The 72,089-nt window shown below is 45.4% G+C and overlaps 1 protein-coding gene and 1 long non-coding RNA gene across 4 annotated transcripts; both read left to right on the forward strand.

Annotated features, from left to right (window-relative positions):
- Positions 1-38,825: 38,825 nt before the first annotated feature.
- On the forward strand, positions 38,826-51,894 carry LOC123072821 (putative disease resistance protein RGA3). The gene is made up of 4 exons (XM_044496487.1): positions 38,826-39,205; positions 40,139-41,305; positions 42,248-44,611; positions 51,378-51,894. Exons 1-3 carry the CDS (start codon positions 38,936-38,938, stop codon positions 43,985-43,987), a joined length of 3,177 nt encoding a protein of 1,058 aa, XP_044352422.1. The 5' UTR covers positions 38,826-38,935; the 3' UTR covers positions 43,988-44,611; positions 51,378-51,894.
- A 6,107-nt stretch (positions 51,895-58,001) lies between these two features.
- LOC123066983 (uncharacterized) lies at positions 58,002-61,104 on the forward strand. 3 transcript variants are annotated; one of them, XR_006431487.1, is made up of 5 exons: positions 58,002-58,593; positions 59,006-59,122; positions 59,234-60,026; positions 60,139-60,266; positions 60,841-61,104. It is a non-coding gene; the product is annotated as an uncharacterized lncRNA (long non-coding RNA). The 3 variants fall into 3 exon arrangements; XR_006431486.1 differs by having other exon boundaries at positions 59,006-60,026; XR_006431488.1 differs by having other exon boundaries at positions 59,006-60,026; positions 60,972-61,066.
- The last annotated feature ends 10,985 nt before the right edge of the window (positions 61,105-72,089 follow it).

The raw sequence follows: 72,089 nt of genomic DNA on the forward strand, positions 1-72,089 counted from the left end.
ATAAACCTGGGTTATATGTTGGGCATTATGACCCGTCCGGCGGTAAACCGCCAGGACACTTTATAACTTGTTGTATGCAGGGACAGGTTGAATAAAGCATGATGATAAATTATCCGGTGTTTATTAAACCGGCCTGGCTTTAAGACGATAAGTCGCCAGTATATGATGGGAAACTATCCGGAGTTTATTAAACCGGCCTGGCTTTTGAATATAAGTCACCAGTATATATTTGGATTGTGACATTAGAATCATGCGCTTATAAATCATTGGGTTATATTATTCAAATAGCCGAACTTGGCTGAATTTTCATTATGATATTGAATGAATATGGTTTTCATACCGGATTATATTATCTTGAATAGCCAACATGGCTGGATTTTTATTAATAACCGATATTATTGAGGTTTTGAAAGTCGCTTTAGCGCACTGGATATTATTTTATCAAAGGATATGGTTTATTCTACAATTGACGGAATAGTCCCGAGTCGCTGCAGGCTTACGACCCGGCACTTGGGGGCTACATTATTCAAATTGAGGTTATATGCAAGTCTCATGTCGCTGCAAGCATGCACCATGACACTTGGGGGCTAATGCAAAGTCATTCTTTGTTCATCTTATTGAAGACCCGACTCATCACATTATAATGAGCCGGCCCTTGGGGGCTACCAATTGCTCCTATCAACAGTTTAAGGTACAAAGCTTTTTATCCATTATATTGCAAGGTCCACTGCTCAGTTGGTAAAGCACAAGACTCTTAACCTTGTGGACGTGGATTCAAGCCCCATGATGGGGGTTACATCATATGATGTTATTTTCATTGAAGTATATACCAAGTCTCAGCTCAATATTATCTTACTGAGCCAGCCCTTGAGGGCTACACGTTGCTGTTCAAAGTTTACAAGATTATATTTACAAAGTCCCTGCTTATTATTGCATAATGACCCGACCCTTGGGGGCTACACTGGTTGAAGTTTTTATGAGCATCATGCAATTGCAAGTCCCATGTTGCTGCAAGCATGACAACCCGGCACTTGGGGGCTACATATGGGGAATACTCAATTCTGACTAGTGATTGAGATGAACAACCTGGATTTCTTCAAAATTGTGATATTTATATTGAAGCAAAGTCTTAAGCCACCACTTTGTTCTGCTCAAGATTTGGGGGCTACAGGTATTATATTATTATCGAAGAACTATTTTCAAATTCTCTGTTTTGAGAAAATTGGATTAACCCGGCGTCACCAATCATTATGACCCTGTATCTGTAACCCAGCGTCATCAATAATCATGAACCGGTGTTGGCAACAATCATGACCCGGAATTATCAGTTTTTATAACCAGACAATGGTGGTAGTCATAAACCGGCAAGTTTTACATCTTCAAGCCGGCTGGATATCAGTTGAATATTTCAGAGACTAATATTTTTGTCAAGTCAAAGCATGGAAGGCCGATTCAAATGGATTCTTTATTTACAAATATCTTCTGCAAGCAAATTGATTATGAAGATGGTTATTAACTTGGAAGGAAGAAATGACAAGGATTTAAGGATGATCAAGTGCCGGCTTACAAGTATATTTAAACCGGAGCACAACCCGACAAATTTGTTCTTGTTGCAGATCAGTTTAACATGGATGAATCCAAATTAAACTGGGGGCTAATGTCGGGGATATACCCCGCGGTATAAACCGCCGGATGTATGACCCGGCTAGAGTTTGGCGATTCACTGGCAACCCACTTGGACATGGCGGTTTACGGTTCATTCGTAATCCGGCAGGCGGGTCAAAGGAGCGACAAGACCCGGTGGCCCAACGGGCGGTTTATGGAAGGCCGGATCACGCTATGGTGGGCCCGTTTAAGAGAAAAGGCGTGAGGAATATTTACTTTACAAGGAAGACCCGAACTTGTATCCGGTTTGTATTAGAAGGGAGACTAGTCCTAATCCTAATAGGACTCCACATGTAACTCGCCCCTTCAACATATATAAGGAGGGGCAGGGCTCCCCAAGGAGGAGAGAACGATCAATAATTTAGGGCTAGACACAATTAGAGGAGAGCCGGATTGCCGGCGACTCCCTCATGATGATAATGGGACCTAGCCTCAAACAACATGTAGGGTTTTTACCGGATTATGTTTCCCGGGGCCCGAAGCTGTCTAAATCCCTGTTTTGTATCGCGTCTCTCGATTCCGCTCAACCCCTCTCAAGCTACCACATAGATGCGTTGGCCTCGCGACTAAGTCCTGACACTAAAGACATCTGCCGTGACAAATCCACGACAGTCCTTTTGCAGCTGTTGATCACCGGGTACTGGTAGTAACAGTTGTACGAGATGCTGGGACATCGCTTGAGGTCGTTGGCCTGCATCAACGCTGGGCAACGTGGTGGCCATCCAGGGCCTCGACGAGCACGTAATGAAGACGGCCACGTTGTCGTCAACGAGGAGCTGCTGGCCCTTCACGAGCATGGCGTTCCAGGTCTCTTCAGTTCTGAAGGTCGCAATCGAGCCACCAATGTGGCTGATCTTACATCATTTTGTGAAGGGCTCAGGCTCCTTGACCTGGCGGGCCCGTAGGTTGAGCTCACTGTGTCATACAAGGGCGGGCATGTCCTTGCCGTAGCCGGGAAGGTTCATCTGGAGCATTATATGAAGAGCTTGCGGAAGAGATTTGCAAAAGTTGGGCTTCGAGTCTTGGTCCCACTCAGGGAGACCATCCAAGGAGAAGGTGGTGTTGGTCTAATGCGGATCTTAATGAGTCCGCCGGAGTTTGTCGGGATGACCGCTCAAGGTGGCAAATTTGATGTGAGAGTTAGAGTCATCAGGCTTCCCGATGCTCTGGTCAAGGTTCACGACGAAAATGAAGAGTTGCTTTATCAAACTATCAAGGGACAAACACCAAGAAGAAACGATGTCGTGAGTTCACAATGTTCTCATGATGATTCACTAGCGGCGGAGCTTAGGCAACAAATGATCAGTGCTATAGATAGCGAACTAGAAGCAATTTCTGCACATGTGGATGAAATCAAGCTCTACCGACATCGGAAGACACTGCTTGGATACTTACACAAAATCTGGGCCCTAGGCCCTTCACATGTCAGTCTGAATCTCCTCCTCACTCCTGAGTCCTGATATGGAATCAAACTGCGGTAAGATGGCCAGCCAATATGGAAAGGAAGATGCTCTTGTGCGCGGTGCACGTCACGTCTCGGAGAAATTGGGGTTTGTGGGTGTGCCCCATTTAGAAACTTGCAATGGCATTGGTGAGACTGGACAATCCACAGCTTCTCCTGATCATGAGGCACTGAGGAGTAGCATCGTCTCACGATTTCGTTGCGGCGGTCGGATTTAATGTTTCCGGCAACCGGTGGCTGCGCCAAGCCATGAATTGGTCGGGGAGCACCCTGCGCAGCCCTTGGCAAAGCCCCAGCGCCGCATGCAGGTACTGGCTCGTCCTGTAGCCGACGTTGCCGGTTTGCCGGCAACGATCCGGCCGGCCGGCGCCCGGGCTCGGCGCTGGTGCAGCGGCTCGCCGGCTCGCCGATGACGCTGATACAGTGCGACGACTGCAAGCGGACAGTGCTCCGGCTAAGTTCTAGCATGCCAAACCACCCCGGATGGGTATTCTTCAAATGCAAAAACGACGGGGTATGTTGTTGTTTGAATTCGGCTTTGTCAACCTATTCGGTGCAATTTCGATAGCTGATCGTCATGTTTGTAGGAAGATGGATGCTCATTTTGGTTTTGGGAAGGAGAATGCATTGATTTATTGTTAGAAAGAAACTTAACAGATGTTCGTGCACTGCTTTGTAGAATTGAGGCTAATGATGCGGCTGCATGTGCAATAGAGAAGACACTAGAGGGGAAGCAACGTCTACTTCTTTAGGATCAAAGAAGAAGAATGTAGAATGCAAGATCAAGAATCAGCAGATCAACAATGAAGGCATGGAGAAGATATTGGTCCAACTAGTAGGAGCATTTATGAAAGTTGGATATCTTCTAAAATGCATAATTGTGGTTCTTATTTTCTTTGGTCTTACTATTCTTACAAAGATTTGATGAATTACTATTTATCCAATGCCGTTGAAGAAAATAAAATAGCAAAGAAGTGTGTTTTCATGCCTGTAATTGAAATGCAAATTACTGATTTGCGGGCCGGCGCGAGCGGCGGCCGAGCAGACCCCGCAAATCCGGTTTTACCTGAACTGTAAACACATTTTGCGGGTTGCTATTATACGGGGTCTGCTAGAGATGCTCTTACCACTTCCGTCTTGAAAAAGTGCTATGATGATTCCTTACACTTAGAGATTATCAGCGATGGTGCTTATCCCCGTGCCATCTGCAAACAAAGTGAAGCTACTGGGTACTTACCCTCGGGTTGGCAGATCCATCATCTACGTGCACCATGAAGACGTTGACGTTGTCGTCCATATGGTAGGCCAGGTCCCTCACCATTCTTGCCCTGATGTTCAACCCCCTCATCAAGCTCCTCTAGCGGCACCTTCGCCACCTTGCCAAGGGCGGCGTGCATCAACTTCAGTTCCTTGACGCCTTTCCTCATGCGCTTGTCCAGGGTGGGCTCACCTGCGACATTCTGTCAGTGGTTTTGGCCGTTGATATACTAGGAAGGCTCTCACAGTGTGTTACTCGTTGGCTATTGCAAAGGAGAAGATGTGAAACTGGGTCGAGAGAAATGATGTGCTTTTGTTATGGAGAGGGGCGGAGCTAGGATTGGGCCAAGCCCCGGGCCCCAGGATGCTACAGTGCACGACAGTGTTGCTACAGTATCTGAGACGCTACAGTGAAGACTGTGATTATTCTTCACTCGATGCAAAAAAGAACACACGATGTGGCTTGACTGGGACTTGGAAGGCTTAGCTTTTCAGAACGCTCGTCGATTTTCTTTTTTTTTTAAACTTGCCATTTCAATTTGTTAACTTTTATTTTTACTTCATTGAGTATGTAGAAGTATATATATTGGGATTTCAATTGTAGTGAGTAAATATTATGACTCCTCATAGGTTGCGTCTTTAAGGCAGGTTGTAGTGGAAGTATGATGCATGCCAACTAGACAATTGTGGTGAGGTGACCTAGAATTAAATGAAGAAAAAGAAAGTTGAGTAACATAGTATGATATAATATCATAATAACTCTTATACTAATATGTGTCATGCATGGCAATAAATAAGACTACCTATGATATTAATATATGATAATATGCACTAGCATATAATATCACACACTAGTATCATATACATGATACTAGTATATGATACTCACCCGGTAATTGCCTTTGGCTCCTAGGTGCATATGCACCCATTGTCGAAATCCAAATTCCGAGAAGTTAAAAAATTCGAAACAAAAATCCCGCGTGTATATCCGGACATTTTATGTGCGTTCACAAGGTTTCAGTGAAAAACGACGTTTTTTGTGGCTTGTGTAAAAAAGATAAAGAAATGCCTCGTGAATAGTTAGAATGAAGCATCAGAAATTGTCTTTTTTACACAAGCCACAAAAAACGTCGTTTTTCACCGAAACCTTGTGAACGCACATAAAATGTCCGGATATGCACGCGGGATTTTTGTTTCGAATTTTTCAACTTCTAGGAATTTGGATTTCGACAATGGGTGCATATGCACCTAGGAGCCAAAACGCCACTCTCATACTCACCACTACCACCAGCCTAAAATACTATCCTTGGTACTGCCTCCTTTCTACTTTATAGAACTCAATTTAAAAATTTCTTCAACCAAGGTAAATAGTGAGTGGTGGACTACATTTCGTAGTTTGCAAAACTACTTAATTAGTAGGCTTATTTTTCCAAAAGAAAATGTTTACTAATGCAATAATTACAACACGTGCTTGCATTAACATTAAATGACCAAGAACTTGTATATATCAGAGCAAGTACAATTGGGTGAAATAGGCGGCTGTAAGATTTTAAATATTATATTTTTGATGATTTGGGGAGAGAGAAGAGGAGAGAGAAGAGAAGCGAGCTACTAATTAACAGCCGGTTATAGCACGCGCTTCTAGACACTTTATGAGAGAGTAAGGTGGGCCATGTATCAGCAAATTGATACATATATTTATACAACCATTGTATTTACCGGCTATAAGGTTGGCTATAGATGATGTGGCAGGATCATATAGCCAGCAGCTGGCTATATTATTAACTATGATCTCACTGATGAGTTTTTCTCGTTATCCTTGCATGCAATGCTTTAATGCACCTTGAAATATGAATATGTTATGATATTTAGTAGAATTGAAATTTATATAACAGAAAAGCAAATCTTTTGAAAAGAGCCCTCTAAACCGGAAATCTGGGAGTGATAATAAAGCAGTGTTGCACGACTTATCCACCCTACTTTGTTATAATATATATTATCTACTCAACTTGCCACTTATCTAATGAGTGATGCAAAGCCTAGTCTGTTTGTCGTGACTTAGCGAGCCATTGTAATGGCCAACTGATTCGTCGATTAGTCTAAGCATTCCGAAAGGTGAGCCGTATGTATATAAATGATTAAGCAAGGGTCATAGATTGTATAATGCTGGATCAAGATAGGTACGTCAAGAAATAAGAACTGGTATCCATTCATCGCGCTGTGCTACATAAATTAGTTGCAATGCATATTCCAATAACTTTTCTTTGGTTTGAATTATGTATATTTTTGTTAATAATAGGAAAATCAAAGCTAAACATACATATAATTATATTTAGTTATTGTAGAGATTAAACAAAATATAATGAATATAAATGTCATAATAGGACGTACAAAAAACGTCATAATAGAATGAATGTTTTTTTTTCATGTGCTGTTGCATATTGACATAGACATCAATGACATGGAGATCATGTTGGGGAACGTAGTAATTTCAAAATTTTCCTACGTACACGCAAGATCATGGTGATGGCATAGCAACGAGAGGGGAGAGTGTCCGTCCACGTACCCTCGTAGACCGTAAGCGGAAGCGTTATGACAACGCGGTTGATGTAGTCGTACGTCTTCACGATCCGACCGATCCAAGCACCGAACGTACGGCACCTCCGAGTTCAGCACACGTTCAACTTGATGACGATCCCCGGGCTCCGATCCAGCAAAGCTTCGGGGATGAGTTCCGTCAGCACGACGGCGTGGTGACGATGATGATGTTCTACCGGCGCAGGGCTTCGCCTAAACTCTGCGACGATATGACCGAGGTGGAATATGGTGGAGGGGGGCACCGCACACGGCTAAGGAACGATCCGTAGATCAACTTGTGTTGTCGTGGGGTGCCCCCCTGCCCCCGTATATAAAGGAGGGAGGGGGAGGTGCGGCTGGCCCCTTTGGGGTGCGCCTGGAGGAGTCCTACTCCCACCGGGAGTAGGACTCCCCCCTCTTGCCTTGGTGGAGAAGGAAAGGGGGAGGGGAAAGAGGAAAGGGGGGCGCCGCCCCCCCCTTCCTTGTCCTATTCGGACTAGGGGGGAGGTGGCGCGCGGCCTGCCCTGGCCGGCCCTCCTCTTCTCCCTCATGGCCCACTAAGGCCCATTAACCCCCGGGAGGGTTCCGGTAACCCCCCGGTGTTCCGGTAAAATCCCGATTTCATCCGGAACCTTTCCGATGTCCAAACATAGGCTTCCAATATATCAATCTTTATGTCTCGACCATTTCGAGACTCCTCGTCATGTCCGTGATCACATCCGGGACTCCGAACAAACTTCGGTACATCAAAACTTATAAACTCATAATAAAACTGTCATCGTAACGTTAAGCGTGCGGACCCTACGGGTTCGAGAACTATGTAGACATGACCTAGAACCATTCTCGGTCAATAACCAATAGCGGGACCTGGATGCCCATATTGGTTCCTTCATATTCTACGAAGATCTTTATCGGTCAAACCGCATAACAATATACGTTGTTCCCTTTGTCATCGGTATGTTACTTGCCCGAGATTTGATCGTCGGTATCCAATACCTAGTTCAATCTCGTTACCGGCAAGTCTCTTTACTCGTTCCGTAATGCATCATTCCGTAACCAACTCATTTGGTCACATTGCTTGCAAGGCTTATAAAGATGTGCATTACCGAGAGGGCCCAGAGATACCTCTCCGACAATCGGAGTGACAAAACCTAATCTTGAAATACGCCAACTCAACATGTACCTTCGGAGACACCTGTAGTACTCCTTTATAATCACCTAGTTACGTTGTGACGTTTGGTAGTACCCAAAGTGTTCCTCCGGTAAATGGGAGTTGCATATTTCTCATAGTTACAGGAACATGTATAAGTCATGAAGAAAGCAATAGCAGTATACTAAACGACCAAGTGCTAGGCTAACGGAATGGGTCATGTCAATCACATCATTCTTCTAATGATGTGATCCCATTAATCAAATGACAACACATGTCTATGGTTAGGAAACATAACCATCTTTGATTAATGAGCTAGTCAAGTAGAGGCATACTAGTGACTATATGTTTGTCTATGTATTCACACATGTATCATGTTTCCGGTTAATACAATTCTAGCATGAATAATAAACATTTATCATGATATGAGGAAATAAATAATAACTTTATTATTGCCTCTAGGGCATATTTCCTTCAGTCTTCCACTTGCACTAGAGTCAATAATCTAGATTACATAGTAATGATTCTAACACCCATGGAGTCTTGGTGTTGATCATGCTTTGCTCGTGAGAGAGGCTTAGTCAATGGGTCTGCAACATTCAGATCCGTATGTATTTTGCAAATCTCTATGTCTCCCACTTGGACTTGGTCCCGAATGGAATTGAAGCGTCTCTTGATGTGCTTGGTCCTCTTGTGAAATCTGGATTCCTTTGCCAAAGCAATTGCACCAGTATTGTCACAGAAGATCTTCATTGGTCCCGATGCACTAGGTATGACACCTAGATCGGTAATGAACTCCTTCATCCAGACTCCTTCATTTGCTGCTTCAGAAGCAGCTATGTACTCCGCTTCACATGTAGATCCCGCCACGACGCTTTGTTTAGAACTGCACCAACTTACAGCTCCACCGTTTAATAAAAACACGTATCTGGTTTGCGATTTAGAATCGTCCGGATCAGTGTCAAAGCTTGCATCAACGTAACCATTTACGACTAGCTCTTTGTCACCTCCATATACGAGAAACATATCCTTAGTCCTTTTCAGGTATTTCAGGATGTTCTTGACCGCTGTCCAGTGATCCACCCCTGGATTACTTTGGTACCTTCCTGCCAAGCTTATTGCTAAGCATACGTCAGGTCTAGTACACAACATTGCATACATGATAGAGCCTATGGCTGAAGCATAGGGAACATCTTTCATTTTCTCTCTATCTTCTGCTGTGGTCGGGCATTGAGTTTGACTCAACTTCACACCTTGTAGCACAGGCAAGAAACCTTTCTTTGCCTGATCCATTTTGAACTTTTTCAAAATTTTGTCAAGGTATGTGCTTTGTGAAAGTCCTATTAAGCGTCTTGATCTATCTCTATAGATATTGATGCCCAATATGTAAGCAGCTTCACCGAGGTCTTTCATTGAAAAACTTTTATTCAAGTATCCCTTTATGCTATCCAGAAATTCTATATCATTTCCAATTAATAATATGTCATCTACATATAAAATCAGAAATGCTACAGAGCTCCCACTCACTTTCTTGTAAATATAGGCTTCTCCAAAAGTCTGTATAAAACCATATGCTTTGATCACACTATCAAAACGTTTATTCCAACTCCGAGATGCTAGCACCAGTCCATAAATGGATCGCTGGAGCTTGCACACTTTGTTAGCACCTTTTGGATCAACAAAACCTTCTGGTTGCATCATATACAACTCTTCTTCCAGAAATCCATTCAAGAATGCAGTTTTGACATCCATTTGCCAAATTTCATAATCATGAAATGCAGCAATAGCTAACATGATTTGGACAGACTTAAGCATCGCTACGGGTGAGAAAGTCTCATCGTAGTCAACCCCTTGAACTTGTCGAAAACCTTTCGCAACAAGTCGAGCTTTATAGACAGTTATATTACCATCAGCGTCAGTCTTCTTCTTAAAGATCCATTTATTCTCAATGGCTTGCCGATCATCGAGAAAGTCAACCAAAGTCCATACTTTGTTTTCGTACATGGATCCCATCTCAGATTTCATGGCCTCTAGCCATTTTGTGGAATCTGGGCTCATCATCGCTTCCTCATAGTTCGTAGGTTCATCATGGTCAAGTAACATGACTTCCAGAATAGGATTACCGTACCACTCTGGTGCTGATCTTACTCTGGTAGACCTATGAGGTTCAGTAGAAACTTGATTTGAAGTTTCATGATCAATATCATCAGCTTCCTCACTAGTTGGTGTAGTTGTCACAGGAACCGGTTCTTGTGATGAACTACTTTCCAACAAGGGAGTAGATACAGTTATCTCATCAAGTTCTACTTTTCTCCCACTCACTTCTTTCAAGAGAAACTCCTTCTCTAGAAAGGATCCGATTTTAGCAACGAAAATCTTGCCCTCAGATCTGTGATAGAAGGTGTACCCAATAGTCTCTTTTGGGTATCCTATGAAGACACATTTCTCCGATTTGGGTTCGAGCTTATCTGGTTGAAGTTTCTTCACATAAGCATCACAGCCCCAAACTTTAAGAAACGACAACTTTGGTTTCTTGCCAAACCACAGTTCATAAGGTGTCGTCTCAACGGATTTTGATGGTGCCCTATTTAACGTGAATGCGGCCGCCTCTAAAGCATAACCCCAAAACGATAGCGGTAAATCAGTAAGAGACATCATAGATCGCACCATATCTAGTAAAGTACGATTACGACGTTCGGACACACCATTTCGTTGTGGTGTTCCGGGTGGCGTGAGTTGCGAAACTATTCCGCATTGTTTCAAGTGTAGACCAAACTCGTAACTCAAATATTCTCCTCCACGATCAGATCGTAGAAACTTTATTTTCTTGTTACGATGTTTTTCCACTTCACTCTGAAATTCTTTGAACTTTTCAAATATTTCAGACTTGTGTTTCATTAAGTAGATATACCCATATCTACTCAAATCATCTGTCAAGGTGAGAAAATAACGATACCGCCCACGAGCCTCAACATTCATTGGACCACAAACATCAGTATGTATGATCTCCAACAAATCAGTTGCTCGCTCCATAGTTCCGGAGAACGGCGTTTTAGTCATCTTGCCCATGAGGCACGGTTCGCAAGTACCAAGTGATTCATAATCAAGTGATTCCAAAAGCCCATCAGTATGGAGTTTCTTCATGCGCTTTACACCGATATGACCTAAACGGCAGTGCCACAAATAAGTTGCACTATCGTTATCAACTCTGCATCTTTTGGTTTCAACACTATGAATATGTGTATCACTACTATCGAGATTCAATAAAAATAGACCACTCTTCAAGGGTGCATGACCATAAAAGATATTACTCATATAAATAGAACAACCATTATTCTCTGATTTAAATGAATAACCGTCTCGCATCAAACAAGATCCAGATATAATGTTCATGCTTAACGCTGGCACCAAATAACAATTATTTAGGTCTAAAACTAATCCCGATGGTAGATGTAGAGGTAGCGTACCGACCGCGATCACATCGACTTTGGAACCATTTCCCACGTGCATCGTCACCTCGTCCTTAGCCAATCTTCGCTTAATTCGTAGTCCTTGTTTCGAGTTGCAAATATTAGCATCAGAACCAGTATCAAATACCCAGGTGCTACTGCGAGCATTAGTAAGGTACACATCAATAACATGTATATCACATATACCTTTGTTCACTTTGCCATCCTTCTTATCCGCCAAATACTTGGGGCAGTTCCGCTTCCAGTGTCCAGTCTGCTTGCAGTAGAAGCACTCAGTTTCAGGCTTAGGTCCAGACTTGGGTTTCTTCTCTTGAGCAGCAACTTGCTTGCTGTTCTTTTTAAAGTTCCCCTTCTTCTTCCCTTTGCCCTTTTTCTTGAAACTGGTGGTCTTGTTAACCATCAACACTTGATGCTCCTTTTTGATTTCTACCTCCGCAACTTTTAGCATTGCGAAGAGCTCGGGAATAGTTTTGTTCATCCCTTGCATATTATAGTTCATCATGAAGCTCTTGTAGCTTGGTGGCAGTGATTGGAGAATTCTGTCAACGACACTATCATCAGGAAGATTAACTCCCAGTTGAATCAAGTGATTATTATACCCAGACATTTTGAGTATGTGTTCACTGACAGAACTATTCTCCTCCATCTTGCAGCTACAGAACTTATTGGAGACTTCATATCTCTCAATCCGGGCATTTGCTTGAAATATTAACTTCAACTCCTGAAACATCTCATATGCTCCATGACGTTCAAAACATCGTTGAAGACCCGGTTCAAACCGTAAAGCATGGCACACTGAACTATCGAGTAGTCATCAGCTTTGCTCTGCCAGACATTCTTAACATCGTCAGTTGCATCAGCAGCAGGCTTGGCACCCAGCGGTGCTTCCAGGACGTAACTTTTCTGTGCAGCAATGAGGATAATCCTCAGGTTACGGACCCAGTCCGTATAATTGCTACCATCATCTTTCAACTTTGCTTTCTCAAGGAACGCATTAAAATTTAACGGAACAACAGCACGAGCCATCTATCTACAAACAAACATAGACAAGCAAAATACTATCAGGTACTAAGTTCATGATAAATTTAAGTTCAATTAATCATATTACTTAAGAACTCCCACTTAGACAGACATCTCTCTAGTCATCTAAGTGATCACTGATCCAAATCAACTAAACCATGTCCGATCATCACGTGAGATGGAGTAGTTTCAATGGTGAACATCACTATGTTGATCATATCTACTATATGATTCACGTTCGACCTTTCGGTCTCCGTGTTCCGAGGCCATATCTGTATATGCTAGGCTCGTCAAGTATGACCTGAGTATTCCGCGTGTGCAACTGTTTTGCACCCGTTGTATTTGAACGTAGAGCCTATCACACCCGATCATCACGTGGTGTCTCAGCACGAAGAACTTTCACAACGGTGCATACTCAGGGAGAACACTTCTTGATTATTAAGTGAGAGATCATCTTAAAATGCTACCGTCAATCAAAGCAAGATAAGATGCATAAAGGATAAACATCACATGCAATCAATATAAGTGATATGATATGGCCATCATCATCTTGTGCTTGTGATCTCCATCTTCGAAGCACCGTCGTGATCACCATCGTCACCGGCGCGACACCTTGATCTCCATCATAGCATCGTTGTCGTTACGCCATCTATTGCTTCTACGACTATCGCTACCGCTTAGTGATAAAGTAAAGCAATTACAGGGTGTTTGCATTTCATACAATAAAGCGACAACCATATGGCTCCTGTCAGTTGCCGATAACTTCGGTTACAAAACATGATCATCTCATACAATAAAATATAGCATCACGTCTTGACCATATCATATCACAACATGCCCTGCAAAAACAAGTTAGACGTCCTCTACTTTGTTGTTGCAGTTTTTACGTGGCTGCTACGGGCTTAGCAAGAACCGTTCTTACCTACGCATCAAAACCACAACGATAGTTTGTCAAGTTGGTGCTGTTTTAACCTTCGCAAGGACCGGGCGTAGCCACACTCGGTTCAACTAAAGGGAGAGAGACAGACACCCGCCGGTCACCTTTAAGCAACGAGTGCTCGTAGCGGTGAAACCAGTCTCGCGTAAGCGTACGCGTAATGTCGGTCCGGGCTGCTTCATCTCACAATGCCACTGAACCAAAGTATGACATGCTAGTAAGCAGTATGACTTATATCGCCCACAACTCACTTGTGTTCTACTCGTGCATATAACATCAACGCAGAAAACCTAGGCTCGGATACCACTGTTGGGGAACGTAGTAATTTCAAAATTTTCCTACGTACACGCAAGATCATGGTGATGGCATAGCAACGAGAGGGGAGAGTGTCCGTCCACGTACCCTCGTAGATCGTAAGCGGAAGCGTTATGACAACGCGGTTGATGTAGTCGTACGTCTTCATGATCCGACCGATCCAAGCACCGAACATACGGCACCTCCGAGTTCAGCACACGTTCAGCTCGATGACGATCCCCGGGCTCCGATCCAGCAAAGCTTCGGGGATGAGTTCCGTCAGCACGACGGCATGGTGACGATGATGATGTTCTACCGGCGCAGGGCTTCGCCTAAACTCTGCGACGATATGACCGAGGTGGAATATGGTGGAGGGGGGCACCGCACACGGCTAAGGAACGATCCGTAGATCAACTTGTGTTGTCGTGGGGTGCCCCCTGCCCCCGTATATAAAGGAGGGAGGGGGAGGTGCGGCTGGCCCCTTTGGGGTGCGCCTGGAGGAGTCCTACTCCCACCGGGAGTAGGACTCCCCCCTCTTGCCCTGGTGGAGAAGGAAAGGGGGGAGGGGAAAGAGGAAAGGGGGGCGCCCCCCCCCCCCCTTCCTTGTCCTATTCGGACTAGGGGGGGAGGGGGCGCGTGGCCTGCCCTGGCCGGCCCTCCTCTTCTCCCTCATGGCCCACTAAGGCCCATTAACCCCCGGGAGGGTTCCGGTAACCCCCCGGTGTTCCGGTAAAATCCCGATTTCACCCGGAACCTTTCCGATGTCCAAACATAGGCTTCCAATATATCAATCTTTATGTCTCGACCATTTCGAGACTCCTCGTCATGTCCGTGATCACATCCGGGACTCCGAACAAACTTCGGTACATCAAAACTTATAAACTCATAATAAAACTGTCATCGTAACGTTAAGTGTGCGGACCCTACGGGTTCGAGTGTTGGAAATATGCCCTAGAGGCAATAATAAATTAGTTATTATTATATTTCCTTGTTCATGATAATTGTTTATTATCCATGCTAGAATTGTATTGATAGGAAACTCAGATACATGTGTGGATACATAGACAACACCATGTCCCTAGTAAGCCTCTAGTTGACTAGCTCGTTAATCAATAGATGGTTACGGTTTCCTGACCATGGACATTGGATGTCGTTGATAACGGGATCACATCATTAGGAGAATGATGTGATGGACAAGACCCAATCCTAAGCCTAGCACAAGATCATGTAGTTCGTATGCTAAAACTTTTCTAATGTCAAGTATCATTTCCTTAGACCATGAGATTGTGCAACTCCCGGATACCGTAGGAGTGCTTTGGGTGTGCCAAACGTCACAACGTAACTGGGTGGCTATAAAGGTACACTACGGGTATCTCTGATAGTGTCTGTTGGGTTGGCACGAATCGAGATTGGGATTTTGTCACTCCGTGTAAACGGAGAGGTATCTCTGGGCCCACTCGGTAGGACGTCATCATAATGTGCACAATGTGACCAAGGGGTTGATCACGGGATGATGTGTTATGGAACGAGTAAAGAGACTTGCCGGTAACGAGATTGAACAAGGTATCGGTATACCGACGATCGAATCTCGGGCAAGTACCATACCGCTAGACAAAGGGAATTGTATACGGGATTGATTGAGTCCTTGACATCGTGGTTCATCCGATGAGATCATCGTGGAACATGTGGGAGCCAACATGGGTATCCAGATCCCGCTGTTGGTTATTGACCGGAGAACGTCTCGGTCATGTCTGCATGTCTCCCGAACCCGTAGGGTCTACACACTTAAGGTTCGATGACGTTAGGGTTATAAAGGAAGTTTTTATGTGGTTACCGAATGTTGTTCGGAATCCCGGATGAGATCCCGGACATCACGAGGAGTTCCGGAATGGTCCGGAGGTAAAGATTTATATATAGGAAGTCCTGTTTCGGCCATCGGGACAAGTTTCGGGGTCATCGGTATTGTACCGGGACCACCGGAAGGGTCCCGGGGGCCCACCGGGTGGGGCCACCTGCCCCGGGGGCCACATGGGCTGTAGGGGGTGCGCCTTGGCCTACATGGGCCAAGGGCACCAGCCCCTAGAGGCCCATGCGCCAAGATATAGGAAAAAGGGGAGAGTCCTAAAGGGGGAAGGCACCTCCGAGGTGCCTTGGGGAGGATGGACTCCTCCCCCCCTCTTAGCCGCACCCCTTCCTTGGAGGAAGGGGCAAGGCTGCGCCTCCCCCCTCTCCCCTGCCCCTATATATAGTGGAGGGGAGGGAGGGCATCCATACCTAAGCCCTTGGCGCCTCCCTCCCTCCCGTGACACCTCCTCCTCTCCCGTAGGTGCTTGGCGAAGCCCTGCAGGATTGCCACGCTCCTCCATCACCACCACGCCGTTGTGCTGCTGCTGGATGGAGTCTTCCTCAACCTCTCCCTCTCTCCTTGCTGGATCAAGGCGTGGGAGACATCGTCGAGCTGTACGTGTGTTGAACGCGGAGGTGCCGTCTGTTCGGCACTAGGATCATCGGTGACCTGAATCACGACGAGTACGACTCCATCAACCCCGTTCACTTGAACGCTTCCGCTTAGCGATCTACAAGGGTATGTAGATGCACTCTCCTTTCTACTCGTTGCTGGTCTCTCCATAGATAGATCTTGGTGATACGTAGGAAATTTTTTGAATTTCTGCTACGTTCCCCAACATCGAGAACTATGTAGACATGACCTAGAACCATTCTCGGTCAATAACCAATAGCGGGACCTGGATGCCCATATTGGTTCCTTCATATTCTACGAAGATCTTTATCGGTCAAACCGCATAACAATATACGTTGTTCCCTTTGTCATCGGTATGTTACTTGCCCGAGATTTGATCGTCGGTATCCAATACCTAGTTCAATCTCGTTACCGGCAAGTCTCTTTACTCGTTCCGTAATGCATCATCCCGTATCCAACTCATTTGCAGGGTATGCTATGTGATGTGATATGGCCAAAAAGGATGTGATGAATGATATATGTGATGTATGAGATTGATTATGTTCTTGTAATAGGAATCACGACTTGCATGTCGATGAGTATGACAACCGGCAGGAGCCATAGGAGTTGTCTTTATTTATTTGTGACCTGCGTGTCAACTTAAACGTCATGTAATTACTTTACTTTATTGCTAACCGTTAGCCATAGTAGTAGAAGTAATAGTTGGCGAGGCAACTTCATGAAGACACGATGATGGAGATCATGGTGTCATGCCGGTGACGATGATGATCATGGAGCCCCGAAGATGGAGATCAAAAGGAGCAAAGTGATGATGGCCATATCATGTCACTATTTGATTGCATGTGATGTTTATCATGTTTATACATCTTATTTGCTTAGAACGACGGTAGTAAATAAGATGATCCCTTACAACAATTTCAAGAAGTGTTCTCCCCTAACTGTGCATCGTTGCGACAGTTCGTGTTTCGAAGCACCACGTGATGATCGGGTGTTAGATTCTAACGTTCACATACAACGGGTGTAAGACAGATTTACACACGCGAAACACTTAGGGTTAACTTGACGAGCCTAGCATGTACAGACATGGCCTCGGAACACGGAGACCGAAAGGTCAAACATGAGTCGTATAGAAGATACGATCAACATGAAGATGTTCACCGATGATGACTAGTCCGTCTCACGTGATGATCGGACACGGCCTAGTTTGACTCGGATCATGTAATCACTTAGATGACTAGAGGGATGTCTATCTGAGTGGGAGTTCATAAGATGAGCTTAATTATCCTGAACATAGTCAAAAGGTTTTTGCAAATTATGTCATAGCTCACGCTATAGTTCTACTGTTTAGATATGTTCCTAGAGAAAAATTAGTTGAAAGTTGATAGTAGCAATTATGCGGACTAGGTCCGTAAACTGAGGATTGTCCTCATTGCTTCATAGAAGGCTTATGTCCTTAATGCACCGCTCAGTGTGCTGAACCTCGAACGTTGTCTGTGGTTGTTGCGAACATCTGACATACACGTTTTGATAACTACGTGATAGTTCAGTTAAACGGTTTAGAGTTGAGGCACCAAAGACGTTTTTGAAACATCGCGAAACATATGAGATGTTTTGAGGGCTGAAATTGGGATTTCAGGCTCGTGCCCATGTCAAGAGGTATAAGACCTCCGATGACTTTCTTAACCTGCAAACTAAGGAGAAAAGCTCAATTGTTGAGCTTGTGCTCAGATTGTCTGAGTACAACAATCATTTGAATCGAGTGGGAGTTGATCTTCCAGATAAGACAGTGATGGTTCTCCAAAGTCATTGCCACCAAGCTGTTAGAGCTTCGTGATGAACTATAACATATCAGGGATAGATATGATGATCCTTGAGGTATTCGCGATGTTTGACACCGCGAAAGTAGAAATCAAGAAGGAGCATCAATTGTTGATGGTTGGTGAAACCACTAGTTTCAAGAAGGGCAAGGGCAAGAAGGGATACTTCATGAAACGGCAAATCAGCTGCTGCTCTAGTGAAGAAACCCAAGGTAAAACCCAAACCCGAGACTAAGTGCTTCTGTAATAAGGGGAACAACCACTAGAGCAGAATTACCCTAGATACTTGGTAGATAAGAAGGCTGGCAAGGTCGATAGAAGTATATTGGATATACATTGTGTTAATGTGTACTTTGCTAGTACTCCTAGTAGCACCAGGGTATTAGATACCGGTTCGGTTGCTAAGTGTTAGTAACTCGAAACAAAAGGCTACGAAATAAACGGAGACTAGCTAAAGGTGAGCTGACGATATGTGTTGGAAGTTTTTCCAAGCTTGATATGATCAAGCATCGCACGCTCCCTCTACCAAAGAGATTGGTGTTAAACCTAAATAATTGTTATTTGGTGTTTGCGTTGAGCATAGACATGATTGGATTACGTCTATCGCAATACGGTTATTCATTTAAGGAGAATAATGGTTACTCTGTTTATTTGAATAATACCTTCAATGGTCTTACACCTAAAATGAATGGTTTATTAAATCTCGATCGTATTGATACACATGTTCATGCCAAAAGATAGTAATGATAGTACCACCTACTTGTGGCACTGCCACGTAAGTCATATCGGTATAAAACGCATGAAGAAGCTCCATATTGATGGATCTTTGGGCTCACTCATTTTTGAAAAGTTTGAGACATGCGAACCATGTCTATTGGTGTATATGCATGAAGAAACTCCATGCAAATGGACCGTTTTGACTCACTTGATTTTGAATCACTTGGGACATGCAAATCATACCACATGGGCAAGATGACTGAAAAGCCTCGTTTTCAGTAAGATGGAACAAGATAGCAACTTGTTGGAAGTAACACATTTTGATGTGTGCAGTCCAATGAGTGCTGAGGCATGCAGTGAATATCGTTATGTTCTCACTTCACAGATGATTCGAGTAGATGTTGAGTATATTTACTTGATGAATCACGAGTCTGAATTATTGAAAGGTTCAAGTAATTTCAGTGTGAAGTTGAAAGATCGTCGTGACAAGAGGATAAAAGATCTATGATATGATCATAGAGATGAATATCTGAATCACGAGTTTGGCACAGAATTAAGACATTGTGGAAATTGTTTCACAACTGATACAGCCTGGAACACCATAGTGTGATGGTGTGTCCAAACGTCATAGTTGCACCCTATTGGATATGGTGCATACCATGATGTCTCTTATCGAGTTACCACTATCGTTCATGGGTTAGGCATTAAAGACAACCACATTCACTTTAAATAGGGCACCACATAATTCCGTTGAGATGACACCGTATGAATTATGGTTTAGAGAAACCTAAGCTGTCATTTCTTAGAAGTTTGGGGCTGCGATGCTTATGTGGAAAGGTTTCAGGCTAATAAGCTCGAACACAAAGCGGATAAAATGCATCTTCATAGGACACCCAAAAACAGTTGGGTATACCTCCTAATTCAGATCCGAAAGCAATAGGGATTGTTTCTTTTATCGGGTCCTTTTTCGAGGAAAGGTTTCTCTCGAAAAGTTGAGTGGGAGGATGGTGGAGACTTGATGGGGTTATTGAACCGTCACTTCAACAAGTGTGTAGCAGGGCACAGGAAGTTGTTCCTGTGGCACGTACACCAACTGAAGTGGAAGCTTATGATAGTGATCATGAAACTTCGGATCGAGTCACTACCAAACCTCGTGGGATGACAAGGATGCGTACTACTTCAGAGTGGTACGTAATCCTGTCTTGGAAGTCATGTTGCTAGACAACAATGAACCTACGAGCTATGGAGAAGCGATGGTGGGCCCGGATTCCGATAAATGGCTCAAGGCCATAAAACCCGAGAGAGGATCCATGTATGAAAACAAAGTGTAGACTTTGGAAGAACTACTTGATGGTCGTAAGGCTGTTAGGTACATATGGATTTGAAAGGAAGACAGACAATGATGGTAAGTGTCACAATTGAGAAAGCTCGACTTGTCGTTAAGATGTTTTTCGACAAGTTCAAGGAGTTGACTACGATGAGACTTTCTCACTCGTAGCGATGCTAAGAGTCTGTTGGAATTATATTAGCAATTACTGCATTATTTATGAAATCTTGCAGATAGGATGTCAAAACATTGTTTCCTCGACGATTCTTGAGGAAAGGTTGTATGTGATACAACCGGAAGGTTTTGTCTATCCTGAAATATGCTAATAAGTATGCAAAGCTCCAGCAATCCTTCTAAGGACTGGAGTGAGCATCTCGGAGTTGGAATGTATGCTTTGATGATGATCAAAGATTTTGGGTGTATACAAAGTTTATGAGAAACTTGTATTTCCAAAGAAGTGAGTGGGAGCACTATAGAATTTCTGATGAGTATATGTTGTTGACATATTAATGATCAGAAATGACGTAGAATTTCTGGAAAGCATATAGGGTTATTTGGAAAGTGTTTTAAATGGAAAACCTGGATTAAGCTACTTGAACATTGAGCATCAAGATCTATAAGGATAGATCAAAACGCTTAATAGTACTTTCAAATGAGCACATGCCTTGACGTGATCTTGAAGGTGTTCAAGATGGATCAGTCAAAGAAGGAGTTCTTGCCTGAGTTGTAAGGTATGAAGTTAAGACTTAAAGCTCGACCATGGCAGAATAGAGAGAAAGGAACGAAGGTCGTCCCCTATGCTTAAGACATAGGCTCTACAGTATGCTATGCTATGTACCGCACCTGAAGTGTGCTTTACCATGAGTCAGTCAAGGGGTACAAGAGTGATCCAAGAATGGATCACGGGACAGCGGTCAAAGTTATCCTTAGTAACTAGTGGACTAAGGAATTTTCTCGGTTATGGAGGTGGTAAAAAGAGTTCTCGTAAAGGGTTACGTCGATGCAAGCTTAACACCTATCCGGATAGCTCTGAGTAGAGATACCGGATACGTATAATGGAGCAACAATTTAGAATAGCTCCAAGTAGAACAGTTATTTGGAATAGCTCCAAATAGAACGTGGTAGCTGCATCTAGGAGATGACATAGAGATTTGTAAAGCACACACGGATCTGAAAGGTTCAGACCCGTTGACTATAACCTCTCTCACAAGCATAACATGATCAAACCCAGAACTCATCGAGTGTTAATCACATGGTAAATGTGAACTAGATTATTGACTCTAGTAAACTCTTTGGGTGTTAGTCACATGGGGATGTGACCTTGAGTGTTAATCACATATCGATGTGAACTGGATTATTGACTCTAGTGCAAGTGGGAGACTGTTGGAAATATGCCCTAGAGGCCATAATAAATTAGTTATTATTATATTTCCTTGTTCATGATAATCGTTTATTATCCATGCTAGAATTGTATTGATAGGAAACTCAGATACATGTGTGGATACATAGACACCACCATGTCCCTAGTAAGCCTCTAGTTGACTAGCTCATTAATCAATAGATGGTTACGGTTTCCTGACCATGGACATTGGATGTCGTTGATAACGGGATCACATCATTAGGAGAATGATGTGATGGACAAGACCCAGTCCTAAGCCTAGCACAAGATCATGTAGTTCGTATGCTAAAGCTTTTCTAATGTCAAGTATCATTTCCTTAGACCATGAGATTGTGCAACTCCCGGATACCGTAGGAGTGCTTTGGGTGTGCCAAACGTCACAACGTAACTGGGTGGCTATAAAGGTACACTACGGGTATCTCTGATAGTGTCTGTTGGGTTGGCACGAATCGAGATTGGGATTTTGTCACTCCGTGTAAACGGAGAGGTATCTCTGGGCCCACTCGGTAGGACATCATCATAATGTGCACAATGTGACCAAGGGGTTGATCACGGGATGATGTGTTACGGAACGAGTAAAGAGACTTGCCGGTAACGGGATGACGTAAGCGGAAGCGTTAGCGCAACGCGGTTGATATAGTCGTACGTCTTCACGATCCGACCGATCCAAGCACCGAACGTACGGCACCTCCGAGTTCAGCACACTTTCAGCTCGATGACGATCCCCCGGCTCCGATCCAGCAAAGCTTCGGGGATGAGTTCCGTCAGCACGACGGCGTGGTGACGATGATGATGCTCTACCGGTGCAGGGCTTCGCCTAAACTCCGCGACGATATGACCGAGGTGGAATATGGTGGAGGGGGGCACCGCACACGGCTAAGGAATGATCCGTAGATCAACTTGTGTGTTATGGGGTGCCCCCCTGCCCCCGTATATAAAGGAGCAAGGGGGAGGGGCGGCCGGCCAAGGGAGGGCGCGCCAGGGAGGAGTCCTACTCCCACCGGGAGTAGGACTCCCTCCTTTCCTAGTCCAACTAGGAGACCTTCCATGTAGTAGGAGTAGGAGAGAAGGAAAGGGAAGAGAGAAGGGAAGGAAGGAGGGGTGCGGCCCCTCCCCCTAGTCCAATTCGGACTAGGCCTTGGGGGGGCGCGGCCTGCCCTAGGCAGCCCCTCTCTCTTTCCCGTATGGCCCAATAAGGCCCAATACTTCTTCCGGCGAATTCCCGTAACTCTCCGGTACTCCGAAAAATACCCGAATCACTCGGAACCTTTCCGAACTCCGAATATAGTCGTCCAATATATCGATCTTTACGTCTCGACCATTTCGAGACTCCTCGTCATGTCCCCGATCTCATCCGGGACTCCGAACTCCTTCGGTAAATCAAAACTCATAAACTCATAATATAACTGTCATCGTAACGTTAAGCGTGCGGACCCTACAGGTTCGAGAACTATGTAGACATGACCTAGAACTATTCTCGGTCAATAACCAATAGCGGAACCTGGATGCCTATATTGGTTCCTACATATTCTACGAAGATCTTTATCGGTCAAACCGCATAACAACATACGTTGTTCCCTTTGTCATCGGTATGTTACTTGCCCGAGATTTGATCGTCGGTATCCAATACCTAGTTCAATCTCGTTACCGGCAAGTCTCTTTACTCGTTCCGTAATGCATCATTCCGTAACCAACTCATTTGGTCACATTGCTTGCAAGGCTTATAAAGATGTGCATTACCGAGAGGGCCCAGAGATACCTCTCCGACAATCGGAGTGACAAAACCTAATCTCGAAATACGCCAACTCAACATGTACCTTCGGAGACACCTGTAGTACTCCTTTATAATCACCTAGTTACGTTGTGACGTTTGGTAGTACCCAAAGTGTTCCTCCAGTAAACGGGAGTTGTATAATTCTCATAGTTACAGGAACATGTATAAGTCATGAAGAAAGCAATAGCAACATACTAAACGATCAAGTGCTAGGCTAACGGAATGGGTCATGTCAATCACATCATTCTCCTAATGATGTGATCCCATTAATCAAATGACAACTCTTTTGTCCATGGCTAGGAAACATAACCATCTTTGATAAACGAGCTAGTCAAGTAGAGGCATACTAGTGACACTATGTTTGTCTATGTATTCACACATGTATTATGTTTCCGGTTAATACAATTCTAGCATGAATAATAAACATTTATCATGAAATAAGGAAATAAATAATAACTTTATTATTGCCTCTAGGGCATATTTCCTTCAGTCTCCCACTTGCACTAGAGTCAATAATCTAGTTCACATTGCTATGTGATTTAACACCAATATTCTCATCTGCATGTGATTAATACCCATAGTTCACATCATCATGTGATCAACACCCAAAGGGTTTACTAGAGTCAATAATCTAGTTCACATCGCTATGTGATTAACACCCAAAGGGTTTACTAGAGTCAATAATCTAGTTCACATCGCTATGTGATTAACACCCAAAAGAGTACTAAGGTATGATCATGTTTTGCTCGTGAGAGAAGCTTAGTCAACGGGTCTGTCATATTCAGAGCCGTATGTATTTCGCAAATATTCTATGTCCATAATGCTCTGCACGGAGCTACTCTAGCTAATTGCTCCCACTTTCAATATGTATCCAGATTGAGACTTAGAGTCATCTGGATTGGTGTAAAAGCTTGCATCGTTGTAACTTTTACGACGGGCTCTTTTATCACCTCCATAATCGAGAAACGTCTCCTTAGTCCTCACTAAGGATATTCTTGACCCATGTCCAGTGATCTACTTATTAGATCAAAATTGTATTCCTTTGCCAAACACAGAGCAAGGTATACAATAGGTCTGGTTCACAGCATAGTATACTTTATAGAACCTATGACTGAGGCATAGGGAATGACTTTTCATTCTCTTTCTATTTTCTGCAATGGTCGGGTCTTGAGTCTTACTCAACTTCACACCTTGTAACACAGGCAAGAACTCCTTCTTTGACTGTTCCATTTTGAACTATTTCAAAAATTTATCAAGGTATGTACTCATTGAAAAATCTTATCAAGCGTCTTGATCTATCTATATAGATCTTGATGCTCAATGTGTAAGCAGCTTCACCGGGGTCTTGCTTTGAAAAACTCTTATTCAAGTATCCTTTCATGCTATCCAGAATTTCCATATCATTTCCAATTAACAATATGTCATCCACATATAATATTAGAAATGCTACAGAGCTCCCACTCACTTTCTTGTAAATACATGCTTCTTCAAAAGTCTGTATAAAACCATATGCTTTGATCAACTCATCAAAGCGTATATTCCAACTCCGAGATGCTTGCACCAGTCCATTGATGGATTGCTGGAGCTTGCACACTTTGTTAGCATCTTTAGGATTGACAAAAACTTTCTGGTTGCATCATATACAACTCTTCTTTAATAAATCCATTAAGGAATGCAGTTTTGACATCTATTTGCCAGATTTCATAAAATGTGGCAATTGCTAGACTTAAGCTTCGATACGAGTGAGAAAATCTCATCATATTCAACACCTTGAACTTGTTGAAAACATTTCGCAACAAGTCGAGCTTAGTAGATAGTAACACTACTATCAATGTCCGTCTTCCTCTTGAAGATCCATTTATTTAACATGGCTTGCTGATCATCGAGCAAGTCAATCAAAGTCCATACTTTGTTCTCATACATGGATCATATCTCAGATTTTATGGCCTCAAGCCATTTCGTGGAATCTGGGCTCATCATCGCTTCCTTATAGTTTGTAGGTTCATCATGGTCTAGTAACATGACTTCCAGAACAGGATTACCGTACCACTCTGGTGCGGATCTTACTCTGGAAGACCTACGAGGTTCTGTAGTAACTTAATTTGAAGTTTCATGATCATCATCATTAACTTCCTCACTAATTGGTGTAGTAGTCACAGGAACAGATTTCTGTGATGAACTACTTTCCAATAAGGGAGCAGGTACAGTTACCTCATCAAGTTCTACTTTCCTCCCACTCACTTCTTTCGAGAGAAACTCCTTCTCTAGAAAGGATCCATTCTTAGCAATGAATAACTTGCCTTCCGATCTATGATAGAAGGTGTACCCAATAGTTAACTTTGGGTATTCTATGAAGACGCACTTCTCCGATTTGGGTTTGAGCTTATCAGGTTGAAACCTTTTTCATATAAGCATCGCAACTCCAAACTTTAAGAAATGACAGCTTAGGTTTACTGCTAAACCATAGTTCATACGGTGTCGTCTCAACGGATTTAGATGGTGCCCTTTTAAACGTGAATGCAGCTGTCTCTAATGCACAACCCCAAAACGATAGTGGTAAAACCGATAAGAGACATCATAGATCGCACCATATCCAATAAAGTGCGTTTACGACGTTCGGACACACCATAATGTTGTGGTGTTCCAGGTGGCATGAGCTGTGAAACTATTCCACATTGTTTTAACTGAAGACCAAACTCGTAACTCAAATATTCGTCTCCGCGATCAGATCATAGAAACTTTATATTCTTGTTACGATGATTTTTCCACTTCACTCTGAAATTCTTTGAACCTTTCAATTATTTCAGACTTATGTTTCATCAAGTAGATATACCCATATCTGCTCAAATCATTTTGTGAAGGTCAGAAAATAACGATACTTGCCACGAGCATCAACACTCATTGGATCGCATACATCGGTATGTATTATTTCCAATAAGTCAGTAGCTTGTTCCATTGTTCCGGAGAACGGAGTTTTTAGTCATCTTGCCCAAAAGGCACGATTCGCAAGCATCAAATGATTCATAACCAAGTGATTCCGAAAATCCATCTTTATGGAGTTTCTTCATGCGCTTTACACCGATATGACCCAAACGGCAGTGCCACAAATAAATTGCACTATCATTATTAACTTTTCATATTTTGGCATCAATATTATGAATATGTGTATCACTACGATCGAGATCCAACAAACTATGTTCATTGGGTGTATGACCATCAAAGATCTTATTCATGTAAACAGAACAACAATTATTCTCTGACTTTAAATGAATAACCGTATTGCAATAAACATGATCAAATCATATTCATGCTCAACGCAAACACCAAATAACATTTATTTAGGTTCAACACTAATCCCGAAAGTATAGGGAGTGTGCGATGATGATCATATCAATCTTGGAACTACTTCCAACACACATCGTCACATCACCCTCAACTAGTTTCTGTTTATTCTGTAACTCCTGTTTCGAGTTACTAATCTTAGCAACCGAACAAGTATCAAATACTCAGGGGTTACTATAAACACTAGTAAGGTACACATCAATAACATGTATATCAAATATACCCTTGTTCACTTTGCCATCCTTCTTATCCACCAAATATTCAAGGCATTTCCGCTTCTAGTGACCATTTCCTTTGCAGTATAATCACTCAGTTTCAGGCTTTGGTCCAGCTTTGGGCTTCTTCGCGGGACTGACAACATGCTAGTCATTCTACTTGAAGTTCCCTTTCTTTCCCTTTGCCCTTTTCTTGAAACTAGTGGTCTTGTCAATCATCAACACTTGATGCTCTTTCTTGATTTCTACCTTCGTTGATTTCAACATCACGAAGAGCTCGGAATCGTTTTCGTCATCCCTTGCATACTACAGTTCATCACAAAGTTCTACTAACTTGGTGATGGTGACTAGAGAATTCTGTCAATCACTATCTTATCTGGAAGATTAACTCCCACTTGATTCAAGCGATTGAAGTACTCAGACAATCTGAGCACATGCTCACTAGTTGAGCGATTCTCCTCCATCTTTTAGCAATAGAACTTGTTGGAGACTTCATATCTCTCAACTCGGGTATTTGCTTGAAATATTAACTTCAATTCCTGGAACATCTCATATGGTCCATGACGTTCAAAACATCTTTGAAGTCCCGATTCTAAGCCGTTAAGCATGGTGCACTAAACTATCAAGTAGTCATCATATTGAGCTAGCCAAACGTTCATAACGTCTACATCTGGTCCTGCAATAGGTCTGTCACCTAGCGGTGCATCAAGGACATAATTCTTCTGTGCAGCAATGAGGATAAACCTCAGATCACGGACCAAGTCCGCATCATTGCTACTAACATTTTCAACATAGTTTTCTCTAGGACACATATAAAACATAGGGAAGCAAAACATAGGGAAGCAACAATGCGAGCTATTGATCTATAACACAATTTGCAAAATACTACCAGGACTAAGTTCATGATAAATTCAAGTTCAATTAATCATATTACTTAAGAACTCCCACTTAGACAGACATCTCTCTAGTCATCTAAGTGATCACGTGATCCAAATCAACTAAACCATGTCCGATCATCACGTGAGATGGAGTAGTTTCAATGGTGAACATCACTATGTTGATCATATCTACTATATGATTCACGTTCGACCTTTCGGTCTCCGTGTTCCGAGGCCATATCTGTATATGCTAGGCTCGTCAAGTATGACCTGAGTATTCCGCGTGTGCAACTGTTTTGCACCCGTTGTATTTGAACGTAGAGCCTATCACACCCGATCATCACGTGGTGTCTCAGCACGAAGAACTTTCGCAACGGTGCATACTCAGGGAGAACACTTCTTGATTATTAAGTGAGAGATCATCTTAAAATGCTACCGTCAATCAAAGCAAGATAAGATGCATAAAGGATAAACATCACATGCAATCAATATAAGTGATATGATATGGCCATCATCATCTTGTGCTTGTGATCTCCATCTTCGAAGCACCGTCGTGATCACCATCGTCACCGGCGCGACACCTTGATCTCCATCGTAGCATCGTTGTCGTTACGCCATCTATTGCTTCTACGACTATCGCTACCGCTTAGTGATAAAGTAAAGCAATTACAGGGCGTTTGCATTTCATACAATAAAGCGACAACCATATGGCTCCTGCCAGTTGCCGATAACTTCGGTTACAAAACATGATCATCTCATACAATAAAATATAGCATCACGTCTTGACCATATCACATCACAACATGCCCTGCAAAAACAAGTTAGACGTCCTCTACTTTGTTGTTGCAAATTTTACGTGGCTGCTACGGGCTTAGCAAGAACCGTTCTTACCTACGCATCAAAACCACAATGATAGTTTGTCAAGTTGGTGCTGTTTTAACCTTCGCAAGGACCGGGCGTAGCCACACTCGGTTCAACTAAAGTGAGAGAGACAGACACCCGCCGGTCACCTTTAAGCAACGAGTGCTCGTAGCGGTGAAACCAGTCTCGCGTAAGCGTACGCGTAATGTCGGTCCGGGCCGCTTCATCTCACAATACCGCCGAACCAAAGTATGACATGCCGGTAAGCAGTATGACTTATATCGCCCACAACTCACTTGTGTCTACTCGTGCATATAACATCTACGCATAAAACCTGGCTCTGATACCACTGTTGGAGAACGTAGTAATTTCAAAAAAATTCCTACGTACACGCAAGATCATGGTGATGGCATAGCAACGAGAGGGGAGAGTGTTGTTCACGTACCCTCGTAGATCGTAAGCGGAAGCGTTAGCGCAACGCGGTTGATGTAGTCGTACGTCTTCACGATCCGACCGATCCAAGCACCGAACGTACGGCACCTCCGAGTTCAGCACACTTTCAGCTCGATGACGATCCCCAGGCTCCGATCCAGCAAAGCTTCGGGGATGAGTTCCGTCAACACGATGGCGTGTTGACGATGATGATGCTCTACCGGTGCAGGGCTTCGCCTAAACTCCGCGACGATATGACCGAGGTGAAATATGGTGGAGGGGGGCACCGCACACGGCTAAGGAATGATCCGTAGATCAACTTGTGTGTTATGGGGTGCCCCCCTGCCCCCGTATATAAAGGAGCAAGGGGGAGGGGGCGGCCGGCCAAGGGAGGGCGCGCCAGGGAGGAGTCCTACTCCCATCGGGAGTAGGACTCCCTCCTTTCCTAGTCCAACTAGGAGACCTTCCATGTAGTAGGAGTAGGAGAGAAGGAAAGGGAAGAGAGAAGGGAAGGAAGGAGGGGTGCGGCCCCTCCCCCTAGTCCAATTCGGACTAGGCCTTGGGGGGGCGCGGCCTGCCCTAGGCAGCCCCTCTCTCTTTCCCGTATGGCCCAATAAGGCCCAATACTTCTTCCGGCGAATTCCCGTAACTCTCCGGTACTCCGAAAAATACCCGAATCACTTGGAACCTTTCCGAACTTCGAATATAGTCGTCCAATATATCGATCTTTACGTCTCGACCATTTCGAGACTCCTCGTCATGTCCCCGATCTCATCCGGGACTCCGAACTCCTTCGGTACGTCAAAACTCATAAACTCATAATATAACTGTCATCGTAACGTTAAGCGTGCGGACCCTACGGGTTCGAGAACTATGTAGACATGACCTAGAACTATTCTCGGTCAATAACCAATAGCGGAACCTGGATGCCCATATTGGTTCCTACATATTCTACGAAGATCTTTATCGGTCAAACCGCATAACAACATACGTTGTTCCCTTTGTCATCGGTATGTTACTTGCCCGATATTTGATCGTCGGTATCCAATACCTAGTTCAATCTCGTTACCGGCAAGTCTCTTTACTCGTTCCGTAATGCATCATTCCGTAACCAACTCATTTGGTCACATTGCTTGCAAGGCTTATAAAGATGTGCATTACCGAGAGGGCCCAGAGATACCTCTCCGACAATCGGAGTGACAAAACCTAATCTCGAAATACGCCAACTCAACATGTACCTTCGGAGACACCTGTAGTACTCCTTTATAATCACCCAGTTACGTTGTGACGTTTGGTAGTACCCAAAGTGTTCCTCCGGTAAACGGGAGTTGCATAATTCTCATAGTTACAGGAACATGTCTAAGTCATGAAGAAAGCAATAGCAACATATTAAACGACCAAGTGCTAGGCTAACGGAATGGGTCATGTCAATCACATCATTCTCCTAATGATGTGATCCCATTAATCAAATGAAAACTCTTTTGTCCATGGCTAGGAAACATAACCATCTTTGATAAACGAGCTAGTCAAGTAGAGGCATACTAGTGACACTATGTTTGTCTATGTATTCACACATGTATTATGTTTCCGGTTAATACAATTCTAGCATGAATAATAAACATTTATCATGAAATAAGGAAATAAATAATAACTTTATTATTGCCTCTAGGGCATATTTCCTTCACCAGCCAACTTTGAAAATGTAGTAAGTGTATCTGTACATACATAGGAAACAGGTCGTGCATCCACCAAGAAATGGAAACGAATCAAAATCAATACAGATCGTCTTTTTAAAAAAAACTGAAATCAATACAGATGGCAGCTAGTACAGATTGTCGCGAGAACGCCAAAGGCAAACTAAAACACACGCGAGAACTCTTGTTGCGAGAACGCCGTCGAGGGTGGGCGTCTTGAGGAAGAACTCGGAATGGCGCTGCTGATGCCCTTTGAGTCGTTCGACCACTCAAACGTGACCCGGAAAAACTGACTCCCCTGCCATCGTTGATTGCATCTCCCTTTTGGAAATATAAAAACTGTATAAATTACAAATATTGGCTCCGGCAAGAAAAGAAAAGGAACCAAATCTGCACTGCTTGTTCTTTTATTTTGGATTGAAATCAACAATACAGATTGCAGGGACAAGGCCAAGAGGAAAACTGAAACGCACGCGGTGTAGGGAAGGAGACGACATGGTGAGTTCAGAGATGCAGGGCGGGGGTGAGAGGAAGGGAGAGGAGGCGACTGCTTACGGGGGTTGCGTGCGGTGGCGCTGACGAGATGGAAGGAGACACCATCGTCCTTGGCCATCGAGGATCTTGTGGACGCCGTCGAGGACGGATGAGTTGAAGTTGCCGAGGTCGAGCACGCCGCTCTTGACCAGCACCGCCGTGCCGCGGATCTTGCCCTCCTTCCACACCTGCTTGTTCTTCCCCGTCAGCCCATGCAGCAGCAGCATCTCCGCCTCCTCTCCCCTCCTCTCCGGTTGTGGGGGCGCTAAAGTCGCCCTGGCCTGCTGCCTGTGTTTTGGCCTTGGAGGAGAGAGGTCCTGAGCTCGGTCGACATGGCTGCGGGCGCGAGGAGGGATGGAGGGACGGAGAGCTGTGGAGGCGGAGGGCGGCTAGGTGGGTGGAAGGAGTAGGACGCGGTGGCGGTGGTTGCCGCGGCCAGTGGATCTGAGGCCTCGCTCCCTCCTAGGAAGAGACGGAGAGGGGAGAGGGTGGGTGCGCCGGTGACGGGATGCAGGGCGGGGCGGGAGGTCGACGGTGAGGCTAGAGGAGACGAGAACGCCGGTGGGGATGGGGATAGGAGGTCCACGGCAGCAGCGGCGGGTTTGAAGGGGATCGATTCGAGGGGAGAGGAGGAGGAAGCGTTGTGTTGTGTTGTGTTGCTTTGGTTGGATTGGATTCTCTCGAATCAGGGCCAGTCGGTGCAGCACATAGCAATGGCGCACCGTGGGAGTGGTGCGCCATTACTAGTTGAAACTAGTAATGGCGCACCACTCCCACGGTGCGCCATTAGTAGTTTTGAAAAAATTAAAAAAAAATACTAATGGCGCACCGTGGGATGTGGTGCGCCATTAGTATTTGCACACTGATGGCGCACCAACACATGGTGCACCATTAGTATTTAGTAATGGCGCACCACATGTACAGTGCGCCATTAGTGTCCATCCCATCTATAGCCCTTTTCCTAGTAGTGGGGGTTATATCGACCACGACATGACATACATATACATGGGAAAATAATGCTATCGGGGAGGGGGTATCGGTACCCCCCTCGTGTTGAAGTTTCTTCTTTCTCCTCTATTCCTTTCTTCTTCTTCTCCTCTTCTTTTTCTTCTTCTCCCTCGAGAAAGGAAAATAAGGAAAAGGAAGAAAAGAGGAAGAAGGAAGAAGGAGATCGAAGAAGAAGAAAAAGAAGGAGAGGAAAAAGGAAAATAAGAAGAGGAAGAAATAAAAAAATTTCTATTTTTTCTTCTTCTCCTCTATTCCTTTCTTCTTCTCCTCTTCTTTTTCTTCTTTTTTACTCTTATTTATTTCTCCTCTTCTTCTCCTTTCTTCCTCTTCTTATTTTCCTTTTTCCTCTCCTTCTTTTTCTCCTTCTTCGATCTCCTTCTTCCTTCTTCCTCTTTTCTTCCTTTTCCTTATTTTACTTTTTCCACTACACTAACCTAATTAAAGTGCACTAACCTAAAATCGATATCTACTAACAACCTAAATAAAAAATTAATACATATATGAAAAAACATATATAAACAAAAAAATGCTATGAACATTATATTCATACATACATAGCCAGATCCATTCATCATATAGCTACCACATACATATATACATTATATATATGAAAAAATGCAATGAACAAAAAATACACATGTATGTATGAAAAAAAAGCACTGAACACAGAGCCTCGACGACGACGGCTCACAACGGGGGCGGCCGGCGAGGGCGACGACGGGGGCGGCGTGGGCGTCGGCGACGACCACGGCGGGCCGGGGCAGGGGCGTGGCCGGCGACGACGGCGACGGTGGGGGCGGGTCGTGGGGCAGGGGCTCGACCGGGCGCGGGCGACGACGACGGCGTCGGCGGGGGCGGCGGGCGGCGGCGGGGCAGCGCCTGGCGACGACGGGGCAGGGGCGACGACGGCGGCGCGCGGACGGCGTCGGGGCAGTGCGCGGACGGCGTCGGGGCGGTGCACGGACGGCGTCGGGGCAGCGGACGGCGTCGATCTGGGCAGCCTGGCGGCGTCGATGAGCTCGGCGTCGTCGGGCGGGCCGGGGGGCAACTGGTGATGTTTTCGTCAAATTTTCCTAAGTGCTGTATATATAGCAAGAGCATTGGTCCCGGTTCGTGAAACCAACCGGGACTAATGCCTCCTTTAGTCCCGGTTGGTGCCACCAACTGGGACCAAAGGGCTCTTTTCAGCAGCCCAAAGGGCGGGAAGCGGCGGCCTTTTGTCCCGGTTGGTGGCGCCAACCGGGACTAAAGGGGGGCATTGGTCCCGGTTGGTGCCACGAACCGGGACCAAAGGGATTGGTCCCGGTTCGTGGCACCAACCGGGACCAATGGCCTTGCACAACGGCGTGGTGGTGGGAGTTTAGTCCCACCTCGCTAGTTGAGAGCGCCCGCACCTGTTTATAAGCTCCGCTGCCTCTTCCCACTCGAACTCCTCTGAACTACGGGCCAATGGGCCTAATCTGACACTGCTTTACCTGTGGGCCTGCTGGGCCTTCTGCGGGCCTGAATCCTGACCCATGGTAGGGTTTCTAGTCGTATTCAGGCCGTGGGGGCCCAGTAGGAGGCACTTTTTTGTTTTTTTGTTTTCTTTACTTATTGTTGCTATTTTTATGTTATTTTTCCAGTTTTTTGTTTTGTTTTCTGCATTACTTATTTTGTTTTGTTTTTTGCTTTATTTTTTAATTCTTTTTGCTTTTAGTTTTAGGAAAATTATAAACTTTCTGTTAGTGACATAAGTTTTCAAATTTGAAAACACTTTTTTTGTTTTTTGTTTTCTTTCTTGCTTTATTTATTTTATTTTGTTTCTACTTACAACAAAATACTTATTGTTGCTATTTTTAATTATTTTCCTATTTTTTTGTTTTGTTTTCTGCATTATTTATTTTCTTTTGTTTTTTGATTTATTTTTTAATTCTTTTTTGCTTTTAGTTTTAGAAAAACTATAAACTTTCTGTTAGTGCCATTAGTTTTCAAATTTGAATTTCTTTTTTGTTTTTTTGTGTTCTTTGTTGCTTTATTTATTTTATTTTGTTTTTACTTACAACAAAATACTTATTGTTGCTATTTTTATTTTGTTTTCTGCATTATTTATTTTCTTTTGTTTTTTGCTTTATTTTTAATTCTTTTTTCTTTTAGGTCAGCAAAATTATAAACTTTCTGTTAGTGCCATTAGTTTTCAAATTTGAATAGTTAAAATTTGAATTCTTTGAAATTTGTGTGAATCACAAGTTTATGATTAACTTTACTAAAAAAATGAACATAGATGCGCCTATAGAGTGTTCTTGGTGAGAACATAGTTGACAAGAAGCGAAACGGGATTAATGGTATTACGAGGGCCGAACCATAAGACATTAAAGCATTTCAAACGAACTCTGAAAAAGTTGAAAGTTGGCATGGTATCATAAATTCACCCACATAGCATCTGCATGTACAAAACGGACAATGGTATCATACTCTTCTGTTACAAAGTTGGCATGGTATCATCATAAGAGTTGCGGGAGAAAGTCTTCACTTTTTCTTCGCTTGTGTCATTTGCTTATTGTGCCGTAACCATGGATAATCTTCATCGTTTATCAGAATGCTGGGGTCAGCCTTGACTTTGAAGGGAGGAATTTCATGAAACTTTTCATAATCTTCAGACATGTCTGTCTTGCCCTCCACTCCTACAATGTCCCTTTTTCCTGAAAGAACTATGTGGCGCTTTGGCTCATCGTATGATGTATTCGCTTCCTTATCTTTTCTTTTTTCTCGGTCTGGTAGACATGTCCTTCACATAGATAACCTGTGCCACATCATTGGCTAGGACGAACGGTTCGTCAGTGTACCCAAGATTTTTCAGATCCACTGTTGTCATTCTGTACTGTGGGTCTACCTGTACCCCGCCTCCTGACAGATTGACCCATTTGTACTTAAACAAAGGGACCTTAAAATCATGTCCGTAGTCAAGTTCCCATATGTCCACTATGTAACCATAATATGTGTCCTTTCCCCTCTCGGTTGTTGCATCAAAGCGGACACCGCTGTTTTGGTTGGTGCTCTTTTGATCTTGGTCAATCGTGTAAAATGTATTCCCATTTATCTCGTATGCTTCCCAAATTGTAATAGTCAAAGATGGTCCCCTGGACAACAAGTACAGCTCATCACAAACAGTGTTGTCACCTCTGAGACATGTTTCCAACCAACTGCTGAAAGTCCTGATGTGTTCACATATAATCCAGTCCTCGCACTGCTCCGGGTGTTTGGAGCGCAGACTGTTCTTGTGTTCATCGACATATAGGGTCACCAAGGTAGAGTTCTGTAGAACTGTGTAGTGTGCTTGAGACCAAGAATATCCATCCCTGCATATTATTTCGACATTGATGGTTGGTCGGAAGAAATCGACGATGGCCCAGGTACACATTCTTCCTGCAGCTTCCCAGGTATATACTATCGGTGTCAAGTAAATAGTGCGTGCATGCGTGTTATCCCTTGTTTGTCTGTCCTGAAAGGTTACTGAGAGCGGGCCAATCGTTGATGGTCACGAACAGCAACGCCTTTAGGTCAAATTCGTCCTGTTTGTGCTCATCCCACGTACGTACACCGTTTCCATTCCACAGCTGTAAAAGTTCTTCAACTAATGGCATTAGGTACACATCAATGTCTTTGCCGAGTTGCTTAGGGCTTTGGATGAGAACTGGCATCATAATGAACTTTCGCTTCATGCACATCCAAGGAGGAAGGTTATACATACATAGAGTCACGGGTCAGGTGATGTGATTGCTGCTCTGCTCCCCAAAAGGATTAATGCCATCCGCGCTTAAAGCAAACCATACGTTCCTTGGGTCACATGCAAAGTCATCCCAGTACTTTCTCTCGATTTTTCTCCACTGCGACCCGTCAGCGGGTGCTCTCAACTTCCCGTCTTTCTTACGGTCCTCACTGTGCTCTCCGTTTCTGAACAGACGTTTCAACCGTGGTATTATAGGAGCATACCACATCACCTTCGCAGGAACCCTCTTCCTGGGGGGCTCGCCGTCAACATCACCAGGGTCATCTCGTCTGATCTTATACCGTAATGCACCGCATACCGGACATGCGTTCAGATCCTTGTACGCACCGCGGTAGAGGATGCAGTCATTAGGGCATGCATGTATCTTCTGCACCTCCAATCCTAGAGGGCATACGACCTTCTTTGCCGCGTATGTACTGTCAGGCAATTTGTTATCCTTTGGAAGCTTCTTCTTCAATATTTTTAGTAGCTTCTCAAATCCTTTGTCAGGCACAGCATTCTCTGCCTTCCACTGCAACAATTCCAGTACGGTACCGAGCTTTGTGTTGCCATCTTCGCAATTGGGCTACAACCCTTTTTTCTGGTCCTCTAACATGCGATCGAACTTTAGCTTCTCCTTTTGACTTTCGCATTGCGTCCTTGCATCGAGAATGACCCGGCGGAGATCATCATCATCGGGCACATCGTCTAGTTCCTCTTGATCTTCAGCAGCTTCGCCCGTTGCAGCATCATCGTGCACATCGTCTGGTTCCTCTTGATCTTCAGTAGCATCACCGTATTCAGGAGGCACATAGTTTTCATTGTACTCTTCTTCTTCGTCATCTTCCATCATAACCCCTATTTCTCCGTGCCTCGTCCAAACATTATAGTGTGGCATGAAACCCTTGTAAAGCAGGTGGGTGTGAAGGATTTTCCGGTCAGAGTAAGACTTCGTATTCCCACATATAGGGCATGGACAACACATAAAACCATTCTGCTTGTTTGCCTCAGCCACTTCGAGAAAATCATGCACGCCCTTAATGTACTCGGAGGTGTGTCTTGAACCGTACATCCATTGCCGATTCATCTGCGTGCATTATATATAATTAAGTGTGTCAAAAATCATTACAGAACATCATGAATAGATAATTAAGTGACCAAATTAATAGAAGTTCATCATCACATTAAAACCAAAGTACATACATAGTTCTCATCTAACAACATAAAGCTCTACAGAGCATCTAAATTAATTAAATCATACATTAAAACTATGTAAAACATTTCAATGCGAAAACAAATGCGATCATAATCACAACCAATGTAACAACTGATCCAACGGCATAATGATACCAAGCCTCAGTATGAATGGCATATTTTCTAATCTTTCTAATCTTCAAGCGCATTGCGTCCATCTTGATCTTGTGATCATCGACGACATCCGCAACATGCAACTCCAATATCATCTTCTCCTCCTCAATTTTTCTTATTTTTTCCTTCAAGAAATTGTTTTCTTCTTCAACTAAATTTAACCTCTCGACACTAGGGTCGGTTGGAATTTCCGGTTCAACAACCTCCTAGAAAAATAAAATATATGTTACGTTGGTCGGCATAATTGTCATGAACAATAAATGAACCAACAGTTATGAAAAGATAATATATACCACATCTGAATCATAGACAGGACGAGGGCCAACGGGGACGGATACCAAAACCATCGCACTATATAAGATGCAATAATAAAAGTAAGAAAATTATACAAGTATCTATATAAACATACAAGTAAGATTTTTTTCCTTTTAGAAAGAAGATAAGAACAAGAGGCTCACCACGGTGGTGCCGGCGACGAGATCGGCGCGGGCGATTTACGGCGGTGAAGACGGGGACGGGACGTGACGGACCGCTAAACATACACAAATATTGAGGAAAATGGAGCTCGGAGAGGAGAAAGCTTAAGTAGTGTGGCTCGGGCATTCCATCGAACGCCTCATGTGCATAGGAGGTGAGTTAGAGCACCACAAAGCTCTCTCCTCGCCGGCCAGGAAAAACAAAGCAGTGGGAGTGCTCTGCTCGCGGGCGAGGGGTATATATAGGCAATTAATTGGTCCCGGTTCGTGGCACGAACCGGGACTAAAGGGCAGCCTTTGGTCCCGGTTCAAGCCACCAACCGGGACCAATGGTGGTGGGCCAGGAGCGAGGCCCATTGGCCCTGGTTTGTCCCTCCAACTGGGACCAAAAGGTCCAGACGAATCGGGACCAATGGCCCACGTGGCCCGGCCGGCCCCCGGGGCTCACGAACCGGGTCCAATGCCCCCATGGGTCCCGGTTCTGGATTGAACCGGGACTAATGGGCTGACCTGGCCTGGACCATTGCCTCCTTTTCTACTAGTGTTCGACTGCGGGGGTGTTGAGTATGTATTTTGTGTTGCATGTATATTGGAGTTGTGGCCCACCTCATAGTTTTATGTAGTTGAGGTAGAGGTCTACCCTGTAATTATATATACGTGCACCAACACCCATCAATACAACGTCTGTTGTATTGCAAACTATCCCGCCTACAGCTTGCGGGAGCTGCACGGGAGCGTCATCACCTCGAATCTTGAATAAAAATATCAAAATGTTAGAAATATTAAACTACTTTTATTTTAGAACAAAGTTAGCGATGTACTCACTCACTGTCAGTGGTGTACTACTGAAAGGTCAAACTACTGCAAAAACAAATGCTCCTTCAATAATTGAGTTCTCCACCCACAACAACCTCCACGCTCTGTCTCTCCTTGATCTGTCTAGATCTGGAATTTGATCCCACCCCCCACACGCGTCCCAACACTTGACGGCCGGTGACGGTGAGACTGACGCCCTCTTAGGTGCAGGAGGAGCCATGGCGCAGCTCGGGGGGCTGATCGCCTCTGCGCTCCTCAAGGTGGTGGGGGATCAGATCGGCTCCGTGCTCGGCGGCCAGATCAAGCTGCGGCGTAACTTCGACAATGACCTGCGCAGGATGAAGGAGACGCTCGAGTGCGTCGAGGCGGTGCTGCTGGACGCCGAGAGGCGGGCCATCACTGACAACGAGGTCCGCCTGTGGCTGAAGCGGCTCAAGGACGCCATGTACGCCATCTCCGACATGCTTGATGATTCCGAAGCAGAGGAGGTAACTCTAACTCCTGGCCCTCTTCTTTGTTCTTGCTATAATTTCTTATTGTCAAACTTGTTTTAACTACCCCGTCCAAAATTCTTGTCTTAAATTTGTCTAGATACGGATGTACCTAATACGTGACTTGATAGTTGATACATCCGTATCTAGACAAATCTAAGACAAGAATTTTGGGACAGAGAGAGTATATGTTTGTGTACGCGAAGATAACTAGCAGCCTATTATGTACTATAAGGATGGTACTAAATTCGTTTAAAAAAATAACTAAAGCACCTATGTTGTGATAAATTTTTCTTGGAAGCTTTGAATGCGTGATTTTGGTAGCGCAACGATTTTCCTTATGACAAGGCAAAGTCTTTACTTTCAAGAAAGGAACATTGTTTATGAAGTGTTGTAAAATACTTTAGATCATCGAAGTTCCTCCTTGTCAGTTGTCTCATTTCAGGTAAGAATTCAAGAAGAGTCAAAATGTACCCTTTATAGGTTGTTTGCAGATTCCTTCCCATTCTAATTGTTCTTGTACTCTCTCCCACAAAATGTATGTTCTCATACTCCAGAAAAATAATTGAGCGCACCACAGGAGGAGGCAGGAAGGCCCCATCTGAACCAAGCCAAAGCTGGAGGCTGCGTCGGAGATGACCCCCTATTGGCTGTCAGCATCTTTTTCTTTACTGGGGAACTTCGCAAAATAAATTGCTCATCTGGTCATATAGTTATATACCATTCGCTGCACACTGTATAACAACAGAGTCTATCTTGATCTTGGTCCCTAACAGTGTGGATTGGTACAGTCTTTACAGTACTACTTTAAAAAAAGGGTTATGATAGACAATAATGCTGCTAGGCTGCTAGCATGGACATGCTCATTTACTGAGACACTTCCAAACATTTAGCCAAGTACTAACAGATCAACGGAACTATCTCTTACAGGTCTCCCGCAAGAAGAAATTGGCTGCTGTGATCCCTTTTCTCACAACTGTTCACAAGATTAAAATGGCTAATAAGATGAAGACGATGAGAGAGCATGTGGCGGAGATCACAGCTCAACACAAGGCCTTCAACTTAATGCCAGGGGCTGGTGCCAATAAGCAGAAAGTTACCGATACACGTGTAACAACATCATCGACCCTGCAGGCACAGATCATTGGGAGGACTGGTGAGGAAGAGAAAATACTGGCTTCTGTATCTAAGGGCATCACAGAACAAGTCACCTTTCTTCCTATATATGGTATTGGGGGCCTTGGCAAGACTACCATGGCCAAACTAATCTACAATAATAATTCCCAATTCCAAGACTACTCAAGGGTGTGGGTTTATGTGTCCCAGACATTTGACTTGAACAATATTGGTAATTCTATAATATCACAACTTTCAGGTAATACGAGTCAAGACACCAACAGGGAGATGATACACATTGCTCTTCAAAAGCTGTTTGCTGAAAAGCAGAAGATTCTGATCGTTTTAGATGATTTGTGGGAGGGCAGTGATTTTCTTTTGGATGATCTGAAGGCTATGTTAATGGTTGAGAAGGCAAGCAAGGTGGTTGTTATACTAACCACACGGAATGAAGGCATTGCAAAGAAAATGTCAACCAGACCACACAAATTAGCACCACTGACAAATGACATGTGTTGGACTATAATAAAGCAAAAGAGTGGCTTTGAAGAAAAAGATGACAAAGCTAAGCTGGAGCAGATTGGAATGGACATTGCAATGAAATGTGGAGGTGTGGGTTTAGCAGCTCAATCACTTGGGTACATGTTAAATTCTATGCCAACATCTCATGAATGGGAGTCAGTGAGAGACAGTGATATTTGGACTCTATCTGCTTCAGACTCGGAAGATACACCTTCAAGACAGGTGATTGCATCTTTGAGGTTAAGTTATAGTTCCATGCCTTCATATTTGAAACTGTGCTTTGCCTATTGTGCAATCTTTCCAAAAGGTCACAAGATAGTCAAAGATGATCTAATTCGCCAGTGGATTTCTCTTGATTTTATCAAGCCAACCAGAACATCCTCCAGTCATCAGCTCGGCGAGAAATACATTACGGAGCTTTTAGGGCTGTCATTCCTTGAACACTCAAAGTCATCACTGGTTAGTTTCTACATGACTTGTACAATTGAACATTATAGTCTTGTAAGGAAACTCACACAATGCCTATTTCTGTAGTACACATGCACAGTCTGTGATACTGAAATGGCAACAAATTCTGTCTGTGAAAAATGGCAAGATAATATATCAAGGGTTTAGGTGGTTAATTCAGTTTACAACATACTCCAAAATGCACATCCCATACTACCACACATCCAAGCTCAACAAAAGCACATTCCTGATTATCTTGGCAATTGACTTTATTATGGCATGCAAATAAAAATAAACATATCCTGTAGAAGTAATGGCTAGCGGCGGAAGGTAACTTCCAAATGCAAGAAAGCTAATATTCAAATTTTCATGAAGAAAAGTTGGTCTTATCACCCTTGGGATTCTCTATCTTGCATAAACGTAGCTTCTCGCTTGCTGGGCCTTTTTGCTTATTTCCACTAGCATGATTGATTAGTACAAGTAACTATTTCCTCCCTTCTTTCTCGATGTATGCTCTTCTAAAATGCATACTTAAGATTTGATGCGTAATATGCATAAAAGTATTTTTAATTACTGTGCACAAGCCAAAGTTAAATGATTATCATGGATTAGGAAGCTGAGTATAATCATTGTCATGCCAGTGAAAATTTGGCTAGAACTCTGACAGGGGGAACTTGCCTAGGATTAAGATATAAGAGTCAATGACATGGGTTTGGAGGCCTCATGACATTTGGAGGGTGGGTATCAAACTCTGAAGTGCAAGGGAATTTCCCATAATCAAATTTACATTACTTGCAAAAAATGCTACAGTGGCATACTTCCATATATGTTCTGTTATTTAAATTAAATCGGTTGAACCGCATAAGGGCACACAAGGACATACTTTCATCGACATTATAGTATGTACTATATGTGCTAGTGCAAATCTGATATTACTAATTGCTTTCATTGCAGACTGCTAGAGTGCATCCTGACGATGTTACATTATTCACCATGCATGATCTTGTGCATGATCTAGCCAGATCGGTAATGGATGATGAAATTCTCGTCGCTAGCGAAGATGGCAACCTTGGGGGAAGCAACTGCCACTTTGCATTGCTCGATGATTGTAAGAAGCGATTGGAGTCACCCAGGATAAGAGCACTCCATTTTATGGACTCTGCTGAAATTGGACTTCATGATGCTGCATTTCCATCTGCTAAGTCCCTACGTGTCTTGGACTTAAGTCAGTGTTGCGTACATAAGTTGCCAGATTCTATTGATCGATCAAAATGGTTGAGGTATCTTAACGCTCCCAGAATACTTGATGCAACGATTCCCAATAGTATAACCAGTCTATCAAAATTAAATTACCTCAGTCTCCGTGATTCTTCTAACATCTTGACACTGCCACAGTCGATTGGAGAAATTGAAGGTCTGATGTATCTTGATTTATCTGGTTGTTCGGGAATGAGAGAACTTCCAAAATCCTTCGGAGAGCTAAAAAAATTGGTGCGTCTTGATTTGTCAAAATGCGTTTGTGTTTGCAATGTATCAGAGTTCTTGGGGAGCCTCACGGAACTGCAATATTTGAACTTGTCAGGATGTAGATCTATTGGAAATCTACACGCATCCTTGGGTGTCCTATCTGAGCTGCAATATTTGAACTTATCATTCAGCTCTTATGTTAATTGCAGAAAAACGAAAGTATTTGGCGCCGTCGCCAAAGTGGAGTGTTCAAAGTTATCTTCAAGTCACTCTTGTCTGGAACAGCTCCCTGAAGTTTTAGGCAGCTTCAATAAACTCAAGTTTTTAAACCTATCAGGTTCTTATTGTCTCAAAGAGTTGTCATGGTTATCTGGAAACCAGAAAAGTTTGGTGCATCTTGATTTATCGAAGTGCAGAGAGGTTAATTATATACCGGAAGCTTTTTCTGGATTTACCAATCTTCAATATTTGAATCTATCGGCATGCCTCCGGTATAGACTTGACAAGTCACCTGTATGTCAAATTGACCGTTTGATAGACCATATTAGTACCCTTTCCAATCTAGAGCATTTGGATTTGTCTAATAATGGTGATGCTATTTGCTCTTTACCTGAATGTCTTGGTAACCTTAGAAAGCTGCACACACTGGACCTCTCACACTGCAATATTACAAAGATACCAGAAAGTATAGGTACGATTGATAGTTTGAAGATGCTATATTTTAAGGGATGCTGGCTTCTTTCTAATGTACCGCAGCTCAGTGCTAGTTCCATATCATTACCCCTTTTTGGCGTGCATGCTGGTGATGGTAAATCGAGCAGCAACCTTGTTCTCCTACAAGGCATGAATCCTGTTGAGCTGAAGATCATCCAACTTGAAAAAGTGAAGTCGGCGGAAGAAGCTATGTGTATAAAGTTGATGGAAAAAGAAAGACTTCAAGACTTGACTCTCCGGTGGACTGAAGATGCTCAGAGGTTTGTGGATGATGAAGTGTTGTTGGAGAAACTAGAGCCACCGAGCAGTTTAACTACATTGATTATACAATGGTATAATGTTGTCAGTTTTCCATCCTGGCTCAGCCAACTGCCAAACCTGACATGGCTAGCTCTCTACGATATGAAACATCTGGAAGAGTGGAGTGCATCAGACTCCAGTCGTGCGAACGACCTCAGGTTCCCTATGCTTGATTGTTTGTATATAAAAAATTGCCCCAAACTGAGGATGTGATCGCTTCTTCCAAGAGCTAAACGTTGGTATATAAGTAAGAGTGATAATGCACTTTCATCATGGGGAGAGTGTACTATGTCAGACACCAGCTCTCCTTCTCTAGTAACTACTGAACTGGCTGTTGCAGACTGCGAGCTGCCTCTGCATCAGTGGAGCCTGCTTGGCCATCTCTCTGGCCTCACTGAATTAAGGATGGAACGGTGTGGTGATCTGACCGGCACACCAGAGATAATCCAACATCTCTCTTCCCTCAAAGGTCTAAGCCTAACAGGCAAGGAACATGAAGAACTGCCGAAATGGTTGGGTGAGCTCACATCCCTTGAGAGGCTGTGCATAGATGCATACACAGGGATAAAGGAATTGGATGAGAGCATAAGGAAACTAACAAAGCTACAAGAGCTAAAACTGTACAACTGTAACAGCATGTCATCGTTGCCCCATTGGCTGACAGAATTAACCTGTCTCAATACTCTTGTGATCAATTTTTGTGAGGGCATCAGGTCTTTGCCGGAGGGCATAGAACAACTCACCAACCTCAAGAAACTGAAAATTAACTGCCCTTATTTACAGAGGTAGTGCGAATCAGGGGAAAACAAGATGAATCTCGCTCACATCAATATATTGGTATGTACTGCTCCATTCGCTGTTGGTTTGAGTGACACATTCTTTTGCTGTTCTAATCTTCTTCCATCGTTCTTGGTTGGCCTATGCCAATTCTCTCTTGTCCTTTGTTCGCTTGGTTTGCTAACACATTTGCTGGCGTTGATTGCCAATTCCTTGTTGTTTCCAGTTGTGCTCTGGCATGTTCTCTTCAAAGTATGTCCTTGCTTGGTTTTGTTCTGTTCTGCCTGTATGATTCTCCTCCAAAAAAATGTTTCGATTTCTTGAAATGTTCTTTGACGCAGAAGCGTCCACTTTTTCGTATGCAATTCATTCTTGTTTCTTTTATGTTAAAAAAAGACACCTTGTTTCCCAAAATATAGCATAAAAGGATGGGTCCTTTGTTTTGGGGTGATCAGCAGGTCCATTATTTGAAATAGGATTGCATGCTGACTCAATTGCATATTTCTAATCAGAAACACATAGGCTACATCCTAGCAAAATTAAATTAATTCTAAGATTAATTTCCTAATTGATGAATTGGAGCATAAAAATCTTGGGTTTTATCATTTCTGCCACTAGTTGTAAAATGCCATCGCTCCATTAGGCGCATGCTAAAAAATGCCAATAGACACCATTACTATTAGCTCAAAGCCCATCTACCATGTTACATGACCAAAGTGCCCATGGACCAACATGTCAGCTCTCCCTCTATCTCACTATGATAAAGTGTGGATTCCACTCGATCCCCAACGGTGTTCTTATTTTCCTCTAAAATTATTCGCTTGCTTACTCCTGACAAGTGGGGCCCAGACTTATTATCGTGAGATAGAGAGAGCTGACATATGGTTCTAGGGATATTTTGGTCATATAACATGGTGAATGGTTTTGACCTGATAGTAACACTGTCTAATGGCTTTTTTGAGCAAACGCCTTGTCACACCTAACCAGCGGGTTAGTGTGTCCTAGAGCTGGCTGGTGGGCCCAGCCAGCTGGCCAGCCAAGTGGCTGCGTGTGTGTGCGTTAAAGGGTGGCCGCCTGTGGCCGTGAGGGGTATGCGTGGATTAACAACTCCTGTATCGAATCCTTCCTCTGCAATTCATCTCTGCTTCTTCCTCTCCATGACATCTCCCCTCTCGTCCCGATCTGGATCCCCTCTCCCTCTCTTCCTTCCTGGGGTGTTACAACTGGTAATCAGAGCCATCAAATCGCCGGAAATTTTTCTTCCTTGCTTGTTTGGGAGTCGGTAACATCCACCGCGCCGGTGTGGTTTGCTCCGGCAAGCCGCACGAAATCCGTCGCGGGGTTCGACGCCCTTTCGAGCAGGACAACGGCTCCTTCCAAGGCTTCGGCGGCGACGCGGCAAGTTCTCGCCGCCATGGACGAGGGGAACACCAACATCACCAAGATGCTGGAGACGCTGCTCGCCAGAATCGACGACCAGAAGGCGGCGCACGAAAAACAGATCGAGCTCCAGGCTGCGTTCAACGCGCAGATCTCGCTGGAGATGCGCGGCCTCTCGCGCCAGCTCGATCTGACCCAGTCGGACCTCGATCTCACGCCCAAGACGGTGGAGGGAGCAACCTCTCCATCCGGATCGGTCACCACGCTTCTTCACCAGCCAGCGCAACCACAGGAGCAACCACCACCGCCCCCACCTCCTCCGCCGCCGCGCCCCATACCAGATCCAATGCGCCCGTCGTCATCGCACGCGTGTCTGGGCGACCACCGCCCACCTCTTCTGCCCGTGCCACCACCACAAGGCGGGTTTGTCACCGCACCGACCGCGTCTCCGACGGGGTACCACACCAACCAGTACCACAAGCCCCCGAAGCATGATTTTCCCAAGTTCGACGGCACGGCGCCATACTTATGGCTGGACCGCTGCCTCGCCTACTTCGAGCTCTACAAGGTAGCTGCCCACCACTGGGTCGCCACCGCGGCGCTCTACATCGACGGCCAGGCCGTGCACTGGCTCCAAGCGTTCCGCCAGACGCACCGCAACATCACGTGGGACGTCTTCACGGCGGCGATCCTGGAGGAATTTGGCGCCGACGAGTTCAAGATGGTGATGCATAAGCTGCTTCAACTCCGCCAAACAGGCACCGTCGCCGATTACCGCACCGCGTTCGACGAGCAGATGTACCACTTGCTCGCTCTGGATCCATCAATCAACACCAAGTTCTTCGTGACGCAGTTCCTCCTCGGCCTGAAGGACGAGTTGCGTGCCCCGGTGCGTCTTCAGGCACCTTCAAGCATCACGCGCGCCTCGGTACTCGCGCGCATCCAAGAAGAAGAACTGGGGACGACCCGCGCGCGACCCCGCATCACACCCGCGGGCCGGCCACCTCCAATAGCAGCCGCGGCAGCACTGCCACAGCGAGCAGTGGCCGCGCCGGTTCGCGCCCACGGCGACGAGTACGCGCGGGAGCGGCAGCTGCGCGATTTTCGTCGCGCGAACAATCTCTGTTTCAAGTGCGGCGACCGCTACTCTCGAGCGCATCGCTGCGCCCAGCCCGCGCAGCTGCTCACAATCAACGTGGGTGACCACGGTGAGGTGCTCTCTGACGATACTATCCATGCCCTGCAACTCCTCGACGACCCTGGACCAGCTGTGCAACCCCCCGCTCCGGCAGTGGACGTGCCGGAGTGCTGCCTCCTCTCGTCGCAGGCGCTCGATGGTACCGACTCGGCGACGACGATCAGGTTGCACGCGCTGGTGGGAAACCAGGTCATGCTTCTGCTGCTCGACTCGGGCAGCACTCACAGTTTCGTCAACAAGGCGTTCGTTGATCGCCTCGGTCTCGCCACGGAGGACATGCCGCCAACCGAGGTACGCGTGGCAAACGGCGACAAGCTCACCTGCAACCGCATGGTGCCCGGCCTCAAATGGTGGATGCAGGGCCACACCTTCGAGACGCCCATGCGCGAGATGGAGATTGGCGCGTATGACGGCATTCTGGGCATGGACTGGCTCGCCCAGCATAGTCCAATGACATGCCACTGGCAAGACAAGTGAGTAAAGTTTCTGGACGACGACGAAGAGGTCACGCTCCGTGGTGTTCCAACCAAACCGGCTACTACTCTCAAGGCGGTCAGTCCCGAGGAGCTGCGCAAGATGATCGCCGGCAACGATGTCTGGGCAATGGCCATGGTGGACACCTGTGGCCCTCCAGCGCGCCAGGTTCGTAAAAGCCCAAGTCAAACACCACTGGCAGACCTGCTCGAGGAATTCGCCGACGTGTTGGCGGCACCGCAAGGGCTCCCTCCCCATCGCCAGTACGACCACGCCGTCATACTGGTGGAGGGCGCGGTCCCCGCGAACACACGCCCGTACTGCTAATCGCCGCTCCAGAAGGACGAGATCGAGCGGCAGGTCAAGGAGACGCTGGAGTCCGGCGTGATCACGCACAACGTCAGTCCCTACGCCGCGCCAGTATTGCTCGTGAAGAAGAAGGACGGCACCTGGCGATTCTGCGTCGACTACCGTCGCCTCAATGATGCCACGGTCAAGAACAAATTTCCCCTCCCCATCATCGACGAGCTGCTGGACGAATTGGCCGGCGCAGCGGTGTTCTCCAAACTGGACTTGCGGGCAGGCTACCATCAGATCAGGATGCGGGAGGAAGACGAGTCCAAGACGGTGTTCAAGACACATCACGGACATTTCCAGTTCAGGGTCATGCCGTTCGGACTCACGAACGCACCTGCCACCTTTCAATGTCTGATGAACGCCATCTTCGGTAAGTATGTCCGCAAGTTCGTCATCATATTCCTGGATGACATCTTGGTCTTCAGTGAGATGATGGAGGAACACTTGGAGCACCTGCGCATTGTCTTCGAGCTGCTCCGAGTGCACCAGCTGTACGTCAAGGAATCCAAGTGCACGTTCGCCTGCGAGCACATCGACTACCTCGGCCATGTGATCTCCAAAGAGGGGGTGGCCACGGACAAGGAGAAGACACAGGCCATGGAGCAGTGGCCAACACCGACGAACGCCACGGAGCTGCGGGGGTTTCTGGGCCTCACCGGCTATTACAGAAAATTCGTGCCGCACTACGGCATCATCGCCAAACCGCTCACGCAGTTGCTCACCAAGAAGGGGTTCTCTTGGACCGAATAGGCGCAAACGGCATTCAACATGCTCAAGAGCGCCATGGTCACCACGCCGGTCCTGGCGCTGCCCAACTTCGAGCGACCATTCACCATCGAGACGGACGCCTGCAACGCAGGCGTGGGCGCAGTGCTGGCGCAAGATGGCCACCCGGTGGCCTACTTCAGCAAGGCGCTGGGCGTGCGCAACCAGAAGCTCTCCACCTACGAGAAAGTGGTTCCTCGCCGTGATGATGGCCGTCGACAAGTGGCGCCAGTACTTGCAGCGCGGCCCCTTCGACATCATCACGGACCACAAGTCCCTCTGCAACCTTGGGGAACAGCACCTGGAAACCGAGCTTCAGCGCAAGGCCATGGCGAAGCTGGTGGGACTCCAGTTTCGTTTCCAGTACAGACGCGCGCTGGACAATGGCGCCGCCGACGCGCTCTCCCGTGTGGGCAAGCAATTCGAGGTGGCCGCGCTCTCGGCGTGCCAGCCAGCGTGGATGCAAGAGGTGATCAACTCCTACGCCACCGATCCGGACGCACAAGAGCGGCTGCAGCAGCTCGCCTTGCACAGCCCTGACGAGCACGGCTACGAGCTCTATCGTGGCACTATCCGATGACAAGGGCGCCTCTGGATCGGTGACAATGCTGCTCTGCGCACCAAGCTCACCGCCACGCTGCACTGCAGCACCGTGGGAGGCCATTCTGGCAGCACCGCCACCTACCAGCGCGTGCGCAAACACTTCGACTGACGCGGTCTCAAGCGCGACGTCGACGAGTTTGTGCAGCAGTGTGCGGTGTGCCAGCAGGCCAAGCACGAGCACGTCAAGTCGCCGGGGTTGTTGGCCCCGCTGCCAATCCCAGCCGCACCCTGGGAGGATCTTACCATGGACTTCGTGGAGGGCCTGCCACGCTCGGAGGGCTGCGACACGATCATGGTGGTCGTCGACCGCTTCACCAAGTTCGCGCACTTCGTCCCGCTCCGCCACCCATTCAACGCCACGCAAGTGGCGCGGGCATTCTGGGACAACGTGGTGAAGCTGCACGGCATCCCCTCCTCCATCGTCTCTGACCGCGACAAGATCTTCATCAGTCACCTCTGGCGCGAGATCTTCGCCGGAGCCGGTACCAAACTGCTCTACTCGACGGCCTACCACCCCCAGACGGATGGCCAGAGTGAGCACGTGAACCAGTGCATGGAGATGTACCTCCGTTGCGCGGTCCACGACTCGCCGCACAAATGGCGTCGCTGGCTGCCCATGGCAGAGTTTTGGTACAATTCCACATTCCACGCTTCTCTTCAGGGTACGCCCTTCAAGGCCCTCTACGGCAAAGAAGCTAATCTGGGGGCAATGCCGTCCTGGGAGGCGTCGACAGCCGCCGGCGAAGAGCTGGACTGGGCGGCGCACAACGCACACATACGCGCCCACCTGGAGCGCGCGCAACATCGGTTCAAGAAGAACGCGGACCGCAATCGCACCGAGCGCCACTTCCAGGCAGGGGATCAAGTGCTTCTCAAGCTCCAACCCTACGCGCAGCGCTCGGTGGTCAATCGCCCGTGCGCCAAGCTCGCGTTCAAGTTCTTCGGGCCCTTCAAGATCATCGAGAAGATCAGCTCGCTCGCGTACAAGCTCGACCTGCCACAAGAGAGCCAAATTCACCCTGTCTTCCACATCTCGCAATTGAAGCCCTTCGCACCGGACTTCACGCCAGTATACAGCGAGCTGCCCAAGGTGCCCGACCTCTCCACCACCGATCTCTCTCCCACTCGCGTCCTGGATCGGCGCATGATGAAGCTGGGGAACGCGCCAGTGGTTCAGATCAAGGTTCAATGGGGAGCTGGGGACTCCGCACCTACGACGTGGGAGAATTATGACGTTCTTCGTCAGCGCTTTCCTTCTGCGGAGCTCTGGGAGGAGAAAGACGATGGCGATAATGTTGAAGACGACGAAGACGATGCTCAGTTTTAAGGAGGGAGGAATGTCACACCTAACCAGCGGGTTAGTGTGTCCTAGAGCTGGCTGGTGGGCCCAGCCAGCTGGCCAGCCAAGTGGCTGCGTGTGTGTGCGTTAAAGGGTGGCCGCCTGTGGCCGTGAGGGGTATGCGTGGATTAACAACTCCTGTACCGAATCCTTCCTCTGCAATTCATCTCTGCTTCTTCCTCTCCACGACATCTCCCCTCTCGTCCCGATCTGGATCCCCTCTCCCTCTCTTCCTTCCTGGGGTGTTACACGCCTAACGGAACAATGGTATCTTTGAGGTGTCTAATGGCATTTGTTAGCAAGCTTGTCACAAAACAATGGTATTTTTGAGCAGTTGTAACTTCTAATGGCAAAACTGAGTAGTAGGACACAACTAGTGGCATAAATGATAAAATCCCAAAAATCTTACTCCTTCCGTCCCATAATATAAGAAAGTTTTTGACACTACACTAGTGTAAAAAACGTTCTTATATTATGGTACGGAGGGAGTAGAAAGCAACATGATGGTAGTTTGTCTTAAAAAGTAGAAACAAAACTGCTGCATGTAATTCGTTACATAATCCTTACATGAAAAAACGCCTAGAGTTTCATATATGTTGGCGCATAAGTGTTTTTTTTTGCGTTGTGAAACGAAGTCTTGTTATTCAAAACTTGCGATAAATTGAGGTGGAAATTAACAGAAAAGTACCGACCTGCTCCTATGCTTACAGGGGATATTTTCGCATTTCAGTCATGGAGGCAGAGGTGATCATCAGGAGCACCTACACTTGTAACTGGTTTGCAAAATTCAACCGTAAACAAGCCTCTCGAACCGTCAAGATGAATCCAGCAAGGTGACCGCTTTTTTTTGTGATGCGGCCCACTTTGTTATTAAATTATTTGACTTCATCTGTTCTTAACTGTAACATTTAACGGGAGGTCTTCATCTGTTCCGCTTGCCCTTATGTTCAAGTGTGGATTAGGATTACAGAAAAGGTTGAATACATCGTTCTACTTCTACCTGAAATACAGCCCCGCTGTTCATGGCCTTCCCCTGTTGTGCTCGCCTTGGCGTTCAAGCGCCTGTTGAGATTCTGATGGATTAGATTGCGTTCATACAAAAGATACATTGTGAGTTGTATCATCAATTGTAAGCCCCTTTTGTAGTCGATCATGGACTGTGATATGTATAGCTTGTGAACTCAGTTTGCTATTCATTTTGTCCACAAGAAAGTTAGCCATTCATTCCACTTTGCTGTACAAGTCTTGATAGCGTGACTTTGCTGTATAAGGCTTGATAGCATGATATAGACCTCTGATACGCATCATGTTTTACTCTTCATCCAACTGTTCTTACGCTACACAGGTCTGGTCCTCCTTGGGACTGCCGGCTCCAACCTCCCTTGATGCTCTGCTCCAACACCCAACGCTTCAGGGACTCAACCCCAACATATGGCCTTCGGTGGCTCTGACTATCTCTTGGAAACTATGGGACTCAAGAAACGCTCTCGTGTTCAGGAACGAGGATCACTCCCACAGAACCACGCTACGAAACATTGTTGCTGATTTCTCTCTATGGGTTTTTCGGTTCAAAAAGAAAGAAGACAATTTCTTCGCTAGGCAATGGCTTCACTTCCTCTCTTCAGCTGTCCCCTAAAAGCTGACATTGTAACCGAACTGATGTTGTAATTCTCGACTCCTCCTTTTGAGTGGTAATATATTCAGGTGGGGTAGCTTCCCCCCCCCCCCCCCCCCTCCCTCCATCAGTATATTCTGTTTGGGTTATATTTTCTTTATCGAGAATGGTTATGGCATACCTGTTCCTGTTGCTATGTTGTAGAAGTTTAATAGCTTGCTTGATTGTTTGAAGATTAGCGATGTGACCCGAATGTTATGCTGGACTGAATTAATGTGTGTCTGTCTGTCCATTGGAACTGGATTGGAAAACAAGAAGAGAAGAGAGCAGCTGTGGAACGAATGCTCGGCGGTCAGCACGCAGGACGCCGGCCCCCTTTTCTGGAGCATATGCATCCATGTACTTGTGTCGCGGCGCCAGCACGTCATCTCCCCATTGTCTAGCCTCTCCCTGATGACGCCGTGGCCGGCCTGTGCTCACTCACCATTGCTGTTTTTCTGCCAGGGACAGTGAAAGTTCAGAGAAGTTCAGAAGTGATATTCAGCTGTCAAATTCAGAAGGAACTGCTTCTTTAGGAGCTTTCAGCATCTACAGCCGGACCCCCTACTTTCTCCCTAAACGCCCCAGAACGTCCATCCGATCAAAAAAAAAAATTGACCCAACCGGACCCTCCACTTCATTCCTAAACGTCCGGACTTACTGGCGCACCTCAAACCCATCTTAAATCTGGGGTCAATATGAGGCTGCCCGGTCACGCCCGGGCACCTCCACTTACCCCACATGCAGTCACTCGAGCCTTCTTCCTCTGTGATCTCTCTCTCCCGAGCTCAGAGCTAGTGCCCCGCGACGACGACCACAGGCGCGCTGGCTGCCGTGCACGCAGCCGCCGGGGCGCGGGCGGGCGCGCGCAGGCGCCGTGCGCTGGCTGCCAGGGCGCGGACGCGGGCGGGGGCGGGCGTGCACAGCCGAGCGGCGACGGGCGTGCGTAGCCGACGTCCGCGGGCCGCCAGGGCGCAGGCGCAGGTGCGCAGCCCGAGCGACGACTCGCGCGGACGCGGGCGCGCGGCGGCGGCTGCCGAGGGCGCAGGCGGGTGCAGCCACTGGCGCGTTGGCTGCCGGGGCGCGGGCAGGCGTGCTTGACGTCGCCGCGGCCGCCGTCCGCTGACCGCCAGGGCGCAGGCACGGGCGTGGGCACGCGCAGCAGCCGGGGCGCGAACGCGGGCGCGCAGCCGAGTGGTGACGGGCGCGGATGTGGGCGCGCGCAGCCGTGTACGAGGGCGCAGGCGGGCGGAGCCACGGGCGCGCGGGCTGCCGGGGCGCGGGTGCAGCCTCGGTGTGCGCAGCCGCTGTGCGTGCGTAGCTTGCATGTTGGCTGGCTTGCATGTCGGCTGCCAGCCTTTTCTTCTCGTCCTTTGTCTTCATCGATCATCGTGCGCTGGTGATGCCGCTCACAAGGTGCTCGTTGAAATGTCTGAAACAATAAAGGATCTAGTAGGGGCTGTGGATAGATGCAAGCAAATGTTGAAATGTCTGAAAATATAAGGGATCGACTAGGGGGTGTGCATAGATGCAAGCAAATATGAGAGGTCAAAACGAACACGGACCGGACGTGTCCACACGCATTTAAGTGACACTATTTGTACATTTCCATTGTAGATGCTTTTAGAGCATCTCCAACAGACGATCAAAAATGCCTCACGTGCTGAAAACAGTCGTTTTTGTGCGCCGAAGACAAAAAACAGCACTTCAGCAGGCGCGGCAAAATAGAGCACGCATAAAAAGCTTTAGCTCACGGGTGTGCGCTGCAATTTTCGGGCACCAGACTGTGCGCGCATGCTGCTGCAATTTTGGGGCACCGGATTGTGCGTGCAGGCTGCTGCAGGTGGGGCCGCCGGCTTGGGCATCGTGTTTTTGTTCATCTGGAAAACCTATTCGTCACTCCCGCCCGTAAAAAGACTATTTTTGTGTTGTAAAAGAATTATTTTGTGCCGAGGCAAAGCGCGACTGTTGAAGATGCTCTTAGGAGCATGTATGCAAGATGAGCTTTCCTGCTACGGAATGCCGAGTGAATTAGTTGTGTTTTTTGGTGTAGTAATATGTCTCTCACTAATAAAATAAAGATTCACTTACAAGGCATGTAAATATCGACATTACTGGACTAAAAAGATAGGATAATCATATGTGAAAGATCAGCGCTTGTCCCACTTCACTAAGGAAGAGAAGACAGATCACCTCTCCACCTGAGCTCGACGCGGATCATTTGCTGATCAACAGCATATCCCGCAAATACTATGCATTCTTGTTTAGGGATGTCATAGTTGATGATGTTTTTCGCTGGATTTGGAAAGCAAAAAGCCCTATCAAATTCGAAGTGTTATGTTCTTTTCTCCTAACTGGTCGATGGAAGGATTCTAAAAATAACTGATCGATTGAATATCAGGAACATGCTCAGACACATGCACTTTTTATTGCTGATAATAATTATGCATGCTTACTCTGCAATTCACCACCTAAAAAGACAAATGTGCATCTCTTTTTGTCGTTTCCTTTCGGTACATATTGTTGGAAAGCATTGGGCATTACCTGGCCTTGTTCTGGCAATAGACTGCAGTTGATATACTGTGCTCGAAGGATTGGACCAGAACTTTGTTTATGGATGTTTTCATCATGGCAGCTTGGAGCATATGGAGGGAGAGGAACAACAATCACTTCAAGGGTATGCCCCCATATTATGTCTCACGGCTGGCAAGATTCACAGATTGCTTTGCCCTACTCCAACACAAAAGCAAGACGACTCCATTTGAGGCTTTCTGTCTAGTCATCCCTTTTCCTTAGTATTTTTTTACTTCTTGCTACTCTCCTCTTCTAAACCCTGTGGCTTGGGAGCCTTAAAACCCAGATGTAAATTTTTAAATATTTTTCCATTAATATAAGTTAGTCTGAGACTCTCCCACTATCATTCACAAATGAAGGGGAGGCGCTGGTCGCGCCTGGAGGAGGAGGAACCCTCCCTATGACATATATATACTCACGCTGGCGACAATGACAATGAAGAAGATGCAGCCCACCTCCGTATGGACACGTACAAAGTGTACGTAGAGTGTATGCACCCGATCCGCTGCCCCACCCGATCGCCTGTGCCTGTCGCATTTTGCACCCCATTCCATCCCGCACCTATCACGATCCGCCGCCTCCCACGATCTTGTGCGCCGCCCACTACTCGGCCTCTCATGCCAATTTGGAGAAGAGATGGAGCGCTTTTGTCTGTAAATGGAGGACAGAGAAAACTGAAAATTGGCTTAACAAGATTTACATGAAGAAGAGAATTTGGGCAGCGTGATATCTTTTAGATGGATTGTTTCTTGGTATGCGAAGTAACTAAAGGAGCGACAGCTTGAACTCTTGCCTTCACCTTCACCTCAACTACGGTATGACCATAATTGATCTGGTAGTGCATTATGAGAATTTTATAGTTCGCCTCCGTGAGAACGAGGTGCACGATGACTACACACACGTCGCTAGCACCGGCGGTTACTAAATATAAGGCTATTGAGAAGCATGCTGCGCTTGTATTTATTGAATTTATGCTCCAGCCAACTCATCCAAAAATTTAAACTGATGGAGGGAGGCGGGCAATATATTTCAACACTCCCCCTCACGTCTAGACTATTTAGACCTTAGACGTGGGATCGATGTAGGCCGCAGAATCGTTTTATTTAATACTGCGTTGGCAGGGTCTTGAACTCAAGACCTCTTGGCTCTGATACCATATTGAATTCATGCTCCAGCCAACTCATCCAAAAGTCCGAACTGATGGAGGGAGGCGGGCAATATATTTCAACAGTATTCACTCCTGCTAATTTCTTTATTCTGCAAGAAGATCTCAAGAAGATGGAGAGCTGGAGATTTTTTAGACGCTGGTGGGAATTGAGTGTAGACCTTCATCATGATATGGCAGAATAACCACAAGTTCAGGTATAGTGTTCAGCATCCCCGCATGCCATCCCCACTCCGGCCCTCCTTGCATCATTGATCCACCCCGTCGGAATCGACCAAGAGGACGCACATCCTCGCTGACGTCGACAGCCCTAGTCCATGGACAACCACCTACTGTGTGCCGGGGAGACCGAGTACGCCCAGGAGCGAAGGCAGCCGGTGTTAGAGGGTTGTGGAAATTTGTTGTGGCGGGTGGGGGAAGCGACTAGAGCTGGAGCTTGCAGCTTGGGTGGCGGGCTGTCGGCGGCGATGAGACCCTGTTCGTCCACTGGAAGCCGGTAGTCGGGTCACACAAGAACGAAGGAGTCAACACACTAAACGAGAGATGTAGTTTTTTTGTTGGGTGGGTCCCACATGTAAAGAGGGATCAAAATGTGATGTGGTGATGCCCAGTCAATAGTTAACGTGATAAAAACCGCTTACCTGAGTCAAAACCGGGTGGAGGGTTGATTTCTAAACCAGATGATTAGTTTGAGCTGCGGGATAGCCGGTTTAGAGTTGAGAGTTGAATATTAAACGGTTTGGTTAGTTGGGGTTGTAACATAGACTTTTATTTGCCCAAAATCTCTACTCCTAATGGAGCAGTTGGTGAATAGTCTGTACGGTTTATTTTCGTTGGTTTTTTTTGTCATTCTCCCACCTCCGTTTTATTTTCGTCATCCTGCCACCTCCGTTAACTCGCAACCCTCCTTCGAAAAAACCGGTGCCAAAAAAAACCCTACTCCTATCGACCCCCTAGAGACACAGCGCTCCTCTCGCAAACGAGGCCCCGATCCGCTCTTCCTCCTCTCCCGAGGATACGCAGCCGCCGCCGCCGATCTGCCTATCCGGGCAGACGCGGCCTTCGCGGATCACGAGAACGCCGGCGCCGCCGGCTCCTTGGATGCGTCGCCCCCGGCGCCTCGGATGCGTTGCCCGTCACCACCATGATGGCACCTCGCTGATGCCGCTCGGCATGGATTGCCGTCCTGAAGGGGGGCAGGGGGGCGGCCACCGCGGGCCCCCAAACTCTAGGGGCCACATCCCAGGTATGCTCCATGTATGCATGAGGCCCGAGGCATGCTGCTACGATGTGTGAGTAGAGGAGTAACTCCTATTTTTTCCATCTGAGATCGTGGTCCTTCCCTCCCTACGATGCAAGTCACGCTCTACGCGGCGGCCGCCAGGAAACAAATGCGCGAGGCCGCAAGCGGATCCAGCGGGTTGCGACGTTCAGACGGCCTGCCGGGAACATGATGGTTGGCTTGTTGCTTCTGATCTGATTGCTCCAGGACTCCTTTTGTTTTACTGCCACAAAGCTCCTTCCACCTATGATATGTGTATCAAGCAGTCGATCACACCAGTTCACCAATCAGCCCTATTTGCTTCACCGGCCGGATCTCCTAGGTATACTATTAATCACTAATTCACTAACTATTGTCACTACATGTATGTTGGCAATTAGATTATTTTAGCTCAACAGATTTTGTAATTGTTGTGTTTTAGCACTGCCTGATATTATATCATCTGGAAAGTATCGATTTGGTAATGAGCAAGAAAAAGGAAAATAGGCTTATGGATGAGTTAATATAATTACAGAGAGGAACTATGGATAAATTTTATCAAGAGTAATAGGGGCACTTCGACGAGTTGGCAGTACTGATGTTAAGAATCAAGTAAGTGTTTATGATTCTATTTGTTATTTGAATCAACATTAAGATGTTTTGTAGAAATTATTTTAGTGCATTGAATATTACGTCCTAAATTGATGTGTATTATAATACTACATACATACATTTTTTGATCGGTTACTACATACATACATATACCGGGTGGGAGGTCACTTAGCAATCTCAACCTTTGATATTGATATATGCAAACATATATATGAGGGGCGATGAGGGGCCCCATATTAGTTTTCGCCCCGGGCCCCCGAAATCTCAGGACCGGCCCTGCAGGGCGGCCAGACCAGGTGGCAAATGTGGTGCATGAGTCAACCTCACAACGTACTATGGTGTCTAGGATGGGGGTGGTGTAACATGACGCTTTCTAGAAGCATGTTATCGAACATCTCCACAGAATCCCGAGCTTGCCTAATTCCCAAATCATGTTATCATAAGGATGATTACGGAGGACAACTCTCTGAATTCCCAAAGCACTAATCTTGTCCTAATTGCTCATATATTGAATCACTTTTCGCTGCAAATATGTTTTCTATGCGTTCCTTCTTACAACCAGGACATTTACTTCCCAAAGAGTTGGTCAACTAAAAAGGACAAGGTGTTTGAGACTGCTTTTATCTGCTCTGAAGTTTCCCCTTAAACACAACTTTTCAGGTCTGTTATTCTTGGTCGTATATTTTGGAGTTTTTGCAACTCAGTGTGAAAGAGTTGGGTAACCAACTCAAAATGCGGTGGATAGAACTCAAAATGAGGTGGACAGTGATCAGTGTGCAGTCCATTGAGTATTAGTTTCATGAGCACTTCATATTGTTAATTGTGCTTCTGTCTATTAATCAAGAATGTATTACTAAAACTACAGATTGATTGTCGTTGATGCGCCTATTGTACTGTAATTATTTAGTTCCTTCACTTCTAAGATGATCTCAGGTTTAGTAGTGATATAAAAAAGCTATACATTTCTATGTTTTTCCTCTGCTATTGTGTTGTTTATCATTTTCTGTTCCTTACGGTCTGCCACTCTTTGACTCCCTTTTTGTGCTCAAATATTTCTCAATGTTCCTTGCAGGATCCATATGAGCTTGGTTACGCACTAAATTATTCTGGAGGATCTCAGGTAATCATTGCAGTTGAAGATTACGCCCCTGGTCATGATTCTCATTTTCAAACTTGCCATTCATCATAGGTGATTTCCCTTGCCCCTTCATCAGTTAATTCCTTTTGCTTGGCGGACTGATTCACAACTTAAGTGGATCCCTGAGGAATTCTACAATGGGTGTTTTTCTTATGTATGTAGGTTTTGGATGGAGTGTATTCATGCATTATATTGGAGCAGGGACCTTCCGAGGAGGGGGATACCATGGGGAGGCGAACCTGGTAAAGTAGGGGTGGAAAGTAGACTATAGGTATGTTATCCGTGGCAAGGACTTGGTGGATTGTTTACCATTTAGTTGTGTTCAACACCGAAAAATGGTAATAACATTTTTTTGTCCTTTGCAAATTAAATTATTAATCCATAACATTATTTTTATATATGGGCTTCTATTAGCGCAACTGGATTGATGTAGCGGAGAATTACCTTCAAAATGATTAAACGAATGCGAAGATTGGCCTTCTTGAATTTTGACCACGTCTAATAACACTTCTGAATTATGTCTAATCTCCATGTAGTTTGGTCCGGTTATTTCATCAACTAGCCCACTACTATGTGCTGGAAGTTATATTGTTACTTAATACAGGCTACGCATTCTAAACATCTTTCTGACTGTTGTCAGATTGATTTATCCAATGGAACCTCACATTAATAATAAATTCCTTACAATAACAATGTGCTTTATTTGAAAATGGTTGAATATAATTACCAAAGTTTGATGGACGTTCTATGGCATGCCAGTCATTCATATGGAGAGCGCAAATGCAAATGTTCATATTGTATTGACGATGCTCCCTTTTGAAATTAACATGATTTGTCAATTTATTTTCGACATGATGTATTATCTTATTACTTTTTAGCCTATAGGTTTTATATGAGTGAAAATTAAATATGACAGTTCTCAGTCTGGTCTTGCCAACCCCTCCATGTCAACCAGGTATGCAATGCATTATATAAGATTATTTTTGTTGTTTTTCCTTCTTGTTAGTATTTTTAATTATGGTTATTACTCTTTGGAATAATCAACAGTTTAATCTCTACTATTAAAGGGGAGTAAGCAGGTCGTTTTTTCGGGGAGGGTGAGGCACAACCTTGTGAAGGAGTGGAGAAGACAGTGTGCTCTGGTCCTCCTCCAAGCCCGCCAGCGACTTATCATTTGTTGCTCTTCCCTTACAAGGTACGACACTCTTCTTCCCTTCCTGTCTGATGCATCTAATTCCCCATCACTCTTTTTGTCACGGCATGGTCAGAAGTTGAAATTCCTTTGGGCATAGTATCCCAGGACCATGAGGAAGAACATATAGTCTCAACAAAAATGACATTATCCCATTAGAGAAACAGGTGCTGATTGTTTAGCAGATATGTTGGTGTGTCAAGTGTTGAGGAGCAGAGTTTACCCGTTCCACAACTTCAAGCTTGATGGGGGCATCAACAACGGTGCCTTCACCCTTGCTTGTGCCTGTGCCCATATGGCCATCTTTGGTATGTGGTATTTAGTTACATGACAGAGTTCTTTGTAAGTGATAAGATGATTTGGAACTCAGTCACTTGATACATGTTTGATTGATGGGGAAAGTATCAGGTGCTCCCAAGCCTGGTGAACTTCGTATTAGTGACCTTTCAGATATTTAGCATTCTGAAAGTTAGATCCACCCGAACTGGATATGCATACTATTCTTGAGGTCGCTCGTGTGGGCTCCTGGTCTGCAATTTACTGATTTGAGTATATGTTGCGTCTTGATGTGTTGCAGATCCTTGAGGTCATGTGTGATAACTAGCGACACGTGGTGGAGCTTCTGCGGTAGGGCAACGCCGACGACAACATCACCTGCATCAAACTCTCCCTGGTCGCCTTCGAGAGTGTGTGCACCCGACCTACAAGCTTGTTATGATGCCCTTTGAATTTCCGAGCAAGTTGCAACCTTTCCAGATTTATCAACACTGGTCACATTAGTAGTCAATATGGTTCAGATGCATAATAGTACGTACTTCGTTTCCTTTTTGTTGCATACATGGCATCTTGTGAGAAAGTGTTCCTTATATTATGTAACTAGGGATAAAATATGACGAAGCCAACAGTAAAGGAGCTCATGTACAAAAACTGAAGTTTAAAGGAAATTGTTATAATATATATATCAATTCCGACATTGGTATCTAAAGGATGGGTCAAGGAATATTTGTCCCTGATGGGTGATGGGTTTCCCTGTTTGGCTCCCTTTTCTGTGAGTTGACTCTACAGATCTAGGATCTTAGTTGCTAGACCTTCTCATTACACTCTTTCACTTTTTTGGCCTAATACTATCCTGTATGGACCTAATAACAGAAGACATGAGAAATGCTTTTATAACATAATGATTGTTTCGTTAGCTGCTCTATTTATTTAGTGTTGTTGATCCAAAAACTTGAAAGTGTACAAATGTTCATGCATGGGACTAAAGAACCAACCATTTCTCTATTTGGTGATGCTTTATTCGGATTTCTTGTGCATCAGATTGGAATGTTACCACAAACCTGTTTTTTTTATCTTATTTCATGGCTGTTAATGGCAAGGCCTTTTTTATGTCCCCTCTACTGTTTTCCGTTACATGTGATGGTCGAAATTGGACCGGAGAGGTTCTGAACTCTTTGGCCTATGATATGTAAGTAGCAACCAGTCATGCCCATTCTGATTGATGCTTAAATTTGTGAACCTCTCCTAGCATTTGCAGGGCCATACTACTGGTATAACCCATGGTAAGATTGACATCAGATTGCTCAGCTTCCTGACACATGAATAGTTGTCAAATGGTAATACTTGAATTTATCCTTGCATCTTCAATAAATCGACCACTGAATCCACTAAATCCATTCATGAGTTCAAATACTTTGTTGTTTATAAATTTTCAGTGAAATTTCTTATATGCTCGATCGCCTGATTTTATGTACTTTTTCCCAATAATAGGAAACAATCTTTTTATAGCTTATTATAATCGTTGGGAGTATCTGCTCCTGTGTATGTACTCTCAGTTATCTTGTAGAGTTGGGATGTTATGCTGCGTTTGTCTTTTGCTGTAGTAGTTCCTAATGGTAAACTGTATGGTTCTAAGTGGCAAATTTCATGTGTAACAGTTTGCCACACAATTGTGTAATGCATTGAAATTTCTGGTTGTAGCATTTTGGAAAATTAGTTTTAAGGAACAAAATCCTCCATGTTTTTTCTTTAAATAATGGAAATTCTTCCTGAGACGACCGGTCATATTTGATAGATAGCACCTACATAAAAAGGCGTCCATGTGTTATCTAGATAGCACTTGCATACCGGATCCGATCCCGGGCTACACCCCTGCCAAGCAGATTGAACTATCTCCTGGAACCCTTGCATCCTTACGACCTTACCCAATGATTCTCGAACCGGAAAGCGTGGGAGTGTATACATGATACATCACAATTTAGCAGCAATGGGCAATGATCTGACATCTCTAATGGAAGGGCTTGCAGCAAGCAGTTTGGCATCATGCACTCCCACTCATCATTGATCAGCACACAGTCAAGTTTCACAACAGTTGCATTTATCTGCTCATTGCACCATGTGTAGCGCCGCCCGTGTAGGTACAGATGAGTTAGTATACGTCGTTGACTTACATTTTTTTTATCTAAATACATTGCAAGTAAAGAAGAATTCTAATTTTCTACACATATGAAATTTGACCTGCATTATGTACGCGTCGGCCATAGTGTAGCGCCAGGCATAGTGTAAAAGACCATTATGACACGTACAAGGGGCTGATGCGGGTAGCGCCGGCAACTTACATATGAAATTTGACCATGTGTAGCGCCGCCCGTGTAGGTACAGATGGGTAGCGATGTGTAAAAGAATGAGTTCTTCACTATTGGTTGGATTAACAGATCCATTACCTTGTAACAATGAAAAAGCAAAGCAATACAAAAGCAAGAGCAAAGGCTCGAATACGTGCCTTTGGCAATCCATCGATTTAGTGTTTCTCCGTCCACGTTCGGCAAGTTACGCAAGTGTTCCGTCAAGGGCGCCAACGTAAATCGATTCATTCAGGTCGCTACGTGTGTGTACCGTTGCATGCAAAATCAATCAAGCTGCTAGCTTGTTTGCTTGGTAGCTTTGCACTACGTGTGTGAAATCTTGGGCAATTTGGTCTAGCAATCGAAAGCCAACAAAGAACAGGTCCGGACACACGCCGACGTGGCGCGCGGGCGAGGAGCCGGCGATGCTACACTGGCTGACGAGTTTCTTTCTGTCATAACGACTCGACCGATAAAGATCTTCATAGAATTTGTAGGAGTCAATATGAGCATTCAGGTTCCGCTATTGGTTATGGACCGGAGAGGTGTCTCGGTCATGTCTACATAGTTCTTGAACGCATAGAGTCCGCACGCTTAACGTTCGATAATGATTTTGTATTATATGAGTTATGTGATTTGGTAGCTGAATGTTGTTCGGAGTTCCGGATGAGATCACGAACATGACGAGGAGTTTCGAAGTGGTCGAGAGGTAAAGATTCATGTATTGGACAATGATATTCGGACACTAAAAGTGTTCCAGGGCTACTCTGCAAAACGATATGAAGTACGTAAACAATAATATCCACAATTTTATATTATTACCATCATTTGTCTTGAATTTCATTCATATATATGTATTGACCACCTTCTTTAAATTAGATGCCGCAGATGCGGGATGAACTCATACCAGATGATTGCATTCCAGCAATTAAGAGAATTTGACGGGATTCTTTCTTGACCACGTCAGAAATGAGAAGGGAGAATACCATGTGAAAATTGAAATGGATTTTAGATATTAGGGATTGTAAGAGATGTTATCTACTATATCTAAATAAGAGCACCCCACTACTTGATTTCTCTTAACATGCAGGGTATCCTATCACGCCCAATATGCGATACTATCCTAAAGAGATTCGAAGGTCTCACCAAGGATATAACAGCATATTGATACGCTTTTGCAAGGTGGATATCATTACATCAACATTACATAATAGATGGGGATACATACAAAAGGTATACAATGCCACACGAATACAACATCATCTTACATCAGAGCACCATCCGACTACGGAAAAACACAAACAAAAACTCAAAAGACATCCACCCTGCTACCCCAGGCTGCCGGCCTGGAACCTATCCCCTGATCGAAGAAGAAGCAGAAGAAGAACTCCAAAACAAGTAAACATCGCTCTCGCGTCATGATCATCGCATAACCTGTACATGCAACTGTTGTTGTAGTAATCTGTGAGCCACGAGGACTCAGCAATCCCATTACCATGGGTATCAAGACTAGCAAAGCTTAATGAAAAAGGAAGAGGTAAAGTGGTGAGGTTGCAGCCGCGACTAAGCATATACGGTGGCTAACATACGCAAATAAGAGTGAGAAGAGAAGCAAAGGAATGATCGTGAAGCTATCAATGCTCAAGAAGTGATCCTGAACTCCTACTTACGTCAAACATAACCCAAAGCCGTGTTCACTTCCCGGACTCCGCCGAGAAGAGACCATCACGGCTACACACGCGGTTAATGCTTTTTAATACGAATCTGGTGTCAAGTTCTCTATAACCGGACATTAACAAATTCTCATCTGCTGCATAACCGCGGGCACGGCTCTCGATAGTTTATACCCTGCAGGGGTGTCCCAACTTAGCCCATCACAAGCTCTCACGGTCAACGAAGGATATTCCTTCTCCCAGGAAGACCCGATCAGTCTCGGAATCCCGGTTTACAAGACATTTCGACAATGGTAGAACAAGACCAGCAAGACCGCCCGATGCGCCGACATCCCGATAGGAGCTGCACATATCTCGTTCTCAGGGCAACACCGGATGAACACTACGTACAACTAAAACCAGACCTCAAGTTTCCTTGAGGTGGCGCTACAAGTGGCTCTGGTTCGGACCAGCACTTAGAGAAGCACTGGCCCGGGTAGGGGGCTAAATAAAGATGACCCTTGGGTTGGCCGACCCAAGGGAAAGGTATAGGTGGTGGTGAGGAAAATGGTAAAACCAACGTTGGGCATTGCTGGAGGAGTTTTATTCAAAGCGAACTGTCAAGGGGGTCCCATAAATCACCCAACCGTGTAAGGAACGCAAAATCAAGGAACATAACACCGATATGACGGAAACTAGGGTGGCAAGAGTGGAACAAAACACCAGGCATAAGGCCGAGTCTTCCATCCTTTACCAAGTATATAGATGCATTAATTAAATAAGAGATATTGTCATATCCAAACATAATCCTGTCCACCATGGAGCAATCTTCAACTTCACCTGCAACTAACAATGCTATAAGAGTGGCTGAGCAAAGCGGTAACATAGCCAAACAATGCTTTGCTAGGAAGGGTGTAAAAGTTAGAGGCTAACATGGCAATTTGGGAGGCTTGAAGAACAAGTGATAGGTAGCGCAGCATAGCGATAGAACGAAGCAACTAGCATAGCAATGATAGTAGTGAGATCCAAGGTGACGGTCATCTTGCCTGAAATCCCGCAAGGAAGAAGAACGAGTTCATGAAGAAGATGAAGCCACGAAGACGAACCAAGCGTAGACGAACGAATCTTCACGATCGCAATGAAACGGGAACTATCGAGAAGAAGCACATAACATGGTAAACACAGCACACATATATACAAGACATGATGCTCAACCAAGTATGATGCAAGACAAGACTATATTAAGCTACTCATGGCAAGAGATGATGCAAATAAGAGCAACACATCAAGACAAATTTAAATGAGGCCGGAAACAACATATAACAAATCCGGTAAGTCCTCATATGCAAATATCGAAATTGGTCCAGATCTGAATAACCCTTATATTCAAGTTGTTAAACAGCAAGTTAAGATGCACCAAGATGATCTACACGAAATTCTAGTCAAGTTACATATAAAGTTCATTTAGTTCGTAGCTACGGCCTAGAAGATATGAGCAAAACAAGTTAAACATGGCATTGATGCAAAATGCATTCAAACATCAAGCATACACACCAAACAAGGATGCAACATGATAAGATGAAACTACTAGCAAAATCAAGCAAGTTTCATATATAGCACACTCAAAACGGAGCAACGGTTCAACACGTACACTCTACAAGTTTAAAGTACAAGCTGTCAAAAACAGCAACTAGGCATCTAGCAAGCATCAAAACAATTTGCTACAGCATGTCAATGTGAAAATAAAAGGCATGGGCATGATGTACAGGTAAAGCATGACAAAATATGAACACTGGGCTATCTCCAGAAAACACAAGAACATGCTCAAAAAGACATTGCAAGATTGAAAATAATAACAGTTTCAGGCTTAACAAAAATAACATCAGGTTGCAATGTTTAGAGCTATCAAACGACATGCTACAGGAATTTATCATGACAAAAAAAGGTATGGAATGAATCTACTAATTGCATAGAACAAAAGTCCCTTACTGAACTTATTCCAAAGATTAACAAAAAACATGGTAGATTCCATGCAAACATGGCAAGCAATATGACAGATTCATACATGGCAGGACCAATAATAAGTAGGCATGTTGGTGAGCTTGTACCACTCACCAAAGAGAAATACATGGAATGACAAGGTAACCAACAATAATAATACATGTTTATGAAGCTAAGCATGGCAGGAACAAGTTCATAGGATGCATGGATCACTAGCAAAACACATGGCAAAACTGAACCTAATGTTAACAGGCTGATAACAACATTATTTAGCAATTTAAGAGCAAGATTACAACAAGATACAACAGGCTATAAATGCAACCAGGGGCATGGTTGGATAGAGAAGGACATGTGTAACAAAACATCCTTAGTGAACATCTCCAGATTATGCATAGAATGACTTGTGGCAGAAGGTTTACATAGCATCATGATATATCAGATTCAGCCTAGCAAAACAGCAACATCCAGTACCCTACTTAACAAGCTCGATGCACTCACTACAAGACTCACAAAAATACATGGATTGCACCTATGTAAATATTGCATGATATAGTTCAAAATACATGTAGACGTCAAGCTCATAAGAGGCACACATCAAATGCAACAAAAATGACAAAACATCAAGTTCTGTTAATAGACAGCAGTTAACATCATATAACACTCTTGCAACGATTATTCGGGCATCAAGAGGACCTCAAACAAGCATGTCACAATGGAATGAAATGTATAACATCTCTCAATAAACATTTTAATATATTACACACACGAAACGGAGCAGTATGCATGGAGTTATGATGCGATGAATAGGGCATAAAAATAACAACATATCCGGGGACTTAGTCAAAAACTACCTCGAGGAAAAAGTCAACGCGGGCGAGGTGGCGGCGGATCTCGCCGGAAGCTCGCCGGAGATGAAGGGGATGGCGGCCGAAGTCGAGGGAGAGGTCGGGGAAGCCGGGGGAGGACGGATCCGACCGCGGGGCAGAGCAAGCTGGCGAGGGGCGGCGCATGGGGGCGACGGCGGAGGTGCGCGGGCAGCGCCGAAGCCCGGCGAGCGAGGAGGCGGCGGGGAGCTTCGGGCAGCGGCCAACGGCGACGGGCGGCGGGGTCGGCGAGGTGGCGGTGACGGGAGGCGGGGCCGGAGCAGAGGGACGGCACGGGGCGCGAGGACGGCGCCGACGAGGAGGCGACGGCCGGCGGGGCGCACCGGCCAACGGGGCGGCGGCGCGGGCAAGGCGTGGCTCGGGCGGCGCCTACGGGCGGCAGGCGCGGGCGGCGGCCGGCCGGGCCTGCGCGGGCCCGCGATGGGCTCGGGCGGGCCACGGTGGCCGCGGGCGGGGACGGCGGCGCGGGACACGTGGCGTGGTGGGATTGGACGGGGCGGCGGCGCTGGACATGTCCGGCGCGGGACGGACGTGTCCGGCGGCGCAGAGGAGGGTGGAGCTAGGGTTTGGACCTGAAATTTCGGAGGGGGAGGTCTATTTATAGGTAGAGGGAGCTAGGAGACTCCAAATGAGGAGCGGTTTTCGCCCACACAATCGTGATCGAACGACCGAGAGCATGGAGGGGGTTTTGATGGGTTATTGGGCCGTTTTGGAGGGGTGTTAGGCTGCACACAAAAGAGGCCTTTGCGGCTACCCGGTTAACTGTTGGAGTATCAAACGGACTCCAAATGGCACGAAACTTGACATGCGGTCTACCGGTGGTATACCAAGACCGGCTGGCAAACCTCGGTCTATTCTGAGAATGTTTAACACCCGCTCGCAACGAGAGACAAAAGGGGAACGCCGGAGGACATAAGAGTGTCAGATTCCAAAACGGACAACGGGGAAAAAGCTCGGATGCATGAGACGAATACATATGCAAAATGAGATGCACATGATGACATGATAAAATGTAACACGCAAGAAAATGGCATGGCAATGACGGCGAATAACTGGCAGACATCTGCGCATCGGATCCGGGGCGTTACAACTCTCCTCCACTAACAAGAGATCTCGTCCGGAGATCTTAGGACCGAGACGAGAGAGAAAGAGGAAGAGGTGAAATAAGAACTCAAGAGAAGAAACAAGGAATCGAGAGCACTCGAGAAAAAGAGAGGAACGACGAGAATGACAAGAATCGAAAGCTCACGGAATCAGATAGACCATGAAACCACTCCGGTTAGAATGAGATAAGAAACGAATTAGACTGAAAGGATTTAGGTAGCACTCCGGCTGAAACATGGAGGAATAGAACACGAGCTTGAGAGGATGGAATGATACTTGATGAAGACATGTAACAAAACCTCCGGAAAGAATTGAAAGAGTTGAATGAAAAGAACGGAGAAGAAAATGACAACTTCTGCCATGAATGAAATAGAAAGCAACCTTAGAAGAAAAGATTGAACGGATTTGTTGAGAAAATCAACAACGAAAGAATAAGCTTGTTGTGGACTTATAGGTAACATATCAAAATTTATGAGCTGACAACCGACCACGAGCGGAAAAGATTAAATAACTGGGAAGAGAGAAGAAATGCAAAACTCCATTTCAAAAGAATACGGAGAATTAATTGCACTTCGAGATGCAAGAAGAAAAAATACTTGAACTCCACCAACAAGAATCTTGATGAACTCTTGAAGAATGAATTAAATCATGAAGAATCACCATGAAGAACTCCGGTGACAGAAGGATGATGAGATAGAAATGAATGATGAAAGAATATGATTAAAGCCTTTCGTCGATTTAGATGGAGGTTCCGATGAGATGGCCGAGGAAATTTGAACTCCGGAAAAGAAAAGATGAAAACACTTGGAACTAGAATTTATTCATCAAGAACAAACTCCGAAGGAAGGGATTACTCGGTTGGATGAAATAAGAATAAGATTTATTGTATGCTTATCCTTCATCAAATTAAATTGATGACAAGCAATGGATTTTGCATACTACTTATTCTTCTTAAAAAGGATTGAGAAGTGACATATCGCAAACTTGAGAAGGTCTTCATGAACCACCGGTAGGATTGAAAAGAACGAAAGGATTAATATGATAATCAAGGAAAAAGAATCTTGGATGAACCACCGTAAGAATTCTAAAATGATTGATGAAAGAGACTGAATCACCGGGAAGAATTAGAAGAACCAATATGCTCGAGGGGATTTACATGCACAAGAACGAAGAGATAACGAGCTGATTAAAGAACACTTGATAGATGCGCCGGGGTAACTAGAGAACGATAGCTGGAATGATGGCCTCCGGTGAAAAGAAACGGAAAACAACTCCTGACATACTCCGGATGGGTAAGAAAAGAATATCTGATAAATGGAATAATACGAGAGGATAACATGAAGCTAGAATCGCGAAACTTCGAGAGAACGGACAAGATTTAAAGGAAAAACTCTTCTTCGGTCTTCAAATGACAACGGGAAACACCAGCAAAATTACTAAGATATTCCGGGAGAATGAAAAGAGAATAGGAAGGGTTGCACCAAAGATGAAAAGAATTTGAAAGCGTTCTTGGAGAAGGCATTTGACTGATGGGATCCATTCTTACATCACACTTGAAAAGAATTGAGAATAACTCCGGGGAAATTAGAAGAGTCGGGTAAGATCCTGGGAAAAGACCTGTGGGTTAGGGCCCACTAAAAGAAAAACACCGTTGGAAAAGGGATGTTGAACAGACAGACCATGCACCGAAACAATTGAAATATTTGAATGAGGTGACAACCTTGAATTAATTTCAACACCGACGAATCTCCTGAGATGTCTTGAGGACTCCAGAAGGAAAAACTGGCGAGAGGCGAACGAGGAGGGAAAACACTTGATCCAAGGAAAAGAATGTGATCAACCCGAAAAAACTTGAATTGAGTCCACCGGAAAAGAGATGAAGAATGTCAAACAAAAGAGAATTCACCGGTTGGAAAAATTGACGAAAGAGTGAAGAGGCTCCACACGAATGAAATTGATGCTCGAAACAGACTCAGGCTCCGGGAAGAAGAGGGTGGGAGGGCGGGAAAACAAAGGCAACTCGGGAGGGGGAACCGATGAATATCTTGAAGAGAAAACACCGGTTGAAAGAAAGCAAAGGCTTCACACGAGTAGGATGGATACTTGATTACGAACTCTGACTCCGAGATGAAAAGGGGGTGGGCGGGTGGGAAAAAGAAAACAACTGAGGATTTAACTTGGCAAAGATGAAGAGGCTCGAGTCGACTTGACGAGAAATGCACCGGATGAAAAGAGAAGAGAACCAACAACCGAAAAAAACCAACTGCGTGAACCTAAAGAAAAATTTGAAGGGGAAGAGGAGTAATTCAAAACACCTACGTCAAGATTCCTCACCAGACCGACAAAGAGGCTGAGGAGTAAAAAGAATTCCTACTCTTCGATATAACTAGACTCCGAAAACAGTTTTCTTCTAGACTCAACAACGGCCAAACTACACGATCAATCAAGGGGGCTCCTAGGGTCGGTCGAGGTTCTGATACCAACTTGTCATGCCCAATATGCGATACTATCCTAAAGAGACTCGAAGGTCCCACCAAGGATAGAACCGCATATTGATACGCTTTTGCAAGGTGGATATGATTACATCAGCATTACATAATAGACGGGAATACATACAAAAGGTATATAATGCTACATGAATACAACATCATCTTACATCAGAGCACCATCCGACTACGGATGAAACACAAACAGAAACTCAAACGACATCAACCCTGCTACCCCAGGCTGCCGATCTGGAATCTATCCCCTGATCAAAGAAGAAGCAGAAGAAGAACTCCAAAACAAGTAAACATCGCTCTCGCGTCATGATCATCGCATAACCTGTACCTGCAACTGTTGTTGTAGTAATCTGTGAGCCACGAGGACTCAGCAATCCCATTACCATGGGTATCAAGACTAGCAAAGCTTAATGGGAAAGGAAGGGGTAAAGTGGTGAGGTTGCAGCAGCGACTAAGCATATATGGTGGCTAACATACGCAAATAAGAGCGAGAAGAGAAGCAAAGGAACGATCGTGAAGCTATCAATGATCAAGAAGTGATCCTGAACTCCTACTTACGTCAAACATAACCCAAAGTCGTGTTCACTTCCCGGACTCTGCCGAGAGGAGACCATCACGGCTACACACGCGGTTGATGCTTTTTAATACGAATCTGGTGTCAAGTTCTCTACAACCGGACATTAACAAATTCCCATCTGCCGCATAACCGCGGGCATGGCTCTCAAAAGTTTATACCCTGCAGGGGTGTCCCAACTTAGCCCATCACAAGCTCTCACGGTCAACGAAGGATATTCCTTCTCCCAGGAAGACCCGATCAGTCTCGGAATCCCGGTTTATAAGATATTTCGACAATTGTAAAACAAGACCAGTAAGACCGCCCGATGCGCCGACATCCCGATAGGAGCTGCACATATCTCGTTCTCAGGGCAACACCGGATGAACACTACGTACAACTAAAACCAGACCTCAAGTTTCCCCGAGGTGGCGCTGCAAGTGGCTCTGGTTCGGACCAGCACTTACAGAAGCACTGGCCCGGGGGGGGGGGGCTAAATACATATGACCC

This window comes from Triticum aestivum, chromosome 3B (assembly GCF_018294505.1).
Source record: "Triticum aestivum cultivar Chinese Spring chromosome 3B, IWGSC CS RefSeq v2.1, whole genome shotgun sequence".
NCBI classification, from domain to species: Eukaryota; Viridiplantae; Streptophyta; class Magnoliopsida; order Poales; family Poaceae; genus Triticum; species Triticum aestivum.

What these genes read in the sequence shown, in the direction of transcription:
- LOC123072821 (XM_044496487.1), top strand. Translation starts at nt 38,936, where the DNA reads ATGGCGCAGCTCGGGGGGCTGATCGCCTCTGCGCTCCTCAAGGTGGTG. An exon ending in ATGATTCCGAAGCAGAGGAG is followed by an intron (nt 39,206 to 40,138) that starts GTAACTCTAACT and finishes TATCTCTTACAG; the next exon opens with GTCTCCCGCAAGAAGAAATT. An exon ending in AACACTCAAAGTCATCACTG is followed by an intron (nt 41,306 to 42,247) that starts GTTAGTTTCTAC and finishes CTTTCATTGCAG; the next exon opens with ACTGCTAGAGTGCATCCTGA.